This window comes from Amblyomma maculatum, chromosome 6 (genome assembly GCF_055883805.1).
Source record: "Amblyomma maculatum isolate TAMU_Amacu chromosome 6, ASM5588380v1, whole genome shotgun sequence".
In the NCBI taxonomy this organism is placed as follows: Eukaryota; Metazoa; Arthropoda; class Arachnida; order Ixodida; family Ixodidae; genus Amblyomma; species Amblyomma maculatum.
Window position 1 is genome coordinate 154,655,968 of NC_139349.1, and position 65,233 is coordinate 154,721,200.

At 44.5% G+C, this 65,233-nt stretch overlaps 2 protein-coding genes across 2 annotated transcripts; one reads left to right on the forward strand and one right to left on the reverse strand.

The window, feature by feature from the left end:
- Positions 1–1,715: 1,715 nt before the first annotated feature.
- On the reverse strand, positions 1,716–26,943 carry LOC146187103 (uncharacterized). The gene is made up of 3 exons (XM_084607572.1): positions 25,115–26,943; positions 4,471–4,619; positions 1,716–3,081 (listed from the first exon to the last, which is right to left on the reverse strand). The coding sequence occupies exons 1-3, from the start codon at positions 25,780–25,782 to the stop codon at positions 2,894–2,896; spliced, it is 1,005 nt and encodes a 334-aa protein (XP_084463698.1). The 5' UTR covers positions 25,783–26,943; the 3' UTR covers positions 1,716–2,893.
- LOC146187104 (uncharacterized) lies at positions 26,917–52,086 on the forward strand. Its single transcript, XM_084607573.1, has 3 exons — positions 26,917–27,669; positions 47,092–47,240; positions 49,758–52,086. The coding sequence occupies exons 1-3, from the start codon at positions 27,023–27,025 to the stop codon at positions 49,901–49,903; spliced, it is 942 nt and encodes a 313-aa protein (XP_084463699.1). The 5' UTR covers positions 26,917–27,022; the 3' UTR covers positions 49,904–52,086.
- The last annotated feature ends 13,147 nt before the right edge of the window (positions 52,087–65,233 follow it).

The window sequence follows — 65,233 nt, forward strand, 5'->3', positions numbered from 1 at the left end:
GTGTTCTAAGGCACCCTGATCTAGCTTCAAAAAGTAGGGCACTGTCTCTTGAGTTATCAAAGAAATCTTCCTTTGCTCTTTATTTCTCCGTTCTTGTGACTAGCATACTTACTGTTAGTTTCCTAGTTCTTTTCCTCCATTGTGAGCCAACGCTTTTCAAGCAGATGTATTTAAATACTTTAGCTGCCCATCTGTTAGTGTCCAATTTCCTCAGGCGTTCCTCATATAGTATGGATACCATTACATTCAAGTATAATATGGCCAATCGTTTCACTGGAGTTACCGCATACAGCACCATGCGTCATCTACATTGTTAAATTTCTTTTTGAAGCTGCCTGTTCTCAGGCACCCTGATCTAGCTTCAAAAAGTAGGGCACTGCCTCTTGAGTTATCAAAGAAATCTTCCTTTGCTCTTTATTTCTCCGTCCTTCTGACTAGCATACTTACTGATTAGTTTCCTAGTTCTTTTCCTCCATTGTGAGTCAACGCTTTTTAAGTAGAGGTATTTAAATACTTTAGCTGCCCATCTGTTAGTGTCCAATTTCCTCAGGCGTTCCTCATATAATATGTTACTTTGAGCTTCCCGTACTTCGAAATATGCCCAGCCCATATCTCCCTGTACCGCCTCATTTGTGGTTTTTCCGTGGGCCCCTAGTGCTAATCGTCCAACGGATCTCTGATTCATTTCAAATGTCGATTGTACCTCTGATTTTAGGCACAAAACCGCACTTCCGGAAGTAACTCCGGGCACCATAATTCCTTTCCAAATACCCCTCAAAACCTCATACCTGTTGTATCCCCACAATGCGCTATGCTTCATTATCCCGGCATTCCTTCGCCCTTTGGCCGTAAGTGATTGCTCATGCTTTCCATTGTATGCCAATCTTTCGTTTACGCATACCCCCAGATATTTATATTCTGCTACTCTGGGTATTTCATGGCCTTGTATTTGAAGACCCTGATCAGTTGAGCCGTTGAAAATCATCAGACCCGACTTAACTGCGCTGAAACTGAAGCCTAGAGCGTCCCCTTCGTCTCCGCAATACTTAACTAGAGTTTGCAATTCTTCCAGACTCTCAGCTAGCAGCACAATATCGTCTGCATACATCAAACCGGGGAGGCGCTGCTCTACCGCCTTTCCACCTAATCTATATGACAGGTTAAAACCTAGGTTACTGTCTTGTATCCTCCGTTCCAGGTTTATCATATAAAGCATGAACAGCAGCGGTGACAGAGGACAGCCTTGTCCTAATCCTTTGCATACTTTGACATCTTCCGTATGACGGACGTCCTAGTAGCGCCACCTGTTAGGTAAGAGTGAAACTACTCTCTGTAAACTGTCTATAAAGCCTCGCGGCAACAAAGTCGTCCGAACGTGCCTTTATGGCTCGGGAGTAGCGAGTTTGACGCGAGATCCCAGGGCCCTGCTGGATTGTGCTTTCCTCTCAGAAGTGCTGTCCGAGTTAACTAATTCTGCTAAATGGGCCATGTGACGGCGCACAAGCAGCCGACAAATCAACAGCCGGCCATTTCGCCTGCCGAGATTCACCTGGTAGGGGCCTGGTCGTGAGGAGGTCCGCGAACAAGCATCGACGAAACGCGGGAATAGGGGTCTTGGACACCAAGGCACTAAAAATAAACTAAAACATTCTTGAGGTACTTAAGACCCCTTAAGAGCAATAAAGCGAAATCCGGGGGGGGGGGGGGGGGGTGATTTTACTGTAATGTTTATTTGCCAGAGCCCTGCCGATCACACAGTGCTTCTCCCGTACCAGATTCGAGGTGAGCAGTTCCACTCTGCGGTGATGTCGCTCGCTCGCTGTGGCGCCAGGTCTTCATAATTGGCGGCAGATGGCGTGCAGCACGTGCAGCCTTCCTGAAGGCCGGGTTGAAGTCGTCAAGTTTGCACCTCTACGTTGCCATGGAGACGGCAGGAACGTTAGGCAAATAAACGAAGAGGTGTTTCTCAAATGCCCGGCGTGGAGGAGCTGGTTAAGGCGTTTCTCTGGTGATCAGAAGGGTAGGAGTTCAATTACTGGTGGAGGATGATTTCTTAAAACAGAAGTCCGCCGATATCCCGCGGAATCTCTCCGGCACATCTCGCGAACAAACAGACCCTTCTAAGACTGATAAGCCTATAGAGGCTTTCGACTTGCTGACCACGAGCAAGTTCCAATCCAGTGGCGGCGCTAAGAGATCATACTTGGTAGCTGTTGTATTAGATGTCACTACGGCGCCAGCACAACCGAGCGTACTGAGTGCTTATCTGCGACCTTTGCGCGCTATCATTTTAGATGTCGGCGTCTTCATCAATTTCGTGCATGCGAAATTGATCCAGACACCAGTGCAGTCAAGTTTCCTCTTAATATGCATTACGCGTCTTGCAGTTTTAAACTGACCGATTTCGAAGATCTTTGCCTGAAGGTTGCGAACCTTGAAAACTGAGCATCGAGCAGAAATCGATGTGCGCGGGCAATCAATTCGCATTTGGTCTAACCAGGCTAAATCGATGGTCATTGAATTTCAGAGCGATAGATCCTCAGGTGCAAACCAGTGGACTGCTTAGTTCCGTGTGGGCGACCATGAAGTTTAGAAAAGGTTAAACTGGGGCCTAGCCTGTCTAACGACCAGCCGCACACAGTGTGTTATGCAGTGGTAAGTTTGTGCATTATTAATTTGCCATTTGACCATAGCAAATGAACCTTGATTTGACCTTTGACCTAAATCAGTATTGGTTCTCGACATCTGATATCACGTCATATACGCGCGATGACTTCAGCTTAACACGTGGTATTAGCAAAACCAAGGAAATGAGTCATCGCGAGCCAAACTTGCTTTTACCGCGTTTACCCACTGCTAATTGTCTGCTTAGGAAAGCGTGGATGGCTGGCTGCTAACCAACAGACTGGTCCCGGACCCGCACATCTGTCTTGGTGCTCGGATCGCAGGTCATGTTCTCGGCTGTGAGCGTGCCCAAGTAGCGGCCCTTGAGGTGTTCAGGAAGCGCGCATTCAGAGTATGTCCAGCTTTCTTCGTAGCCAACTAGGAAGCGCAGATGGCAGTCGCACCGAAGAGGGTTTCCTGAAACAAAATGTACAAGACGTTGATTAACCTTGTAAGCTATAAAAAATTGGCAAAACGTCAACACACTCAAAATTGGTTGGGCGAAGTTTCACCATATTTTAATGCCTTTAGGCCAGAGCTTATTTTAATGTTTATTTCAGTGCCAGTTCCAAGCTGAAGTTTTGCACAGGCGGGCACAGCCGAGTGTAACGCTCCTACTTTATATCTGCAAGGAGAATCATGTAAAAAATTAGAAGACTATCAGCGCGATTTATTCGGCATATACGAGAGAGCGTTACGTTTTTACTGCATGCCAGGAGACTTTATTATTGCCTACGTAAATAATGATGAATAAATTATTTATTGCATTGTGAAATTCTTTCTCGAGATAACTTAGACCATGGGGATAGCCGTGGAATTTTTTCAAATGCAGATATCCAGCTCAATGGAACCATCATAACATTGTCGTCAGAAAGTGAACACCCCCCTCCCCCCTCCCCCGCCGCTTGCCAGAGGCATCCTCGTGATTTTTGGAAGCTACGCGAGGCTTCAAACCCTGGGCACTGAATTTGTTTTTCGACGTCGCGTACTAATGCTCTCTGCGTCTCTGCGTTCGAAATGCATCACCTTTTCAGATGACGTCAGAATTGGTGTTTCTACTCATCAGCGTGTACTGCGGAGAAGCCTGATAGCCGAAATAGTTTTATTCGGAGATTACTTCATCAATTCAAATGCTAGCGCAAACCAGCTTGGCATGTTTAACCTTAGCCTTCCCACATTCGACTCCTTTAATTTGTTAACCGCTCCAGTTGTCCTTTAATACTTAATTCTTGCTTCGTGGCGGCGGCATACATTTGGGATGCCTGTTCATGCACGTGCTTGAACTGAGACCTCTGATACCTGATGTGCGCAACCAACATCTCAAGGCAAACAATAGTTATAAATGCCGTTTAACAAGGTAAGAATGTTATTAGACACCAAGAAATGATTAAAAAAATTATGAGAAATGAACTTTGAGCGAAATTTCGCATATTGCATAACTGCGCCATAGCAAGCAATATACCCGCAGCTCCTCGTTCGCCAAGCTTCTAGATTTTGCCCCTTACGTAAAAAATAAGAACAAATGCACCCCATCGGTTTTCTACGCCATCCTTCATTACTCGTTGTGAACGCAGGTTAAACTTCAGAAGCAAAATTTTGTTATATATCGAAAGCTTCGATTGCCATCAACACTTGCATAACAGTGCCTTAGGTGTCAACTGTTGCCTCACAATTAAAACGCATCCCAACAAGTTGGACTCGTAAATGACCTTGTAACAAGCATATATTATAACTGAACGCTATTTGTCAGTCCAAAACATACTGATATCTGAAAACGGGATCAGATCGTTACAAAGTAGTACGCACCAAACATGTACACGTAGGTTGTGTTACGTCGCAGTGGAGCCAGGGTTTCCTCGTTTAGGGTGGTGATTCTGTTGCGGCCGACGTTGAGGAATTCGAGCAGCGGCATGTCTTCGCCCAGGTCTTTCGGTAGTTCAGTAATGGCATTTCTCCTGCAAAGGGTATATATTCCTAATCAGCATTGCAAAAGGGAGGACGCAGCAGAGGCAGAACTCACTGAACTGGGACAGGACTCGGGGAAAACATTCGAAAATTGGGGCGAGAGCCGCCGTTGGTCGTACAACATTGGAAATTCTGTAGGTCAGCTGTATGTAGATCCTATTAAAGCGAATAAATCATTGGTCATATTTGTCATTGAAACAGAAGTCCTATGTTCCTCTTCAGCCAACTTTATGCGTCATCGGTCAGCAATGTTCACCGGCTGGTTCACTCGATACAGCACAGACAGATAAAGAAGCTAATATCATCCCATTATTTATAAAACGAAAGGAAAGTTCACAAAATAACAGATAACCCCTTTTACGGATGAATCTGCTGTAATTTAAGTATGTACACCGTCACTTTCACGCATTAGCTGTCATTTCTTTTTAAAAAAAAATTAGTTGTGGTTTAACTCTGATTAACACTAGTTGAATTGCGATAGCAACGGCGGAAGCTTCTTTTGCCCGCTACATTATTCCCCTATCAAGCGCTGTCAGTGTAAGGTGTTATTATAAGGTGCATATTAATGACGTTGCATTACTCCAGACAGACGTAACCCCTATTTATAACTGGTGCTCACAATGGCAAATGATACTTAACACGACTAAGTGCAAGGTAATGCGCTTTTCCCGTCGAGAAAATTCAAATCCCGTTGCTTATAGTATTTCTACTTCCTTGCTGACACTCGTGCAATCTTACAAATATCTCGGCATCATTCTAACATCAGATTTGACTTGGAAATCAGACGTCAGCTCTATCATAGCTTCCTCTAACCGCATACTTGGTTACCTTAAACGCAACTTTTACTTAGCGCCAGCCCCTGTCAAACTTCTTCTGTATAAGTAACTTGTCCTCTCAAAACTGGAATACACTAACTTTGTATGGCATCCTTTAACTAACACGCTTATTGACTCCTTAGAAGGTGTGCAAAATAGAGCAGCGCGTTTTATTGCACGTAACTATGATCGGTTTTCGAGTGTCACAGAAATCAAAAATAGCTTTACATTAACCCCTCTTGCTCTGCGCAGAAAAGTGACACATGCGTGTGTCTATATTTTAAAATTTACATGAATTCCATTCTTAAAAACGCATTGATCACTACGCCAACATATGTATCATTCGGCATCGATCACTCAAGGAAAGTTGGCGTTCCTCGTTGCTGTACAACATTCTGCATAAATTCTTTCACACCAAAAACATCGTCGAAGTGGAACCCCCTACCATCAGATATTTTAGCTGCAAATGACGCTGATGAGTTTAAGATGAAATTATCTCTATATTACGGTCTACCATAGTCTCATTTGTTTCATTTCTGTTCGTATATTGTGTATTTAGGCCTGTTTCTTTTTTTGTGTGTATTTGTTTCATTTATAGCCTTATGCCATTGTACACACTTCGTTGCTCAATGTTTCTACGAATGATTTAATATGTTTGTGTTTACTTGCTACTTTCTTTTGACTGCGTTCTGGGAATTTATTAGTTTTGTCGTTGTTATTCTTAATTACTGTTCTGTCACTTTTTCGAAACATGTATTTTCTTGCAAGCAGTTATTTTTTTCCGGAATTATTGTTATAAATTTTTGTAGACATGTGCATGTATGTATTACCTTCTTTTTTTATCAGTTTGATTTTACGTTTTTGTACCACACCCCTCATTAATGCCCTGGGGGCCAACAGGGTATCGGAAATAAATAAATAAATTATTGGGGACACTTAAGCTTATACTTTAGGAGTATGACGCGAGAGCGTAAGCTACCAGCCCACATATAAATGAAAAGTGTTCAATGCTGCTGAACCGAACGTGGAGCGAAAGCATTAGCTGCCGGGGACTGAACGTTCGTCTTCTTCTTCTTCTTCTTCTGGCGGAGCTCGGCTGAAGCGGATGCTAGGCAATGGTATAAACCGTGGCTACGGACAGTGCTAAGCGACGAGACGAAACCTGGAGTAGTATTGCTAACGCAATAATAATCTCTCATTCCTCCACTAGCAAGACCAGAAATGATTTAAATTTGTCACGCAACTGCTCAAATCCCCAAAGACCTGGATTTATACACGGACACTAATTTTAGAGTGCAGCTCTTTGGCTCCCGTTCCTGCGTTGCGCGTCGTCGTCGCCGTCGCCGTTGTCGCTCGTAATCAGCTCCGCAGCCGGGGCAGCGTGCGCTCCAGCCGCTGCGTGATCCCCCCCCCCCCCCCCCCCTTCCTCGTCGTGTCCCCTCGTGTTCACAGGTTGCTGCGCGCGCTCCTGCCCCCACCGGTAGCCGCTGCGCGTATCCCCCGCCCCCTCCCCCCTTATTGCTCCCTCTTACCTCCATGGCGGCGACCGCGCATGTTCTCCGAATGCTGCGCGCACTCCTGGCGCCACCGTTCGCCGCTGCGTGTACCCCCCCCGTTACTGCTTGGCGGCGACGGTGTTCTCCGGTTGCTGAAGCGCCGGCTCTGCATCAGCAGATCACGGTGCACTCACTAGCGGCGTCAGCGGCATCAGTCAATCACTGCTTCGCCGTGCAACGTTCCTATAGACCCAGGCGCTGCCTCCCGCGATGTCCCGTTAAATTAATTGCTCCTTTCGCTCCTCCACCAATACCACCGCTGTGCGGCAAACAATCAGATCGCCGGATCGGTGGCTGCGGATCTCAATATGTGCGGCTGCCCGAGCTGAAACGCATAGCCGCCGTTCGCCACTGCGAACCGCCTGCCTAAGAGTTCTGTGTAATTGTATATACATGTTTGCTCGAATTCTTTGCCTCAATCTGTCGAAAAGCTGAAACAGCTAATGAGCTGCGCTCAAATTTCGCATTAGGAAGTAACGGAATCGTCAGAAATTTTTTTAAGTGTCTGCATATTTTAAAATTTTCCTTAAGTTTTGTGCCACATATTGGTCACTATCGTTTATTTTGCAAATTGTCTGAGCTTTGCTTCGGTTTCTCTAACACTTTCACGGCCTCGCAGCTTCTATCTTTTCGAGAGCCAGTACGCTGTAGTAAACAGTCATAAGGTATGTGGCAGGGCAGTGTTGCTGATCCTTGGTTGCGTATTATGTAAAAAAAAACATATCTCAAATATACACTCATAGTTCGAATTTTTGTTGATATCTGATATTCCTCGCTGCATTACAACCATATATTAGTGCGAAAGAACTCATACGATCGTGAGAGGCGAGCAATGATCTTGCTTGTGCCTGATTCATGATTTAGTGGCAAGATCGTGACGTCATATCTCACGTGTTCTGGCGCGAGTAATTCAAACTGTGCGTTCACGTGGTATCATCGGTCTTTTCTTCGGCAGTTCTTTTTTAACAGGGTTCCAGCCACTTTCAGCGGCTGACAGAAAGCGATCGTTTTTCTCTGGTAGGGTGGTTTCTGGCTGCCCCTAGCAGCCAGACTCACTAGCACGATTTTGTGTTGGCTGCGATTGGGCAGCTAGCAGACGACTGATAAGGGGTGTGAAAGTGAGAAGCGTGTGCGGCCATTTTTACGCGGACCAGGAGGACCGCACGCGGTCTCCACGCATTCTGTTATTTGATCTGGAGAGCAATGGAGATCCTTGTTTTCGCTGGTTCGCGGTATACATCTTATATAGGTCGCCAATGATGGTGTCTTCTGTAACTCTCACTGTTTATTATTCCAAGAATGCATTTAACGGCTACGTTTTCAACTGCCACTGCCTGTCCCGTTTTCGTCCACCAAGGCTATACGGGGGATCCATAAGTGCCCTAGTTAGCCTCAGAAAAGTTTCAGAAATTCTCGTCTGTTATTGCAGTACGTATTACCTCAAAATATCTTCATCTGAAGCAGTACTGATCGGGAACGTTTTTTTGTATCTACTAGCAAAATAAAGACATTGCTAATACGCAGTATTGTTAGTCAGAGAGAGTTTCCAGAATGTGCACCTCGGCAGCAAGGATTGCCGCTCCCGCACTGTGCACAGCTGTTTTCGGCTACATTAGGAATATGTGGCGCCATCCGGCACCACTTTCTTTTCTATATCTCACTCGTAAACTGCCAAGTGTGTTGCTAAGGTGCTATGATCTCACACAAAGGCATCGTCATCGGTGGAACCTTTCGCGAGCACCGCTGCTGATCGCCGAGAACGTGATCGTCTACGGAAGAGACAAGCAGGAATACTCACCGCTTAAGGGGACAGAAAACTCGATCGCCTAAGGAAGGGTCAGTTGTAATCTTTGAAGACAGAATTCAATTACAACATGCCGTTGCTCGCTGTCAGGCGTGACAGCACAGAGCACGCTAGTGATTAAAAGTAAGTTTCCTCGAAAACAGAACTTTTCTTATGGCAACAGAACATAGATCAGCAGGAATGTATTTCTGCAGTGGAATAATATAGGCGTAGCATGGAGTAGACCTCTAGTTTTTACTTTGTGTTCGTCTGGCATCGGATCTTGTGTCGTTATTTACGAGCGCAGATGCTCGCTTGATAATGAGCGCAGCCAAATAGGATTCGCAAAATATATTTTATCAGCACGCTCGTAGATTCGGCTTACTTTACGATGCTCTTCGAAGAATTTCTCAAGCACAGCTGCAGATTCCTTCGCCCAGTACGTACTCAGGCATGCGAAATGATGCATGCACATTGTCCGCGTGCGAAGCGCGATGCGACGTTCTTTTTCCATGTCCGCAGTATTTCTCACCTGGCTGCTAGTGGTATACCGAAATAGTCCACCTCCGTGGCAGGCTGCTTTGGCCAGCTCGGAGTCGGGATGTCCAACTATGGCTTGCGACCTGGACAGCGAAAGTCGCCGCCAGGCATGATATGGAGGCCATGATCGACCAGCAGCCGGAAAGCCAGCAACGGAACGGTATCCCCGTAATTTTTATATATATTTTTTTGGCGAGCTGCTTTTCTTTTGTTCTGTCCTAATTTTCATTTATTTACAATAATGAATATTTTCCTCCAATGTCATATGCAGTGTTGTTGTTGGTTTCACTCTTCGTGTTTTTGTCTATTTTTGATGTACCCTCCACCAAACCCCCCCCCCCCCTTTGTATCCTTTGTAGTTCACTCAGTCGAGGACTTTTAAGGGTGTTTTGCAGAAATATATAAATAAATAAAAGTAATAAATGACGGTGATGATGATGGGTGTGCCGTTCCTACGCACTGCAGGACTGAATCGAGCATACCCTATAAATTTCTAATAAACCTTTCCTACTTTTTCTGCGTGTATAACTGAAGTGTACTGTTATTGCGTCCTTGGTAATACGGCGTACCAGTATTATTATGCTTATTTAGTATTTGGGCTCATCACTAGCCGTAAAGGCTATGGGCCCAATCAACTGTGTGTGAGCTGGTTTTTAAATTCAATAAAAAAAGGAAGAAATACTGGTTTTTAAAGGTTATAAAAAAGGAAAAGAAGAAAGCTGCAAATTCCGTTCTCGTGGTACATAATCTGACATCCGCGTTGTCCTAATTGAGCGAAAAATCCCGGACATGCCTATAGCAGGTGCTAGTTCTCAGTTGACATGGACGAGCACGCGCTGCTGGTCAGGTTGTGTGACGTCACGAGGCCATGTGGTATGAGGCCACCTGCTGGTAGCGGCTCCAAATGGGGATAACGGATTTTAATGAACTAAACCACTGAAAAAAAAAAAAAAAACACCAGCCACGAAAGAGACCGCCTTATTTTCCGTTTCTAGTTCTAAACAAGGGAAGCATGACCATCTATGTCCCTGAATTATTAATTGCTATTTCTTCAGGTTGTTCGATAAAGCTATTTTCCGATGAGCTATGGAACTATAAAAAAAAAGGAAAATTTTGATGTCCACGAAAATTAGGCCAATTTTGAAAGCAACTGCCAGCATGCATATATAATGATATAAAGTTGCTATTATCCTCTATATTACGAAAACCGGAATTTGGTGACAGTAGTCACCTTAGATATTTTTACAGGGCGGCATCAAGGAGCGCGAGCAAGAAAAGTTTGAAAGTTCATCTCTCTCGGGTTCAATATCGGCCGCGGCCGCCATGTCTCGATGGAAGCTGTATAGTCAAGACCCCGGCCGCATAATGCGCAATGCTGTGCACATTGATTAAAGAATGCCAGGTGATCGAATTTTACAAGACCTCCGCACGGCGCTCCTCATAGCGTGAGTTACTTTGGGACGTTAAACCGGTAGACACACCACATGGCAACATACTACCTGTCAGTCCAGTATTTGTAAAGTATGAATGATTACAACATCACTTGTGTTTAAGACAGCAGTATCTGTCATATGCTAGTCATGCTTTAGAAGAATGATTATTTTTTTTTATTGTTCTAACGGGCATATTTTGTTATAAACATTTCACTGACACGTGGAATAAGCTGGTGAAATGCAGCTAAAGTAAATAGGTTCTGTTTTCTTTCCTTTCGGTGCTGCGCGCTAAGAAACCAGCGGATGACAGCGCGAAACCAAGCAAAGCCCACCCGTCGCCGCTGAAGCATGTGCGGAGCAAACGATGAGCATGTCACGCCCCGTGCGGCGACGGAGAGCGTAACTCAAGGAGAAACGTTCTCATTGTTCGTGCGGCGATTGAGAAGGCCGTAGGAAAGAGCACGCGCTCTCCTTTGAGACCGGCCGTGACTCGGGCTTCTCCTTCCAGACTTTCTTTATTGAGGGAAGGGGGCGGGGGGGTTCAGAATCCAGCCTTCCAGGTCTCTAGCATTCGGAATTAGACACGCCGCCACCAGGACGAACAGGCACGTTCGCAATGCTTGGTCAAAAATCTGTCAGATATCTTTCCCATGATGTTGTAGCTTATGGGAAACAGTACGTGTAAGTTTATAGAGTCAAAAATTAAGCGGGTTGTAACATGTATGTTCGCAAGTGAGGACCCTCAATGGGAGCAGCGAAAGACTGCCGTTAACCGTGCGGTGTGACTTACGTTAACAGAGATAGGAAGCGTGCAGACTGGATGAGAGAAGTAACTCGAGGTAATATCATTCCTAGTGGAAATCAAGAACAGTTAAGAAATGTATGATGGGCAAGGCGTGAAATTTTGACGAGATTGAATTCATGGCAAGATGTGGTGTGTGTTGATACGTTTTTGGAAATTTTGGGGTTTTATTTGAAGTCTACTGTTGTAGGTTGGAATTGTCATTACATACGAAATTCTGGTGTATTCATACGGTCGCGGGTGGCACAGGTGCTTAGTAATATAGTGTTAACCTTCGTGGATATAGCTGTTAATGACAATTTCCTTGGTTTTCTTCCAAATGTTTTTAGTTATTAGATGACTACGCGGTAATTTTTCAAGCACCTGATTTTAACAATGGATATCAGAAGATTAATAGTTTATTCTGGCAACATGGGAAAGGCTTGAAATTTACTGCTGAAATTTCCGAGGATGGCAGATTATAATTTTTTGGACCAAAGTTTACACGCTCGTACCCATAATTTGTGTTGGCAAAATAAACCTAGAACTCTGAATCATTTACTAGATTATAGATCAAAGCCGTAAAAGTTGGTTAAGAATTGCATAGTGGAGGCGTGGGTTAGGTCAGCCGTATTCGAATCATGTGCTCACAAGATTAATATTAGTTTGGCGGAGCAAGTGAGTAGAACAATAAAGAGCGGCTACACTGACCATCTGATAGCTAGAGCCTGCGATAAAGTAAAGACGAGAATAATAATGGCATAAAGAAGAGGGAAAAGGCCTATGGTTCAGAGTTCCTTGGCTAGATAGAAGATCACATTGGTCGATACCGACGAACATAAACCCTGAGTGCTCATTGGAAGGTAAAATTTTAAATTTACAGTTCAACAACTTTGGTCAGATTCTGATAATGAAAAGAAAATAACTAGAATAATAAGATTGGGATTAGCGCATTTAGCAAGTACTCGCATATTATGACTAGCAGCTTACCAGTATGACTCCAGATAAAAGTATACAGCAGTTGTATCTTACCTGTACTCACCTATGGGGTTGAAACGTGGAGGCTAACGAAAAGGGTTCTACTTAAGTTGAGGACAAAGCAGAGGGCTATGAAACGAAAAATGGTAGCTGTAACGTTAAACGATAGGAAGCGTGCAGAGTGGGTCAGAGAAATAACTCGAAGTAATGACATTCTAGTGGAAATCATGAAGAAGAAATGGGCATGGGCAAGACATGTAGTGCGAAGTGAGGATAACCGATGGTCACTTAGGGTGATAAATTGGATTCCAAGGTAAGGAAAACGCAGAAGGAGGCAGTAGAAAGTTAGATGGGCGGATGAGGTTAAGAAGTTCACAGGGGTCAATTGGATGCGCCTAGCACAGGACCGGGTTATTTGGACGAACACGGGAGAGGCCTTTGCCTTGCAGTGAGTGTAGTCCAGCTGATGATGACGATGACTTTGGTCATCTCATGCGAAGAGAGGAGTCACTGGAGAAAACTTTGATGCCAGGAAAGTTTGAGGGAACGCAATGGTTAGATGACATCTTCGAGGCATTGCAGCTGAATCTGTGTGTTATTCGAAAGGTAGTAGGCGACCACACAGCTTGACATAGTGTATAGGGTCACGAAGACATATGGCCACGACTGGAAGAATAAACTGAAGCTCATGGTGACACTTCCATCAGTCGTCCATCAGTAGGGGTGTCGAAGAAGGAAGAGGGAAGGACTGCCTATGTCGGCTGACAAGTTTTTGATGTGAACTTAGTAGGTGTTCTTTGTGCAAGTGTTGGGTGTGGACACATGACTGTTATTGCCATGCGACACGTGGGTGCTAGTTTGGAACTTTTATGTGTGCTTTTGTTGTTGTTATTTTATTTTTTATCTTTTTTTTATGTGGCATGTGTGATGTACGTGTGACGTCTTGTTTTCTGGTTTTCTATGTATGTTGTTCTCTTCCTTGTGTCAGAAGTAGTTTAGGTTAGCTCTTGCTGTGTCTATTTACCTTTTCCTGTGTCCTTGTATTTATTTTACCTTTTTGTAAGTGATGTTTAGGTATCAACTCGCTCAAATATATTCTTTGAACTATGTTCTTTTCCCGCAGAAAACTCTGGATACCTTATTCCTTGAGCCTAGGGCATGCGTCATAAATTCGGACACAACGAGTATGGAATTGTTTGCACTAGGCTTTCTGAGTCTTCACTATAGATTAAGAAGTATTAGACCACTGCTTGATTTTCATGAAAAAATTCAGACGCTGTTTGTGTCCATGCTTTTATTCAGCTGATCATCTTGTTTTGAAGGTGTAATATGACATTTGCTAGAACAAAACTATTTCAGGCATACTTTATTCCTAAAACCAGCGTTGACTGGAATGACCTTCCTCTCTCCATCGCTAATTTCTGATGTGAAAGCTTCAACAAAATTGTATTTTCTGTCATCTTTTAAATATATTATTGTACAGGTAAGCATTGTTTTTTTTAACTATTTACTGTATACTTCCGGGCCGAGAAAGTGTAAGAAAACAAACAAACAAACAAACAAACAAACAAACAAACAAACAAACAAACAAACAAACAAACAAACAAATAAATAAATAAATAAATAAATAAATAAATAAATAAATAAATAAATAAATAAATAAATAAATGCGGTGTTCATTCCCCCTGCCGGCCGCGCACCGTGGAGCTCGACAAGATGACGGGACAGGAGCTTCGAAGCAATTAAGCTCGACCCCTGCCAGCTGTACTTAACTGTGATCAAATATGGCGTAATTCAGGATAGTTACACAACACAATGTGGCCAAGAAAAGCAATGAAAAACCGAAGAAATGTTTGAGAAAGAAGATAGGAAAATGGAAGGAGCAGGATAGGAAAAGACATCTTGCGATTTCTCTCACTCGAGTAAGGCGTCGGAGGTGCCGTCTAAAGGAAATGGGGCCTAAAGCGCTGTGTTGTGATACACTCGGCACTATCTCAACCACCAGGATCCACTTTCCCCCAAAATGAAGATGCCACGCACGGCTAAACGTAAGTGTCGCATAGTGTATTGAATATCTGCTTTAGCAGATGCTTCCTGCGAGCGGCCGCAGCTGAATCAATCATGATTCTGCGATCATACTTACGGCGTAGTCAACAAAGGCTTACAATACGAGAGCGCAGCGCGTCGTTCAAAAATAAAAAATGAGTGAAAACACTCAGATACGGCGTCAAACGGTAAAGGTTCAAGCGTACTCGTGGTTTCGAAGATATCTCGACGCTCTTGTGTGTCGTTCAGAACGCAGTGATGTCCACATGCTTTTGTCGTCCTGAAGAGTGACCAGCTAATTGTTCCGCTGTTTACCGCCGTCTTCGATAACTTCGCGTCGTTTCTTTCGAATCCAAGAAGCCTATTTCTTCTGCACGCGTGGGTTTCAACGATAGGCTACTGCACATGTACAGCGGTTAGCAACATAGCATAGTTGGAGAGCTCTTCGAGGCGGTTCGCGCCGTTGCCACAGTGGTCTTATCGCCGTCCACTGTGAAAGTTGTTTCGGCCGGCTGTCTGGTTCTGGCGGCCGCCAGACCATGTGACCTTGACGTCACTTTGCGTCAGAAGTGAATTTTCTGGCAGCTTTCGGGCTGTCCAGAAAAGGTAAATCGAAGAGAACGAAAATTTGCTCGTCTGCGTCAGCAGTCTTGGTCACCTGGAACACAAAAAATAAAATGCGTGCGATGGGAACTTAAATACCTTTTCATCGACTCCCTAGCTCGTCCGAAACTCGAGTATGATTGGGTTTCATGAAACCTATTAATAAAAAAAAGGGATATATACAAACTGAAATGGTCCAGAAGACAGCCGTCCACTTCATCTTTAACGCATTACGCAGCTGTCTATTTCCATTCTTTTGTGATGACTAGTAATAACATATCAATTTTGAAAATTAGGAGAGGACTTGCAAGATTACTTTATTTATCAACACTACTCCTGTCAATATAATATTTCAGTGAATTTTTATATTTATTTGTTGCTTTCACCAGCCGCCGGCATGCTGCCTTCATTGCCCGTGAAGCGCTCCACGAGCAGAAGCTACACTTTTTTTCCAAACATGTTTCCTGCTTATCACTTCTTAATTTGGTTCCTCCTTGAATCCTTTCCTTCAGAAAATGTCAGGCTTGAGAGGGATGATTTACTCTGATTTGTTAATATTCTGTTTTCTATTTTGTCCTTCTCTTCTTTCAGAAAGCTCTTGGTAACTAATTGATAAACCATTATTTCGCTTGAAGTAATGGTTTCCGAGAATTCCGCTCGCCGCTGTGTGCCGTGTCCGTGGCCTCCGAGCCGGCGCTGCGCCTAACAGAAGAAGAGGAAGAGGAGTAAGAAGAGCAAGAAGAGCAAGAAGAAGAAGAAGAAGAAGAAGAACGCTCGGCCTCCAGCAGCTAATGCTTTCGTTCCTTATTCGGTTCAGTAGCCTTCAACCCTTCTAATTCTTGTTTCGGAAGCAAAAGCGTACTATTTAAACATCGCCAGTGATGATCGCGCTACCCAGCCGAAGACAAGTCTCCTTGTCGAAACGCTAGCACGGCTTGCGAAGTGATGGTCCCCCTCAGCCCTTGTGCAGTGCTCGTTCATATACTGTGACCCTTCGTCTCTCTCGGGTTCTACACAGAGTAACTCAGCGGCTCATAAAGACGAATGCGATACACGTTAGGATTTTTTTTTTTTTCCCTAGGAACTAAAGTTTTTCGACATTTGAAAGACGCATATGTAGGCTTCTTCTAAGTTTCTTTGCGGTAAAGCAATCGAATGACTCAAAGCGGCTGCTCTCTGCGTGGCCTCTTTGAAGGAATCTCGTGGTGTAACTGCTCCGTCAATTCTTGTGGTATAACTCTTTGTCAAGGTCACTTGCTTTGTCAAGGTCTTTGTCAAGGCTACTTGCTCGTCATTTTAGTTTTGAAATCTTATATTGGCTTACCTATAATTTCATGTAATATAAGGATACATACATTAGCGGGTTCCGAAAAAAGAAAAATGAACTGGTTGGTTTGTGCAGTTTAACGTCCCAAAGCGACTGAGGCTATGAGAGACGCTGTAGTGGAAGACTCCGGAAATTTCGACCACCTGGGGTTCTTTAACGTGCACTGACATCGCAAGCACACGGGCGCCTGGCTCTTCGCCTCCACCGAAAAGCGGCCGCCGAAGCCGGGATTCGATCCCGGAAACTTGACAACAGTAGTCGAGCGCCCTGGCTACTGCGCCACCCCGCCGGGGTGGCGTAGTAGTTAGCCCCCGGAAAGAAAAAGCTCCATTTGCGAATTAGCAAAAAATGCTCCCAAACGGTTGCAGTCAAACGTATTGCAGAGGGACACTTTCGCCATGCTTGGTTCCCGGCTCATCAGGAATGATTTTTTTTTTTTACTGTCTTTGCCTTACTTTTTTGATGGTTTTAGTTTGAACCTTATTTGCATTTTTGATTTTTTTTTACTTTTTTTGTCTTACGTTTTTCTTTTGATGGTTTTAGTTTTAACCTTATTTGCATTTTTGAACCCTGCCATTTCTTCCTTCGTTCTTTAGTTCTATCTAATAAGGCGTAGACTGAGTTTCCCCGTGCAAGGTGCGATGATGTATGCCATAACGCTTCTACACGTCGTCTTGGGAGTTACAAAACATGGAACCGATGCTGTGCGCTCGTAAAAGAAAAGGGTATCAAAGAAAGAAGCTTTGCAGATCACAAGTACGTCTCTAGATTGTTCTGCGCATTAATGATATCACGGGCCGAAGCTTTGGGTTGAGTGGTTTTTCTCGGCACCATCTGCGCTCCGTGATCGTGGTGTCATCTGGTATTCCAACAGCAGCCTCGTTATCATCAAATGAAACCAAATCAAATCAAATCAATCTTTAGACAACATCATTGATGCCGCAGGGCAGAGTCAAAAAGCCAGATAGTGGCTTGATGGGGATTGCGCTCCTGTGCTAGGCAATGGTAGCGTGTATGAAGGCTGCGATACTTTGCTATTTGGCAGTAGAAATGAAATAAAAAAAAAGGAAACATAGCAATTGAGCGTGCACTTTAGATGTGCACTTTAGAAGTGTATCATTATGCAAGGAAGAAATTAGAAGTGCAGTACTGTCTGACAAAATTCCCAATGCACGTGTACACACGCCCTCTAAAAAATGTTGAACATGCAAGCAAAACCACCACAATAAATTTTCACAAAGCAGTGGAGCGAAATACAAACGTTAATGATAATAAAGGGCAGCTCTGTATTAGAGTTTAGGTAGCATGAGGTTAGAGTGATGAAGATTTTATGTTCTGGTTTAATATGCTAGAAATTTGATATTTAAGTATCTGTTTGCCATAATTAGTGCGAGTACGAGGTATGCACCGTGACGCATTCATTCTAGTTGTGTATTATTTCTCGGTGTCAATTATGCTAGTGCATTCAAAAGTTGTTCCTTGTCCCGTAGCAAGTATGGCACCGATGCATTATTATTTCATAATATATTTTTGTTATTGGCGTAATATCGAGCGTACAGAATATAGGTTCAGTATGTATGTTGTACGGTACATCGGCAATAATACGAACCGCTTTCTTTTGTAATCTTTGCAATTTAGCAATGTTTGTGAATGTGGTGGTACCCCATACTAGGTGGCTGTAGTTTACGTAAGAACGGAATGGTGAGTTTTAAATTAGTTTTTTAACGGCGATGGGCAATAAATAAAGAACTTTGGATAACATTCGAATGGCGCTGGAAAGTTTACAACTAAGGTTATCGACACGAAGATCCCAAGAAATATTTTCCTCTAATATGACTCCAAGGTTTATAATTGGTGGAACTGTCAGTAATGGGGCATGTCAAAGCAGAAGATTCGGCTCTGCGTCCTCTACTTTATTTTTGTCTCTGAATAGAACTGATTGGAACTTTCATTAGAAGCAATAATGCTCTATTCCTGTGAAATAGCCTTTCAAGAACTTTATTCGCGTTTAGCGTTAATTCCAAGACAATAGAAGATGTAAAAAGTAGACTTACATCATGTGCGAAATAACGAATTTGGCATTACCGCTAGTTCGCACAATATCGTTAATGTAGAGGTTGAAAAAAGGCGGGCCCAGGAGGCTCCCTTGAGGGATACCCGAGATAATTGCCTTTGTTTCAGACAATCAGTTACAGATAGCAATTCTTTGGTGACCATGTTGCAAGTAGATTTTTAGAAGTATTTGAAAGTTATCTCTGTAGCCATAGTGATCACGTTTCTGCAGTAATATTTCGTGATTAAAAATATCTAAAGCCTAGGAAAAGTCTATAAATGCCAAGCTTTAAATAAATGCTTTCGAAACGATTCTACCATAAATACGGTGGCTTCAGTCGACCGGCCCTTCACGACGTCAAAGTGATAATCTGTTAACATATCAAAACAATTAACAAAAGTTCTCATCCGTTCATGAATTAACTTCTCTATGCACTTGAAAAATGCAGGCAGAATAGATGTTGCTCGGTAATTACATAAAACATGCTTGTTCCCACCCTCAAACACTAAAGTACCTTTTGTAATTTCGAGTTTCTAAGGAAACACGCCAGAAATAAACACTTTATTTATAATGTGGGCCAGTTATTGGGAAATTAAGTTAGATACGCGCTTATATTGCAGAATTTGAAAACCATCTCCATCACATCTTTTGCTGCTTTACAAATATAGGGAGTCTCCTCTACCTCTTCCGCTACTACTGGCGCAAAAAATGCTCTTTCGCAGACCTTAGGCCCTATTAATTAAAAAACGTCTTCAGAATTAGCATCTACAGTTGCAGGGCTGAAAAGGTTGCTGAATGTGTCTGCCAACTCTAGACCAGACAACAGTTTGCTATCGGTAATTAGCTCGTCAAATGTGGGCTTTTGGTTTGTGTTCAACAAAGTGCCCAAGTGTTTCCAGACATTATCAGTTCTTTTGATTACGTCTGCGTTAAACAAGTCTTTATGTAGTCTGTCTGCTTTTTTAATGCTATCTACCTTATTTGGCCTATATAATTTTGAGTTTTCTAGATACTACATATCCTTAGTTTGTATGAAACGCTTGTAAAGCTTATTCTTGACGCGTATTGCGTTAATTCTTCTTTTAAGCATGTCTCGTGTTAGCCATATGGCTTTCTCGTTTTTGAGGACTGCTTTCTAGTAACCAAAGGAAAACTTTCGGCGTATATATAGTCTTCAATACTTTAAAAAGCACGTTATCAGCTTCATTTGCATCGAAAAACTTGTAGATGTTATTCCACCAAATGCTTCCCCTTTGCCATAAAAAATGTCTAGAGTAACTTCGTTTGTTGCGGTAAGTAAGTGGGAATTGTTCTTTCCTGACGTCATCAAAGAGTTTTCAACAAAAACGTATGTGAGGAGGTGATCGCCGATTTTGGCCGCCAGAACACCGGACGTTAACGAATCACCACGAATACTTGTTCCCCACCGGGGGGGTGAAGTGGTTACGGCGCTCGACTACTGTGCCCAAGGACGCGGGATCGAATCCCAGCCTCGGTGGCCGCTTTTCGATGGAGGCGAAAATCAAGGTGCCCGTGAGCTGTGCGATCTCAGTGCACGTTTAAGAACCCCCGGTGGTCGAAATTTCTGGAGTCCTCCACTACGGCGTCTCTCATAGCCTGAGTCGCTTTGGAACTTTAAGCCCCACAAACCAAACCAAACCAAACTAATATTTGTTACGAAAGTATCAAGCAGGGTTGCTGTATCGCGCTGGATGCGCGCTGGATACTTAACATGTAAAAATGTTATTAAGACCGAACATAAAGATCATTATCACCATTAGCTTGACTACGCCTACTGCACGATACAGAAAACTAATGTAATAAATCCGGCCAGATACGGCTCCATCGTTTCTGCAAACTGCCTATATATTAATTTATTGGACCCTTTAAATTTCTTCCGCTCTCTGCTACGCTTGCAATATCCTGGAATAAATTGCATTCCCCTACCGGCCGTCAGTCATCTAATGTGTGCAGTACATGGCCCGCCCACGCACATATCTTCTTATTGATTTCGGCTGAAATATCACATACATTTCTTTGCTCTGTTGCAACCAATTAGGAGGACGTTTACATTCACTTAAGAGTAGACGCGATAGCGCCTTCGGCACGGCCTCTTCATTCCGCGTATTTCTGGCACTGATGCAGAGGCACAGAATAGCAAAGTGTTGAAACATCTTTGTTGGTAATATTAATTGGTTCACAGGAATGGGAAGGCGCAGTATCTGCCCCACTGGTTCCGTGGACACCTGTACCGCGCCGTAAGGAAATGGAGGTGGGTTGGTTCACAGGAAGGGAAAGGCGCAGTATCTGTCACACTTGCTCTGTGAACACCTGAACCGCGCCGTAAGGGAAGGGAGGAAGGTGGGAGTGAAAGTGGAAAGAGAGAAAGGGGAGCCGTAGTGGAGGGCTATGGAGTAATTTCGGCCACCTGGGGATCTTTAACGTGCGCTGACATCGCACAGCACACGGACGCCACTTCGTTTCGCCTCCATCGAAACGCAGCCGCCAAGGTCGGGTTCGAACCCGGGAATTCCGGCACAGTAGTCGGGCGTCTTACCCCTGCGCCACCCCGGCGGGGCTAAGGAAATGGAAGAAAGTGGGAGCGAAAGTGTAAAGAGAGAAAGAGGACCCGTAGTGGAGGGTTGCGCAGTAATTTCGCCCACCTGGGGATCTTTATGTGCACTGACATCGCGGAGAGGTCCAAAAGTGGTTAAGGGTGGTTTTTCCTGGCCCTACGGGGCCGGGACGCTAGGCCAACGCCGCTTGCGGCGGGGGCTAGCCAGCCATCGAATTTTATCTGTTGTAGGCCGTCATTGCACCCGCCACCGCTTAGTGGGTGGACAACGGCTGTTGCGGTACGCGTCTTTCCGTCCCGCTTTTTCTTTCTTCTCTACTTTCTCTCTTCTGTCCGCACGAGGCAGCGGAAGTTAGCACGTTAAAGATCCCCAGGTGGTCGAAATTACTCCGTAGCCCTCCACTACGGCTCCTCTTTCTCTCTTTCCCCTTTCACTCCTACCTTCTTCCCTTCCCTTACGGCGCGGTTGCGGTGTCCACAGAAAACAAGTGAGAGATTTACCGCGCCTTTCCCTTTCTATAAATCAATCAGCCAGTAGGCAACGGAGGTTGCTCAGCTACAGAGTAGCAGGCCCGTGCATTTTCTTCTTCTTCCTACAGCCACAACAACAACAACAACAGCACACGCACGCCTCTCCGTTTCGCTTCCATCGAAACGCAGCCACTGGCAGTCGGTTTCTAACTCGGGCGCTCTAAGTAAACAACACCAGCATAAAAAGTCCGCGCCTTCCGCCTGTCATACCGTTTGAAACCGTGTTTGCTTCAGTTTGTAACCAGCTCCTCACACACCTAACACTTAACTGTCTTTGCTTTGTACATCTCACGTCTGTTTGTACTCGAATATTTTTGCCACGAACTGCTCAGAAACTCTACACACTTAAGAGAAAGGAAAACAGCTAGAAAGCACGCGTCCAAATAAATTCAACAAATTCCGATCACCTAAGAAAAGATTAACCATACAAAAAATAACACAGTAAAAAATAGTTATCTCACGAATCAGCGCCAGAAATCCTAGCTGCCGGCACGAAAACTATAGGAAGCTAGGACAATGAGCTAAGATCTATTTCTTAGCCTGCACCTAAACCTAACTATAGATACAAAATATTGAAGGAAAGAACTAATCTATTTGACGCCGTCACGTAGCTCTTACAGTCGTCGATCCACCCGTTTCCACTCGGCACGTGCAATCAGTGGATTGGTTGCAGAACTTTTCTTTCCATCGGAAATGGGCATCCTCTTTACCGCCCCCGGCACGCGTGCCAGGGAAGACGGGGAGTCGTGCGCCCGCGGATTAGAGGCTGTCAGGTAGCCCTTGGCTTGCTGCGGCCTCTTCCGCCAGATACATGGTGCGGTACTGGATCGCAGGAATACCCTCCGCTTCGCAGCAGGGTATCCCAAGCTACTCTACTTGTAATATATTTTGTCCTATCCCTGGAGATTGTGAGCACTCCCAAATTATGTGGTCGAGGGTCCCTCTTGCCCCACAGTGTTTGCACAGATCATTGCCCCTAAGGTCTGGTAGCGCGTGAAATGCCCGTACCGGGTTCATGAACGTATTAGTTTGTAGCCGCCTCCACGCGCATGGGAACGAAGGAAGTAGCCTATGTTGATGCGGCAAGTGGCAGAACAGGTGCGGCGGTAGCTTCGGTAGTCGATGGCCGAGGGGCGCCGGTATCCGCGGCAGCCATTTGAGGCCGCAACATAGAGACTGCGGAGGAAGTAGCGATAGCGCTAGCTTGCGCAGGAACGGAAGCCAAATTCATAATTAGCGACAGCAAAACTGCCATTCAAAATTTTCGAAAGGGGAGGATATCGCCGGAGGCAGCCAAAATCCTCATCCAAAGAACGCTGAATAGGAAAATGCAGTTAATTTGGACACCGGCGCACGCTGCCGTCCCTGGTAACGAGGCGGCACACGAGCTAGTCCGAGCTCTCAACTTCTGGGTCGCCGCCGAGCCCCCCGAACACTGGGCACGCGACGAGCGTCTGCAAAATTACGGGGAAATCATCGACCATTATAAATTGAGACGTAGACTGGTACCCCCGCCAGATGTTAGCCTAAATGCAATCCGTGGAGGGCTCTACCACGCGTCCGCACCACACGGCTGTCAACAGTCTACGTGTCAGCGAAATTGGCGCTGATATGCGGCGGGAACTGGAGCTAATCGAGACCTGATGCGTCGTTACCCAAACAGATGGCGCCTCCAGGCTCTTAGTTTGAAAGCGGCTTCCTGTGTACATACCACAACGTAAGCTGCGCGTATACATCGATTAATCAATGCAGAAGCACGCTACAGACTGCCGCAGGTAGGCAGCTATGTCGTTGTACGCTTAGGGTATATCTTAAGCGTCCCGTAAATTTTTTTCATTGTCTTAAAGCGAGGCCTTAAAAGCGAGGCCCTAACCCCCGCCACATCAAAGCGGGGCGCTCTGATATTGCATATTGAGCTAACTCACGAGGGCTCCTCACTCGATTCTTCCTGCACCGTGTCAAACAGGTCACTCCTAATAAATTCGGGGACAGTAAAGTGTTGATTGTTTGCCCCAAGCAGTTTAAAACCTGAGGCTGTTTATAGAGTAGTACTGCGTTTCTGGAGACCAGAACGCTGTCAGAAGCTAACATCTTTTTATTTGCTGAAAAGCAATTTGTAGGCTAGTCCCCTAAATATTATGAACGGGAAAATTAAGTGAAGCCTTTATTGCAGCCACTCAAAGGGCGAGTGCAGTCATTTTAATAATGATTGTGACATCGTATCACTTTGTTATAAACAACCAACCAGTCGAGATTTGGCAGACAGTTGTCGTTTTCATACACCTTAAGAAGCTTCACTCGCCGCTTTGGAAATTATGTTTATCAAACGCGTTCATCAACACAACAGTTTGAAGAGTCCGTGCACTACCATTCAAGTACAACTGCACCCTTACAGTGTAGAACAATTGGCTTGGGTCGTTGTTTTCGCACCATCTAATTGCTTTATTTTTACTTCAAAGTGTATACTTATACAACTTTTAGGATGGCGTTTAGTCTCTGCTTCACGAGAGGAATTTTCTGAGAACTAGCTAGTTATTTCGTTAGCTTTCCAGGCGGAATAAACCCGTTGCATCTATTAGTAGCAAAACATTTGCGGTGATGCTTTTTTTTCGTGCATATTCTATTGTGCCTTTTAAGTGCAGCCCCATGAAATTCGCCAATAGAAGGTATGTCGAATATAACTGACAGCTTTGTCGCACGCCTGACGCTGAAAGACATTCATTGTGGTAAAAAGAAACTTCTTAGCTATGTACATACGTTTTGAATCTGTGATGAAGTTCAGTAAGCGAGGTGAAAGATACTTCGCTTCCATTCTGTTCAGTCATTCTCATAACAGTCTTAATCGTGGCCCGATAAAGAAAATAACGAAGTGGAAAGTGAAGCCTCGTGCAAAGGTACTTTCGTTCACTTTGAAGCTCTGATCAGGGCTGGTAAAAAGATTCCACCAGACATAGCTGAACATGGACCAATTTTGCACACTCTTCGGGAATTGAATGATTTGCGCCAAATCGCACATTCCAGTCCGCACTCGAAAGTGACCGAAAATAAGCAATGAAATGAATACTTCACTGATATTTTCGCATATAAATTTTCGTATCTCTGAAGCCTTTTCACACAATGACATTTAATGTTTATCTCGAAGATCCTTCAGCATCTGTACTAGTACTCAGACTAGAGCTACATGCTACTTTATAATGAATAAGAATAAATGCGTGTTTTAGAGCTTACCTACCGGCATCTGCGACCAGTTCTTACGCTGCATGTTATATCCCAGCCGGATTTATAGCTCGAGGCTGATAAAATGAGCATTCGTACGAAATGTGGCGTAACTGAAAAGCAAGAACATACTGAAAGGCTGTGCGGATCGCTGAAAAGAAAAATGCATTTGGGTGACAAAGGCGCCTTTGACTTACGCTGAGAAATGTGATTGCTGCTCTCAGCGCCACCTGGCAGTGTATACATACTCAAGATCCAGTTCCTTGAGCAAAGGAGCTGGTCGGGGCAGCATAGAGCGCAGGAACTTGTTGAGGTTGGTGTCCCTGACGATGACGAGCTGGAGCGCAGTCTGCTCGGAAAGCCAGCGTGGGTGCACGTAACCAATGCTGGAGTTGTAGATGTAGACCCTCTGCACGCTGGGCGGAAGCTGGTTAAAGTCGCTCGTCAACTCCAGGTGCGCCATGTTCCGAAACTCAACCTTGGACAGCTTGGAGAGTCTCTTCAGCAGACCCCAGCTGTCCGGGAGGCTGCTGTCTTCACGGAAGACAATTGTTTCGAGGGTCCGTTCGGTCCCCAAGAAAGGATTGGGGCCAGTCTCAAACTGCGTGAAGCTGTTGACGCGCGCGTTGCGGAACTCGAGTACGGTCACGTTGCCGTCGGCGAACGTGCCCGTCGGGTAGTAGTCCAGCTGGCTGTCCTTGAGCACAAGCCAGACATTGGGATAGCGCAGCGCTTGCTGCACGTAGTGGTAGTAGTCGCTCACTCTGTACACATTGCTGCAGATGAAAAACTTGTAGCGATCGCAGTCGACCGTGCAGGCTCCCAGGTAGTCCGTGTCCTGGCAGGAAGCCGCCGATGCGCTTGCCAGCCGTTCGAGGAGAAGGCAGAGCGCTACGAGTGGAAACAGCGGCGCCATCGCTCGCCGCTCGCTGACTGCCACAAACCGGTCCGACCGAAGGACGCCCCTTCTTCACTGCGTTCAAGTCGGCGCACCGAAAAACAACCGCCCCTTGTTTCGGCTCATAAGGCAATACCCTAGCGATTTTCGTCCACCTCTCGCCTGACATTCTATTTCGCAACGTTGACGGAATGGTTGCAATTCTTGCGCCGGACACTGCTAGACAAAATGCGTTTGCCCTGAACAACCACTGAGCAAACGAGGCCGAGCTCATTCGGTAGGAAAACTCTTAAGAACTCCGCGATAGCGACACCCATCGTTACCACGAAGAAAGCAGATGCGTGTACGCCTATCTTCTTGGCGTCGGCTGCTATCATGGAAACTCGAGCGCGTCGCTTTCGTCCTTCTCGTGTTTTCCCGGGACATTGCGTGCCAGCCGGATACCGCGCGTGGTGCGTCACAGCCTGTCACGCGCGGCGAGTTGTCTGAGGCGAGGAGGTACGGCGTGACTCGAGGCCAGTGTTGACACTGATTTGCATAAGACTGCCCTCTTACTTGGCAAGTGATTGCCCTAATAAGGGTTATGCTCTCTGAGAACGTTCGTTGCTTAAATAGGTGGCCCCACAACAGGAATTCAAAGTGCGACGAAAATAATAAGAAACCGCAAATGAAATGACGGGGTTTTGACTCAAATTTATTGAAATTTAAAACTGCGACCTGAAAGACTTCCGTAAACATTCCAACTCGAAGCGTGCCCACGAACATCGGTACGAGATGACCTTGTTTAGAAATATATTACTCGTTCAGTATCATTCTGCGCGCTACCGAGACCTGGCCACACGAAGTGGTCGAGTGCCTGATTAGACACGTGAAAAAAAATACAAAAGATATTCGCACTCAAATAAATATAACAAACCCAGCGACTTTAGAAGCCTCATCCCGCATAGTTTCAGCATTTGAACAGCATGCTCACAAATTTCTCGATGGTCAAGAGGCGGTATCCTGAGTGACCGAGGCAAGTCCACCGCCGGCGCGGAAAAGTACCCCAACCGTGCTTGTGCTTACGCACGCAACGTTGCACCTGCGTTGCCGTGACGCCCACCAGCGCAAGAGCCGACCGCGGAGTCCGGTGGCAGCAACGGGAGACGCGCCGTTGTTGCACCGATTTCGCGGCCAGAAGAGGGTAAGAGGGGGCAATCTTATCAGCGCGCTCGGCGTCGCCGCGAGCGACGGCAGTCTCAGACAGTCTGGCACCAGCATGTCACGAGGAGTGCTCGCATCGACGACCGCCGCTTGGCTGCTCCTCCTGGGTGCGGCGTTCGGTTCGCCGTCCTGCCACATCTCGAGCCGCAACACAACCGCGTCGGTGACCTGCTCCGACTTCGGCAGCCCTTTGGACTTCGAGCACTTCATCCAGCGGCCGCTGTCGCGGCCCACGCTCTCGTTCATGCTGCGAGACAGCCATCTAGAACGGCTGCCCGCCGGGGCTTTCGCCGACGTCAGTGCCACTTCGCTGGAGCTGAGCAATGTTACTGTGGAATCATACGAGTACGCCGAGGAAGACAACCCTTTCGCGGGACTCAGGGCCTCGGTGGAAAACGTCACCTTCAGCGGCCGAAGCAGCCTGCCCGCCTCGTGGGCCATCTTCTCGGACTTGCTGAGCCTGCATGCGCTGGTGATCTTCGAGGCGCCTGGCCGGCTGAACCTGACCCGAGACTTTAGCCTGCTGCCTGCAGGACTCCGCCACGTCACTGTCGACACGGCCCAAGTCGGATACGTCGACGACCTGTGGCTGGCCACGCTCGTCAACCTGGAGAGCGTCACTCTGCGCAACACGGACGTGTCGGAACTCAAGCGCTCCATGATGCCCAGGCCAGCCGCGGCCCTCAGGAACCTTGACCTGTCGTAAGTGGATAAGGGCGAGTGCGTCGACTCCCGGCGGCACTTGTGTGCGGGAAAAGATAAATGCCCCCACAGTTATCAGCCCTGCCACTCAAATATTTTATTTACTCGAGTGCAGACGAGTCTAGATTGCCGACAGACATGCCTTCCGAAAGGTGCTTAATCTTTCCCACTCGCCGAAAAACGATGAAATACCAAAATTTGCTTCAGAGAAGCGATGGTAGGTGATGTCCGTAGTCTCAAAAATCTGATATTGTACATGTAAACAAAATAGAAATGATATTGGTTTTTGAGCATGTCCTATTTCTCGGGGTGCTCGACGGTTTTACCCTTTTCAAGCCTATTTGGGGGAGCGGGCAAGAAAGAGGTACTTATTTCATCCATTCTGTACACTGACGTCGCAGTATTTCACATATTTTATCGTTGATATTATTTTTAGACGGCTAACTCTGACAAACATATTTCTTCAGGCGGGACGTATGGTCCTTCAAATCTTTAAATGGATTATTGCAAGAATGCTACACATCATGTGGACAGACAGCGCATCAATAGCTGATGCATCCCAAGTGAGAATCTTAACACACATGCTTTGGCTAACAATCTGTGTATAGGGCTCCCAACCTCCAGTTTCGAGGCGCGACAGCAGCGCCACAACGGCGGGAACCGAATTTGTCGGGAGCTGGGCGGCAGCGGAGTCGCGGAGTGCAGCTGGCACGGCACTGCCGAAACGGGCGTAGCTCGTAATACTATTTTATTTGCAGTGAAATTTAACTTTTCGCAACGAAATCAGTCCTTCGCCTTTTGTTGAGCAGTGTCACAAAAGAAGCGTGATCCGCCGGTAAGATTTTAGCGATTCCTGGGCAAGTGATAGAAGAAGCAGAGGCACGAATTGTGGAGAGATGCGGTCCGTATTGTCTCCTTTGTGTAGCAATAGTGGTAATCGCAGTTGTGCATTCGAAGGCTGGCTTTCTTTATCGAAAGCTTGCATGACCTAAAACTGACTCGCTCGCTGCTTTTCACACATTAGTAGGCAATCCGCCTTGACCGGCAATGGGTAATATGAAAGTGCGACATGCAATTAGCGGGTTGAAAATTTAGCTAGTTTGTTTTGACCGATTCAGAATTAGCAGCACAAGAACGCGAGACACAGATTGAGAAGCGGCACGCCTCTGGCGCTTGTGTGCGTCGCTTCTTGTTTTTTTCGCTGTTTTTCAAATCAATAAAACAATTTGCGAATATTTTCGGCCGCAGTTAGAGGTCGTAACATCACTGGATTGCCGGCTTTGCCTGGTAAGTTTACATAGATTGTCGAATTAAGCGGCGTCAGCTGATTTACGCGAGGCTACGTGCTGGCGGCCGCTTTTTAATGACAGCTTAATAACAATGTGTAAACCAGCACTCTCTTATGAATAATTTTGAAAGGTTTTGGATAGGCTACTTGTTTATTTAATGCTACTGTGATTTCCTGGTTTTAGGCATTATTTTGTTACGAATTTATTAAAATAATATTCTTGTACATATTTTGCTATGGTCACAGTTTGCTCTTGGAAGGTACTTTAATTCATCGCATTTAATCTCGACGCTGAACGGCTAAACGAAATAAGGGCGATGTTTTATTTTGGGATTTTTTAGCAAGTTCTTTTTGGGCTGTGATTTGCTTTTTGTGTAAATGTCATAAATTTTATTAAACTCACTTTCGCAAATCGTAGACAACCTCACCAGTAAAAATGCAAAACGTCCGCACAAAACGACCGTTCGTAGGCAACCTATTGAAACGTTTCCAACTGCGAGGATTCGGAAATTTACCATTGAGTGCAGTGATTCTATATTTCAAAGTTTAAAAATAAATTTCAGTAAACGTACGGCTGACAAAAATAGAGCGGAAAATTTACACCTGTGCGGTGTGCTCGTGCGTAATAGCTATTAAGAATCCCCTCTGGGTGATCATATCGGTAATGTTACAGCGCGTGCACACATGAACACGCGGTTTAGTGTCGCAGCGCGCTGAATCGCGCCTATATGCTCACAAGCCAAACGTAAAAACATATAATTAAATCAAACCACATGCGCAAGAAACGGAGAGTTAGGCGATTATTCCCGGTGGCGAGCATGCAAAAACTGAGGCAGTATCATGCGGAGAAACCCAAACAGTTCCCCACTAGCAGTGCGAGTCTATTCATGACGTCAAAATGAAATTGTGCTTGTATTTACATCGAAAGGGACGTCGTATGTGGTGATGTCACTCACGTGTGACACACACTTCGCTTCCACATAAGCATCGCTGAATTGTATCAATTGTTCCACATAGTACACGTTAAATAGTAGCCTCTCCCCTTTTCTAAGGTTTCCACACCGAAAATGTCCATCAAGTTCGCGCATTTAAAAAAAAAAAACCGCGCTTTAGTCGTTACATGGCGAAATGGGGCGCCTCAGCCTCCCTCCTTCAGCGTTATTAGGGCACTGATCGTTTGCTCTAGGAGAGCCACCTGGCCCACGTTGGGATTCCTCTAGTGCCATTGCTCAATGTACACCACATCGACAATCGATAGGAGGGGGTACCATTCCTCTTTCACGTGGCGCAGTTGTCGTAACGTCCGGTTGCCGAACCCAAGATCGGTAAGCTGTGGCCAGATCGATGCGGTCACGCCTGTAGGTGGAGATTTTGGCACTCGTTTAAGGACCACGTACTACTGAAATTCTAATACCCTGAATTGTAATTTCCTAAGCGCCCTCCGGGCGGCTCGTGTCAACAAGTCATTTTTTCTTTGTATTGGTCGCTGCTGCCTACACTGAGAGATCTCGCTGCTTGACGCCGGTTCCTAGTGTGCGCATGCCTTTAAAGAGTCAATGACACCTGTATCGTTCGACCAGTTTGAAACTACCACGCAAACGGAGACTCTGCTTGTCAGAGCCTCTTACACCCGGCAGCTCACTTGAGGGCGTGCAGCGTTTTCTGCGTTGTGTGCTGTCATGCTCTATACCATTTTTTTTAAATGCTTCATAAAAATTGTGAAAAACGGGTCGCAGTTCCTCTCTAATACAGTTAAACCTTACATCATCATAAGAAAGGCTGTCTTCCCATTTGCGAGGTTAATGGGACTTCCCATAAGTCAGTTGTAGACGCTATTCAATAACGTGCCTTCACTTCACATCCACCCCGAAAACGACCATCGATCCTCTTTCAGCGTTACCCTATTGAAAGTTGGATGTTCCCAATGTTCAGTAACGTGGTTCATTCGTTACCGGCCGTAAAGATAGGACTGGCTGTGAACTGGCAAAGGTTTCATGGTCATGTGACTTAAATCCGATAATTAGACTGTAATCGATTAGGTGATACTGCATTCGATTGGGCGCAGTTTAAACTTTGCTTTCCCTTCGTGAGATTCATTTGGTTTACTAGACGTTTTAATACTTGTGTAGAGCTGGTGCTTTTTCTGGATTTGATAGGCGATTCATATCAGCGGTTCCAGCTGCAGGCCTTTGAGGGTGGCGATAGCCTGGTTACATTATCTTAGCTTAAAACTATCTATCGTTTTGTTTGTTCTACTAAAATATGTTCTGGGTACAGAACTGTACTGTCAGGCTATGGATTTAAGAACAATGGTAAATATACCGCCTTATTTAATGAAGCTAAGCGAAAACTTGCATTTGAGTATTCGTGGAAAAACTGCAGTGAATACTAGAAATTTTAATGTGAAATTTAAGCTGTGATTGTCCGAACTGTTTGGTTATTGATTATAAGCCTATCTGTTGCTTCTTATCTACTGCGATACGTTCAGGGAATATTTTTATATAGGTTTTAAGCGACGGCAGCAAATAATATATTGCTTTAATAATTTGCAGTATAATTCTGCACATGTCGCCCCAAATATGGAATTATTTACCACATTTTTAATCTATGGGAAATACAAAAAATTGTGTGGCACTCCTAATAGTGTCAGCCATAAATCATTCGTATGTGTGCGTGCGTGTTAACTTAATGGCACATACCGGGAGCAATAGGTATCGTGCGCTAATAGACGTCGGCCATGGCGGATGTCAGTGGGGCGTTAGATGTCACATTTATGTATCAGACATTTGCCCCTCAACCACTCTTTGCGCCGCGTTCTTAGTGCTGTCAAGCGATTTTTCGTTTAAGTAGCATACAGCTGTTAGCCAAGTTAGACACTACTTGAGACAAAGATTAGAGCTGAAGGAATAAGTGCACATTTTGAAAATTAGTTTCAGTGTCGAGCAATACTCGAAGTGTGCTTCACACAAATTAATTTCCTATTTACAAAAGTACATATTTATTTCATTCTCAATATGCTAAAAACATATATTTTTCACTACTTCAAAGTATGCTCGAAGTGTATTTTTAGGTCTTGCATTTTCGACTGATATTAAAAGTACATTTTCAATATCGAACAAGAAATGAAATGTACTTCAAACGAATTGATTTTGTATTTACAACAGTGCATTTTGAATACATTCCCAACATGCTAAATGCACATGCGTAGTTTTCACGTATGCGAAGTATGCTCGGAACGTACTTTCATTGACGGTATTTTTGGCATATTTTAAATGTGTGTTTCGAATATTGACAGAGGAATTTAAAATTCTTCAAAATATATTTTGAGTGCATTCATGAATATAAATTATATTTAAAATATAAATTAAATTTAGAATGCATTTCTAATATACACCAATATATTCTAAACGTTTGACTTTTTGCTAGGGATAACGATATTCCTGATTCACTTGCACATCTTTATATCTTTGAACTAGTCACTGATCTGAGCCAGCTACCATTACTATACCTCAAGATTTGCCGCCTGTTCAAATGATACGAGGCTTATTCGTTTTTCGATAACTGTTAGAAATTGTCCTCTAGCGTGCAATTCCGGTCTAGCTATTGATCAGTATAGCTGACATTCAAAACGTGAAAATTATTGCATGTTAGAATTAACACACTCTCTATACTTTCTTTAGGATAACTGCTCGCTTTTCCTTCTTTCATGGATCTTCGTGAGGGCTAGAAAGGTATTTTTTGAATTTACAGTTGATCAATACCACATTAATTTTTTTATGCTTTTCTTGGATTCGGAGACTGCTTTCCGCATTTGCACCGTATTTGCCAAACGTAGCAAGGCTGCAAGGTTTTCTTCTCAGCGGCGCAGCAAAGCACTTATGCGACCTCTTAAGCAAACATCATATAGTAACATTTTTAACCACACCGCGGTTGTGCTTTCGTTACCGCGCTCGACTGCTATGCCCAAGGATACGGGATGAAATCCCGGCCGCGGCGGCAGCTTTTCGTAAGGCACCCGTGCGCTGCGCGATGTCAGTGAATGTTGAAGAACCCCATGTTGTAGAAATTTCCAGAGCCCTCTACTACGGCGTCTCTCATTGCCGGAGTCGCTTTACCAAATGAACCAAACCAAGTCAATAAACCGAACCAAACCAGTAGCGCTTAGAAATTTAGACATCGCGCACATGTACAGTTTAATGATCGCATTATCATAACACACACCGAATCTACGTACACCGTTACTGGCTCTCAAACTTCATACAGAGACTGCATGCGGAGCAGGGTGTTTTCCTTGACCTGCAAAATCTTAACGCAAGCCAGGCACCATGCCTCGCATAAAGCCGTCATCAGTACCTGTTCAGAAAGAGGGAAATAAGCCCCAGCATTCCACTCTTGGCTAACTTATCAATCCCCTCACATGGTGACTCCCAAATATTCTCTTATCGATACATACATTCCCGGGACCCGCTGAGGCATGGAATAAATCAAATGAGTGTTACCTCAAGGACTTAAGGGCTTGGAATGCCTGCTCCTACATCAGCCCAGCTAGTCTACACATTAACTCAGATTTTTTCTAGCTCGGTACAAGGTTTCGACCAAAAACTGCCTTTTATAACATGGTATGGGCTTGGAAGAAAACGAAGCCATGCTCGGCAAAGGGAAACAAACCTGGGCGAATTGGGAGGCGGTCCTGTCCAACGGCCAAAAGATTTTCGCTGAGAGCTCCAGCAGCGGCTTCAGCCAATAGAGTTTCGGACTTTTCAACACATTTTGTATTTGGGAAAGCAGTAAGTAGCAGTGAGAAGCAAACCAAATAGCTTGGTATACGTGAGGAAAAGACCGTACAGCCGCGTGTAGGCCGTACAGTCGAGTGTAGATCATACTTCGGCGCTTAACCTTTCCGAAGGGTGAAATAAAACTGGCAATTTTCGTAGGTGTTAGAAAATATATTTATTAGATTAAATTTCCTACCCTTTTAGTACAACATATATCACCAGGCAGCTGAATGAGTGGGCCTTTAATGAAAAAAAATATGGGAAAAATCTTAACCTGAAAAATGGTTGCTTAGAATTTGGAAATGAATGCACTTGGAAGCAAAACAATCCAATAAATGAATTCCAGAATGTGTGAAATGTACTAATCCCCATCGTCTCTTAGTTGCAAAAAATTGGGACGCATAATTCAAGGTGCATTTCTTTGCTATATGACTCTTGCAAAACCACTGAAACAGTGGCAAGTTTAATTGGCATTAAAATACTTTAATAATCTTTCTCGTAGTATCTTACTATATCATAGAGATAATTGCAGCTTTGTACATGAGCTTTAACAGAAGAAACATGAAATTACTTTAACAAAATACACAAGGTACAAATCTGAATATAACAAATTTTTCTGAAAACGAACAAAGGCATTTTGAAAGGGCTTTGAGTAATAATGTTTATCCTCATATGCCAGGGATATCTATCAGCGCAGTTTTAAAGTCGTTCATAAAGGCAGGTTATCTCGTTCGCCTTAAAAAACACCGCCTGACAGCTTGCTTTGATATGCATAATGTTTACGGCACCTGTTAGACTTATGGTATTCTCTGCGGAGTGGCAGACGTATAGGCGTCCGCGGCAGGGTTCTGGATGGCCAGAAGTATTTCTCCTTTCTGAGCGCTCAATTCTGGTCCGCCTTGGTTGATTTCTTGCCAGGAACTTTCTTCAAGATGAAGGGCTACTTTGTAAGCTTATATTAAAGGCTACGGTATTCGTAATTCCACAGCGAATGTAATATTAACGGCCATAATACGTTGAGTGTATGTCGATGGCCTTCAAATGGCGTGCACACCTTCCATGATATCAGCATGCAAGAGACAGAAAGAGCTCAATACTAACAAATGAGTGATTTGGGCTCACAGAAAGTGATTTTGGCTGTCTCCGCAAAAAACGATCCCTTTTCGTTTTCTCATTCAACCAGCTCGCAGATTGATCCAACTCTCGACTTCAGGTTTTAAGCCTAACATTTGACAAAAAAAAAAAAAGCACATTCCCTCCGCACATAAATACCTTCAAGAGAAAAGACTCGCAAACTCTGCACATATAGTTCGCTGTACATTTTATCATTTTCATATACTGATGCATAGGTCATCGTTCTTCGGACAGATTTTAGTGCAGGAGTTATGTGGCTATCGCATCCATAAAAAGCAATGTATATCATCAGACAATGCATGTGTTTGCATTTTTCCCCAAGCATCTAGTTTTCACGTGTTTGAACCACTGAATTATTACTGCCGATCCTGTTCGCAAATAAGGTACGCCTAGATGGTGTTATGAATTTTTTTGATAAACTTTACCATCATTAGTCTCTCGCTTTTTACCCATTCAATGCTAAATTTTCAAGAAATACCCCAGGATATAGTTGTGATAGTAACGAACATCTTTCACCAATATATTGACCATTTGGAAAATTAGAAAGGTGTTTGTTCATCGTAATCCAGGCAGCAAAAACGTGACCAATAATTGTCCCTTCTACCTTAAAACGTACAAAGGCCATAAAAAGAAGTACGGGCCATGTGGTGGTTACGCGTTCAGATATTGGACTTGTCGTCACGCTTGTGCCTGAGCGGTAAATAAGGCTATAGAGTCGTCGTATGAAAGTGCACTGACAATAGTTGAGAGAGAGCTCAATTTCGTAAGCCAAGCCAATGTTTCGACAGGGGGATTTGTCTTCGCCTGGAGAGTCGTCCGTGATACAATAATGGACCACTATAACGTGATTTTGTTACGAAAAGTTTCAGCAATGGAGCACGCAGGCGCCCCAGTACATGCACTCAAAATAACGGCTTGAGGGGCTAGTTGGCTAGTACATGCACTAATTACAGAAATATGGAAACGTTTAAGTCTCGACAGAATTTCCAGCACATAATTTGCTTCATAAACCGACGCAGCATGTATTCCATAAGTCCCACATTTTTGAGGTTGATGTTGTTGTTAGCCACAAGTGGGGTTAGTCTTGCTGATTATGCCGGCAATTGCTCCGCATCAGCGAAATTTAAATTTTAGATATGGTTTCCTAGTCAGGCACATGTATACAAACACTCGTATTAGTTAATATTGACTCCTGCTTTCCTCATGTGGAGTAAAGGTCCGAGTCGTGGAGGAAAGTTAAAAGAAGGTGTGAAACCTTTCTACAAAAATGGTTTCCACATGGGTAGACAATGTTCTCAAGTGAACCGTGAGGCACTGCCGTCTTCTTGAAGGAAGCGAACAGTACACTGCTTTCTGCGTTCTACCCTAGTCGTCACAATACAATGTTATATATCCCCTCATGCGCCACACATGGAACTCAGCGGAGATAATACCAGGCCCGTAGAGTAGCGCCCGTGAAAATGCGATGTAGTACAGTGGCTTGAGATCTTTTTACTCGTTTGGCCGTGCATGGCTTTGTGGGAAATGAAATGGTTGAGCATGAACTGACTCTCTGAAGAGTGTTTTGGTGTCTTTAGGAACTCCTTCCTGGCGGATGTCCTGACAGCGCTTTACTACCGAGGTTTTATGCCATCTCGCTCCCTATGACACCTATGTGTGGGGGCACCCATTGGAAACGTATGCAGAAAAGCCTCTGCTGTGCAGAGCATGCACCAAGCCTACAAAGCTAAGAGTGAAAGCATCAGTAGGGAACCCACTTTCTAACATCTGAAAGTCCAGCTTTTATCTTTCGCCCATGAACTACAATATCATTCCGGACCGATAGAAATTTGCTATTGTCACATTTATTCGTTTTTGTTCCAGTGCTGTGAGCAATGTTTGTTCACTTCTTCTGGTTGATAAAGTTGTCATCTTAGTATTGTTGTTAAATGCAAAAAAAAAATACTACTTTTTGAGCACCTTTAATTACAAACACATCAGATTCCTCACAGCCGCCTATTTTCGGTGCAAACATTGTTTTTCAAATTAACAAAAAAATTTAAAAGAGCGAATTTCTGGGAGCAAAGTCCAAAAGCAAGTTTCAATCAACCTGTGATGTTCCGAGTGGGACACAAAACCTATTGTGTTCTCGTTCATTGTCTGAAATATCGATTGTAAGTTAAAGCCTGAGTGACTGTTTGTCTGCAGTGGATAAAAGGAAGCTCGAAATTTCTCCATCCTGTAAACCCAGAGCGAATATAGGCGGCCATGCATCCAATGCCTTCAACCCCCCCCCTCCCCCCCTTCCCACACACACACACGGTTTCCCGTAGAAAACTCCCGGTTTAGGCTACGAAATGAGGAACCTCAGCAATTCACTTTCGCATGCACAAAGCATCGGAAAACGGCAACATGTGGCGCAAAGACCTGCAAAATTCAGAAAACGTACTATGAAATTTGCATAATATTCGGGGAGGGGGATAAAACGCCAGAGTTGTTGTTTAAGCTTTGAAAATGTGTTGTATTATGAATAGTTATTCACGATACCTCTCAGTTCACGATCATAAACTCTCCTCTCCTGATGTTCTGTGTCGTGTAGATCAGGGCTTTGTAATAGAGTTTAAGTTCTTTAATTTATAAACAGATCTTTCCTCTGAAATGTCTTCCAATATCAACCTCTTTGTTTAGGTGATGGCTGTGAAAACATTTACGTGATAAAAAAAAAGAGTTGATGCCCGCTGGCATCATTGAACTAGATCTCGTCCCTATTCCGGGATGCCATTGGTCAAGGCCGCCGGTTGATGCCGTTGGACCAGAGCTGGTTACTTCTCTAGTCGAGAGCTGCTGAGCAGTGTCGCCATCCAATCTTCTCGAGTGGGTTGAGGTATGATGATAGTGAAGTAAAACTTGTTGCTGGGCTAGTGGTTCATGATCGTACGGGGAAAAGTAAGCGCTTAATTTTTTGCGCTTACTTTTACCCGTATGAGTATGATGATAGCTTGGGATTTAGTTGGCAGACTCAGACCATGCAATAGACATCTTCCACATCACCACAACGTTGAAACTGCTCATTTGTTTTGGACCAGAATGCTTTACTACAGCAGGGCAGACCAACGTATTGGTTTGAAGACGCCGTAGAACGCGTTCTTCTGTTTTACCACCGTGTTTTTTTTCCATAAATTTAAAATCTTTGATGTTGGTAACCTTCTTCTGGACAAGCTCACTGCAATTCCTAAGTGGAATGAGCTATATCTATGTTCAATGGAACATTGCATTGTCTACGATGAGTCCCATAATTTATTTTCCACATGCAATAGGTGAACAGCGTATGGAACATATAGAGTGGATATGAATAAGATACGGACTCGATATAACCATAAAGAAATTATATTGTAACTAAATGTCAATTTTAACTAAATGTTATATATGAACACATTAATATTTATATATTTTTATCTAATATTCACTCCATGTTCCCCTAATTTCGTATGGTCGGTTCAGGCAAATATTTACATTAGGTTAGTCATGGCACATTGATGCGTGTAATCAATAATCAATACTTCTGACATGCATGGCATCAGTAGAGTCTAGTTGGTTCTACATCTTTATGTATTTAACGTTCTGCACTAGGAATTAGCCCAGGCAATGCGCAGGACGAGTACTGCTTTCCTGCGCACTCACTTCGTTATGTCTGGTCCAATTCCTAGTGTAGTCCGTTAAATCCACCAAGAATGGCAATGGTCTGCATAGGCGCAGAAGTAATGTGTTACATTATTAAGCACCTTGTTCTCCAGAAAATCCATTGTCGGCGTTGTCAGCACAAAATTAGCCGGATTTTAACTAAGGTCAAACCGGCTTAGACATGCGAAAGCATGGTTCAGTTCGGTTTAGCTCTAAGTCGGTATTTGTTGTTTTGCTCTAAGGTTCGATGTGGTTACGCTGTATGATATACACACATATTACACAACGTGTTCACGTTTATGGTGCCTTCTCTCCCGTTCCAACTCATCCCGACGGGCACAGTGTGCTTCTTCGGCCGAGAAAGTAGAAAGACCTGGCTCACTCGCCATCCTGGCATGGTCTGACATGTCGTAGCAATTGCGTGATGCGCCTATGCAGGGAACCATAACGCGCTAAAAGATGCCAGTCGCATCGCGTCGGGGCCGAGTCACTGTCGGTGCCACAGGAGCGGAACAATTCTGTTGTCCAATTAATCCGGTAATGAGACATGTACCGAGGTACGAGACAGGGGACTTTTGCCAGTGTACGTCTACATCTCTATAAAAAACGTCGGGTGCGCGCCCCTTTCCCACATAACATTGTGCAGCCTCTTTTGGGCCCTGGATGCACCCCTCACTTGGCGCTTGGACCCTGCTTACATGGACCTGACAGTGGGAATCGAGTTGAGTGGACGCGACGCTACTGGCTTTACATGAACCCGACCCGACGAGTGTTTAGACGAGCGGCTATTACGGTGGCGCCTCGCGTCGAGGCGAATAAGTTGCAGATGGCACCTGATTCGTGCATTTCCCGCCCCGTGCATTTCTAGCGTTTTTGTACACTGGCGACTCGCGGAGGTCGCGCGAGTCTATTTGTCAAGGAGGGGGAGACCCGAACAATTCCCCGTCAATTGTTCGGATTTTCCTCTTCGTGATTTGAGTATGAATTCGGCTGTACTGTTCCCTCTGCCACCGTACCCAAACTCAACTGGACCGCGTTTACATGCTTCCTTCAGCGAGGTCGAGCCGAATCAACCTCCTGTGCCGAATTTAACTTCAATCGATCCATACACTACTAGACCCGAATTGAGAGTATTTACATGAACCCTGTAACCGGTTTTCAGCCCGATAACTGAACTCACCCGCTTCTGTCGGGCCCATATAAACACCACTTAGGGGTGCGCGCTGTTGCTGCTTGGTTTGGCAAGTACACACTCAGTCAAGCCACGCACATCCTAAGGCCCGGTTAGACCTCATGGAGTAATGCATGTCTGGAAGACCAGGTTGGTGACTGCTCGTACGCACCACATGACATGACCGATTTGGCAGGAGCTGCCAACTCCAGTCTGTACTTACAGATCCAAATGTGAGATCCAAACTTCCAACACCCTTTTATTATAAGCCAGACACGCTGCTCTTGTAGGCCACGCAGACACGTCCGTACGGCTTGGTTATGCACAGCCTTATAGCTATGTCGGGTTACCTGTCGCATACGACTGTATTCAGACAAATATATGTGAGATACTATAGAACAAATTAAGGCGCCAGTAATAAAGCAAGTAATAAAGTGCATGTTCGCTAACAAGGCCGGCAGGAAATTTGGCAACTGGGCACTATTACGCCGTCGCTTCATGCCCTGAAAGCCAGTGCTTAAGTGTCCCCGCAAAAAGATCAACTCGATTGGGGCTGACCATGGAAGGCCGCAGTGGGACCCAAATTGACAGTAAGCCGATTTGCTGCCCATAGGCTGCCCACATGGGCGCGAATCGAAACCGATCATGGCGAAATCGGGTAGCCCACGCGGGGCCCCTAAGGGCACGAGTTGCAATCCCACACGGGGCCCGTATGGGCGGCCGCTATGGGCCCAGCGCGATTCCCCACTTCATAGCCCCCTTTGTGCTACTTGGGTAACCACTATTCTGAACGTCATATCGCAATATATTCATGCTTAGTTCTGCTGCACAAAGTGCGTCAGTAGTCTTATTTGTGCAATGAATTCCATCTTCGACCACGTACGTTTTGCATCGTACTGATTATCATGATAAAGCTTTCATCGACTTGCCCTAAAAAGCCACTTTCTCGGCTGTGTTTTTTTTTGCCTCGAACATGTACCGGGTCCAACCTCCTTCCGGTACATATGTTTAATGAACGATAACTGATATTTTCGTAATGCATTATTTAATACTGCATATATAGATAACGCTTGCATTTCTTTCCAATGATGCATTTATCCTCTTCTTTGCTGTATGAAATTTACACCCATACCAGCAATTCAGTTATTTGTTTTCTCTTTCTTGTTTGCCTCCACCCACACTTTTCTTCAGTCGTTTACTGTACTTGGGGGTTGAGGAAAAAAAAAGAGAAATTTGGTGGACACTAAAGTTCCGCCTTTAACGATATGTATTGGATGTATGGAATATAAGGGCCTTCTTTAGAAACAAGGTGGTGGCAGTTGCCACCATGCTCGAGTTTTTGTTTTGAAGCGAAAGCTACAGTAGGCTAGTCAGCGGCGCATTTCGGTTAAGTGTCACCAGTTACTATACTGCGCATTCAACTAATTGTTCAGAGCCACAGGAGGAAAGTATGGAAGAGAGAAGAGGCAGGAGAAGAAGAGACGAGTCAAATGGAGCAAGCAGATTTGGAAGACGTCAAGAAGACGCGCCGAATCGCCGATTACACCATACGATTCGCAGCCAGTGCATCGGCGACGATAACGCTCGGGTCGGACTTTGCGAACAATCCGTTTAGTTACTTTTGCTGCGCATATCCAGGCTTAACCGAGTTTCAGTCGCCATCATTATTTTTCCTTTCTTTGCCTCCCGTCTTCAGCTTCCCCTTATGGATACTCGTTCGTGTGTGTAGATTTTACCGCTCGCTGAGTTATTATTTCCTAATTTATGCCTGTATTGTCCCATTTATAGTGACTAATGTATTATTATTTTACCACCAAATTATTTGAAATGCCACCCGACATAGATAAGAATTTTCAATTAATTAAAGCCGTAGGAAATTGAACTATGGCGTGTCTGATTCGGGATCATAGGGTGTCGACCGGTTGGATTCTCATCTTACCCTCCCACCTCAAAATGGCTACCCGAGTTAGCGCTCCTGCCAATTCCATCATGTCGTATGCCCTCATGACGTCAGATAACCCACCGACTAATCGGCGACCGCTCATGTCACAGCTACCAACTGCAAATGCGCGTGATTTTCGCTCAATACGCCGACAATGTGGAATTTTCTGGAGAACGAGGCCTGTAACGCTGTGGAGTTGATGTAATGCTCTCTTGGAAGCGTTTTAATTCGACCGCACATATTATTATACATTTATTGCTCACTTCTGCCCTCTTCCTTAGATCACGTATACATAATGTGCGCTTCGGTACGATCTTCGTTCGATGTAAATCAGTTTTTTTTTTTATCAACTTCTTGAAGTGTTCACCTATGATTCCCGCCTCTTTCCGCCCTTGTAACTAAACAAGCGTGTAATCAACGCAGAAATGCAATGCCAGAGCTGAGTAAAAACCTGTCGCTTAGCACATGCCCAATACGATGGGTCACTGTACCTTCTTTACTTCAACGTGCAGAGAGCAAATACATTTAAAAAGTTAAACTTTGCTTTTCTCGGCACGATGCTTCTGCTTAGAGTAAATGTTAAGCTCATCAAAGGATTAGCATGGCACCTGGCAGCAGTACTAAATATTTTGCAATTCAATGTAAGGAGCATGGAGTGTTTCCGTTCCTTTGAAACAGTTCTTTAAGAGAAATGTTTGAGTGATTGTTTTTACTTCAAGACAGCATTTAGATGCTACAAGAAGTTACTTTATGAAGGAACTGGTTTCAAAAGCAGCACTTTGATACAATACTAATTTTAGAGCTTTGAATTCTAAAGTGACTGCATCAGTGGAATCAAAAACACGGACTTGAAACAATATTTTTACTGACATAATATATTCAAGCAAAGCTTCTGGTCGGCGGTTTTAGATACTTGCAGAAAACCAAAGCCATAGCCTTTGTAATAAATAAGAGGGGCGCCTTCATCCGCGCTCAGCTTTGGTTTTCATTCACGCCCGAAAGAGATGTCACATTTATAACACGGGAGAATACCTTGAAAGCCATTGCCTATTGACGTGCAAGCGTATCTTTCCATGAAAGATTACGCAGTGTCGAAGCAGGCTCCTAGCCCCTGCAAGCAAAATTACAAGAACATATTTAAAACAGTCGTACACTTTTATGCTCGCAGTGTTCGGGGTGCTTCAATAATAGTTAATCAAGTGCATGCAAAAAGTAATAACACATTTTTCAATAAAACAGGCATTGTTGAATTTTGAACTTTTTTGTTCACGGCCAAATATGAAATCCTCTTCCACGTCTTTTCTTTTTTTAAAATTTAGTTTTCTGCTTTGAGGCTATCCGCATAAACGGGCTTGGCTTGCTGGCATAAAGGTGCCTTAGATGCATAAAGTTTTTGTGCCATCTCCAACACCATGAAACGTAGCTTGTGGGGGCCGGTTTAGATTACAAGCACAGTAACACATTAAGAGGCGTAATTAGGACACAGATGCGTATGCGAATCATAGTGCAGTTAAGGCAGCCTCAAGCTGTTAACGTGCTGCTTTAGAGCGTGCACGCGCGTCCATAGAGACGCACACGCAAACCATCAAGCGTCCCCCACGCACACCCTCTCTTCCTGTCTGTCACACACACACACACACACACACACACACACACACACACACACACACACACACACACACACACACACACACACACACACACACACACACACACACACACACACACACACACACACACACACACACACACACACACACACACACACACACACACACACACACACACACACACACACACACACACACACACACACACACACACACACACACACACACACACACACACACACACACACACACACACACACACACACACACACACACACACACACACACACACACACACACACACACACACACACACACACACACACACACACACACACACACACACACACACACACACACACACACACACACACACACACACACACACACACACACACACACACACACACACACACACACACACACACACACACACACACACACACACACACACACACACACACACACACACACACACACACACACACACACACACACACACACACACACACACACACACACACACACACACACACACACACACACACACACACACACACACACATGCGCGCGCACGCACGCACGCGCGCAGCACATGTACACCAAAAGTAATACGAAGCACGTGAGCTGTGGCCGAACTGGAAAGAACTAAAGAAAGAACTACATGCCAGCACGCTCTATCAGCAGATGCGCGACAAAGAGCGAGAGTACATCGGCACATCCGGCGGACCCATCTCGATAACTTGATGCTTGCGTCATCGCCGTCATGAGCGAAGCTCTGCCGTTACCATCAGCGCTGGCTAGGGGCGCTTTCAATACACCATGCAGGCTTGTTCATTGTCCGCGCCATGTAGAAAGTTGGCGGCCGGCCGCGTGCGCAGTTTGTTTTGTTTTGACAGGAATGGAACCATTCTCAGCCCGCATGTCCACCGTGCTTCGCGGTGAGTTTGCGCGTGAGCTACAGAGAACGGCTTTCTTCCACCGTGCTATTGAGTACAGAATGCTCGTCTATCGCTGAGGTAACAGTGGTCAAACGTTTTTTTAGCTTAAGGGAAAACGTGAAAAAAAAAAATAGCATGCACTTGTCTTCGTTGCCTTAATCCTACGATAGGGGCTCAACGATGCATCAAGTGAGCTATTTGAGGTTCACTTTCTTCGGGAAGAAGGCTTCCTTTCCTCGAGATAAAAATATACTCAGAAAACGAGAATATTCTCTCATTTAGTCGCCCGCGATCAGCTGTATTTTGGAAACATGCAACAAGGAAGAGTCAACTGGGTAGAATCGATTGAAAGAAAAAATTTCAAAGTCACTTTTTATGGAAACTCAAAGTTTAATGATGGGTGAGGCTCCCGCTCACGTTGAGGACATCGGCTATGCGCCGAGGATGGGACTCATTAGAGAGTTGACGTATCCGGGTCGCTCTAGGGGGTTGCCCCACTCCGTCTTGACAGCCAGCCAAAAGCCATCTGGACGGGTGCTGTGGTTACTACCATCTAGACTGCTTTTCAAAGTTCACCAAACGTACTCTATGATGCCCATACCGGCGAATTTCAGCGTCCACTTCATTGGCTGCACTGCCCGTTATTCAAGCAAGGCTTTCACAACTCTCGCAGTGTGGACGAGGCTGTGGTCTTGCTGGAGGAGGAATATTCCATCTTTAAATGGCCCGTCCAAAGCGTACGGGATGAGATAGTGGTCAAGGACGTCGAATCATTGGGCCGAGGCCTTCTGCACCTACAGCTCTCCAGACGTTCACTGCACAACGACCACTGGTGATTACTTGTGTTGTGGAGTCGGGCAAGTACATATGTGCGAAATAAATTAATGCTCGGTTGATAAGACGTTGAAGAGCACGTCTTTTTAACGCACACTAAAGCAAGCACAGGTAAAAGTAGAGAAATTAAACTTTTTTTGCTAGTTCTCTCTCTGCCGTTATTTAATACGTGTGCAAGCAAAGTAATTTTTTGTACCCTCTCAACAAACACCTGAGACAGAGATTATTACAGAAAAAAATTGCACATCAGATATTTTCCCGACTTCACGACGCAGGTAATCAGCAGCCGTTGTTGTTCCGTGAACCGCTGGAGAGGTATTAGCGCGGAAGGCGTCGGCCATTTCCTAGAAGGCCATCAGTCTTCGACGAAGCCAGCTATTGCGACATATTAACCACTATGTCATCCCATATGGCTTGGACGGTCATTTTAACGATGATATCTTTCCCCAGAAAGACTATAGCCCCGTCTGCATTGCGTAAGTCATGAAAGCATTGCTGAAAGAAGGTCTGCTGAGCAGCTGTTGAGTGGAGGCCAAAGAATGCCGATATGGGAGGTCATTTGAGGAACGTTGGAAAGCAATCTATCTAGTATCAGCCGCAGAACGCGTCAAGATGACTTTTGGGTGGGAGGTTGTCAAGAAGATGTGGGGCAACATCCGAGAGCGTACGTCGACTCCTTGTACGAATCTCTTTCGGCGCTTAGCCGATGCCGTAAACCTGCGTGGGAGCTTTATATCGGTCATGAAACGTTTGATTTTGCATACAACGGCACCTTTGCAAGTCTTTTTCTTCTTTAGTTGTTTTCATCCATCCACCCATTTCTACCTTCAATTAAATTCTTGTTATCCAGTGTGAGAAAGCCAATTTGTGTTGAAGAAATTAATCTTGAATTATTAGCCAACTTGCTATGCCGCTAAGCATCTTTTGTTTTTATCATAGTCAGCACATGCATGCTAATGTTTTCTTTCGTGCGTTTCCTTGAGCGAAGCAAACTTTCCATTGCATATTTGCCAAAGTGCTAAGCTTTCCTAAGAGGGAAACGGGGGGGGGGGGGGGGGGGGGGGGGTTCCGGTGACTGCCATGCCATTAAAACTTATCAAAATAAGCCAGTGGACAAAAAACCGGGGGACCTGGTGTTTGAAAACTATCGTGAATTCGATGCTGCGACGTCGTTTGAAGCGCAGATTTCGTGTAGAGCTAAGCAATAGCCATTTCGAGTCTTTGAGGGGAAAGAGTCACTGGAGGTTTGTTTTTCGACTAGATTCAACTTCAGGTATAAAAAAACGTTTTTCGCTACTCAGCGGAATTTTATTTCTAAGAGGAAGGCATTTAGTATACCTAATTAATGTGCCTAAGATCTGTCGAGTGGATTTGTAAATGATGACATTACGGGAATTTAAAGAAGTAAAAATTTTCACCAAATATAAAAACTTTTAAACCGTGCCTCCAATAAAACCTTGACCAAAAATGCCACCCACGTGCCATTATGCTGCAAAAATTGCACATATTTTTTAATTTTTTTTTTACACTACTTAAAAACTTTCAGAGGTGCTTCTGTGCAGCTTGTGCAATTGGTTGGTCAGTAAGGCGCACATGATCTGCCCCATAAATCGCAATGATCACGCAAATAATAAACATGAAATTACTACTAGCCTTTTATTTTTATTCTTGAGATATAATAATATATCAATAAATTGAATGCCGTCAGCATTAAACGCAACCTCTGTTTTTAAACTGCCGCAACCTTGAATGCGGTTTGAAACATCGAATATCGCGTTTGAGAGGCAGTTGAACATGCTTGCCAGCGTTATGTTAATATAAAATTGTGTCGATCGCTTTCATTGTGTGTAAAATGCAGACGCCGTTTGTGTATGTAATCCCTGGAAGAAGATTCCGCGATTTTTTTATGTCTTTGAGAGCTGAGTGGAAAACCAGCCGCAGAGTTCTTTTTCCCGGCACGGAATCCATGAAGCCAACTCTGTTTTTGTGCTTCATTGCTTGGCAGAATGTCGTAGCACTGACTGCATGGCACCTTTCTTGGGGTAACCTGTAGCACGTATACTGCAGCCACAACCAGTTGACGACGTTGCCGGCTGACTTTGGCGAGGAGCTGCCTGCCTTGCGCGAGCTGGACTTGTCACACAACCGCATTTCCAGCCTTCCCGAGGCTAGCCTGATGCCCCTCCAGACCAGTGTCACCAGCGCCAGACTCGAAGGTGAGCTCCGCACTGCCGACTCGTTCGATGCACGCGGGTCGGGATACTTCATAGACCAGTGCACGGTGCCGTGTGAAATAAAATCTATTCAACTTTCGCTAGATATCGCAGTGTAGAACTGGCACTCAGAACGCCAGCTAAACGTGGATTTAGATCGGCTTGTCGCATTTAGTTGACTGGTGCTTAATTGTAGTCACTGGACGCTGTCTTTGACGAATAACGTCACTGGAGTTGTCAACATGTAGGGCAAGCCTTTCGTATATCACTTTAAAAAGTTGTGTAGCTATTCTGACATTTGCTAAGGCATGTATAATAGGAGAATTATGCAATTATGATAACGAAATTATTCACCCGAAAATTCCTAATGACTGATGCGGAAGCTACGCAGTGTTTAATATTTCGTGCGATAGCGTATAACTCTCGCTGCGTACAAAAGGCTGTGCCTTGACCTGAACAACTTCACAGAAGTCGGCAAGAATGCGCTCTTGATTGCGTATGGAAATTATGACAAAACAGTTATGTGTGCAGCGCTCGGGGTGGTGTAATTAACATATTGATTCCAATTTAGCAGTCATTTGCTAATCAAGCTGGAAACTAGTTTGCGATAGGGATTCGAGCCGGCGACATATGTACTTGCAATTCTATACCGTTCATTGCAAATGTCGGCGCCCACCGGAAGTAGGATCCCCACGCAGAATGTTTTTTAACGAATTTGCAGTTATCAATGTTGGTGAATAGTATAACTACCGTCTTACGGTATCGTATACCACAGCTATAAAAACAGTGATTGTTTCAAAAGCAGCATCGTCACATGAAAAAAAAAAAAAAAAAGTTCAGAAATATAACGCACGTCATCGAGATGTGATCTATGCACCAACCCCGCAGAACAACTATGCTCTTCTCCTCAACAGTTATCCTCATCAGGCGTCGATATTACGAAAATGTTTCAAAAAAATGTTGAAACAGGTTTTCTGGGATGCATATGTTGTACATGCATGTGGAATGTGAGCTCAGCGTGTGCTTTTCTTTGTGCTTTCAATCCAGTGTTTCCTTTTTGTGACATTGTATTTATTGTCATGTGTCCGAACATTTGTAACACTGTTTCAGAAGAATAAGAAGTTTGTTTCAGCATGGCATACATAATGCTGCAGGTGTAGGCAAAAAGCCTTCTGGAGGCTTGACGAGACCACCCTGCAGAGAGACATTTGGCAGAAGCAGCAGCGATGATCATAGTAGTACAGCCAAGAATACAAAACATTGATAAAATTTGCGTGAATGGGAAACAGGAAAGAAAGCGTCGATAATCTTCACAATTTGCTGTCACAATAAGGAGGCATATTCTGTGTTTAGAGTGGTTGGTAAACATATATTTTATTAACAAGTTACCAGCTGTTCTCTTTTCCGCGCTATTAAAATCCCATTTTGGAAGGAATACTGACAGAGGTTATTGTGTAAGTTTATATAGGATGATAGCAAAGTTCAGGCATACGTTCGGCTTTTAATACAGAAAATGCTACAAGCATATCATTGTGAACTTCATCGGTGCTGAATAATAGTGGCTCGGTTACGGACTCGTGTGAAGAAGAAATTGACGCAACATTTTCTTCACACGCATGGGAAAAAATTTAAAGCGCGAATTGTTTTTAATATGAGCTGCTGCTGCAGCTGCTGAGCGTTGAAGAATATTGTAGAATGTGTGTTGTTTGACAGGAAGGATCCGGCTAGTTTAATCGCGCGGAGAAAGTGGCCTTTATATAGTACTATACAGAAGGTGCTTTTTTTTTCCTTGAAAACTTCGATTGCAAAGTAGTAATTTTAGCCTTTCTGCCTTCCTTTTCTTTAAGAAATTGTCCTGTCTAAAAGAGAACTGCAGCCATGGGTTGTCTTAAGAAATATTAGTTTTTCTTCACTCTGTTTGCAGCAGGGGGACGAAAAGTTTCAAAACAAAAACAAAGCCTGGTTCAGAGTAACACCAGACTCCGCAAATTCAACTTCCTTCCGAAGTAGCCACACAATCGAGCGGAATTTTGTTCACAATTGCAATTTATGCACAGAGTAGCAGTAGTAGCCATAAACTCGTTCTTTGCTCAAAAATGAGGTCATTTTTTCCCGGCATTTTTTTTTTGCATTTGTAGTCGGAAGACTGATTTTTCTAGCTATCGGGTCATTGTAAGTTCAGAGCACAAAATCCTGCGCCCCACATAGACATAGCTGTCATATGCAAAACAGTTCTGCATATTTTATTCATTTACACTTTGGTTGGTTTCGATGTTTCTCCTTGGTAAAACAAGGGTAGGCTGTGTACTTACTACAGCCATAAAAAAACAGCAAAACCAAGTTTATTTAGCCCAGTAAGCCAGAGGTTTAACATATTGCTCACTCGACAGCATCACTTTATTATGCAGGAAAGAAGTGTCGCGGTTGCGCTGTTCATGGTGTAATCATTAAAACGAGGGCTGTTGAAACAGAATTGTAAGTGTCCACTGTGCCCGAAATAATAGCCTTGTGATCCCACAGGAAATCCTCTGGAGTGCAACTGCGGGCTGCAGTTCCTGCTCCGATTCCCGGACATATGGCGTCATGCGTCCTGCGCCGAGCCCGAGGCGCTTCGGAACACTTCGCTTAGCGAGGTGTCCGAAGGGGACCTGCAGTGCGCCGCCTGAAACGTCGCATCTTCCTCGCTTTCCCCCCTTTGTTCTCGCGGTTGCCTGCGGAGAGGCAGCCGCAGCAGCACGACGGGCAGACACCAACGGCTTCTGCATTGTGACCCCTGCCTTGAAGGAGCCGCTACTGGACTCCATTCGTTTCCACGTGTTTCGTCGCATCAAGCCATCGAAAAGCGCCCAGTTGCAACTTCGTTGTGTTTAAAGGAAGCGGTCTTTCATTGTTCACCATGCGTAGGCAGAGAAATCTGCCTTCAATGGCTACGAAGCGAAAATGTGCGCTCAGCATCTTCTCTCACGCCAGCATCTCGAGAACCGACTCACTGTCAGCAGTAGACTATAGAAAGGCACACCTGACGTTGACGCATGTCCCTAAACTGAATCATTGGTGCGGTCTAAGTAATCTGTTCACTGGCAATCGTTATTGACGCCAGGTGCAAATTTAAGCAGGCGAAGCATTTGTCTTCGTGTTGAAACCAATAACTCACGGAGAAGTTATTGCTCTTCCTTTTATTTTAGGTTGATCAACAGTTTGTTTTTTTTTTCGAAGATCTTCGGAGCATTGTGCAGGAAACAGTGAATCTCGTTAATTCGAACTTCCGGTTCACTCGAACTGACAGTTTGTTCTCGCCAGCATCCCGAGTATTGAAAACGCTGCCTTTCCCTTGAATGCTACATAATGAGAACAACCTTTTAGTTCCCTCTGCCTTCAATATGAGGAGAGTTTTCCTGAAGTCGACGTTCCGATACAGTATTTATAATAATGTTACTCCATAGTGTGCTGAGGATCGATGATTTGCTGCCTAAGAATAGAAAAAAAAAAACTTAGTGGGCTCGTTGTTGCAGCGCGACCACTGTGTGTGCCAAGTAAAGCTTTTATTCACAGTTACAATAAATCACGTCTTCACACAAATTCGCTCTGTATCCATTGTGGTAAGGAACCGTGCACTCTGTTTTGCAGAAGGAACGCGATGCGTTTACTGTCTAGTTCTGCCGATGGAGTATCAACATAGCTCTGCGTAATCGATCATGACGCGATGCCTCCATTTGATCAAAAGCTACTTCGTAATACGATGTACGTCACGCATGCTTCAAGGCTTCGCAACCAATAAATATTATAAGCGGGGGGTTCCAACCACCATCGAGTCGGTTGTGTCAACGATCGAAGTACAGCCTCATTGAAACGTCGCTATGTGTTCTCACAGGTAAGAGAAGAAAAAGAAAACAATGTAGCGGTTGAACTATTCTTCAATCAAGTCTTAAGAGCGTAGGCAATCGGCCAGCTGCAGTCCCATTTGGTAAGGTCCTCGGCAATGGGATAGTCTGGCTCCATTCAGAGGTCTCAGCAGTTTATCTGGCATGCCCTTACCAAATTGCGAGAAGTGTTTTTAATTAGAACTCAGTTAAATCAGGCATCACACTCACCAGGAGCGTTTCTCATTACTTGCGGCCCGAGTTTGATATGTATTTCTGATGAAAATTAGCCACCGATTTTTTAATTAGGACGTGATGAGCTTTTCCCAGTCGAAAGTCTGTTTGGCTTGTGGTGCATTTTGATGTCATTTCTGGTGCTTGAAATATTATTTACGACATGTTTTCGATACACGTGTGACGCAGTTGCTGTGCTAAAATGACACTGTGCCAGTGTGTCAATCCAGAATGAATAGACATGACCTTCTAGCCGCCAGCATGCCTGGAACACAGGGGATTGGAATCTCACTTTACTTCTCTGCATGCCATTCAAGAAAGCGAGTTCTTTAGCCGGAAAACTGTAGTACCAAGCTTTCCACAGGCATTGCTGATATAGAAAAAAAAGTGTCAATATGGTTTCACACTGACTAACTAATGACTCTTAATCACTGATGACCATATTCCACGTAGCACACAAATGTCATTTGGAGATTCTATTTTGTGTGGACGAAGATTCTGCCAATGCCTGGTAACGTCGAAAAAAACAATCTGCTATAGATGCAGCACTATACAAATTGCAATGCTTTACAGTGTAAGGGCTGAAAAGGATGATCTTGCCTGCCCCATTAAATTATTATGAGGATTTGCTTTCAGAATGCCAATATGGATCTTATGGCTTTTCACGAAAAACAAACCACGCAGACGGGATGGAAGTGAACGAACAAGGGTGAAAAACCCTGTACACCGTTTGGCCTGGAAAAAAAAAAATTAGTCACTGCGCAAGAAAAAGTTGAGAAAGCTATCATGAAACCTGATGCAAGAAAGCACAGCAGGATTTATCCTCTGGAAATTAATTTGTGCTTTTCATTTGATGAATTTCTTTGCTCTAATCAGAGGCTTTACACATGCAGCAAAGTTATTCTGTCTACATATGAAGGTCGGTGGATGGGTACTTCAAGAAGGCAGGCGGGGTAAGGAGATGTGTTGAGGATGTACTTGGCGCACTGACAGGTATGGGGCTGGGATGGGGTTAGCTGGAGGGGTGCTTCTGGAGGACGGAGGTTTCAGTCACCGGGCTCAGAGACAACGGCAGTTTTTTTTTCAAAGTGGCACTGGTATAGCTATTGAAGAAGAGGGGCAGACATGACCACCTATAAGCGGTAATGTAGCACAGGTGGTCTAAACAGAGTGTCATGTACACTGCATGCGACACGTCAACAGCAGACAAGTTTGCAATCAACTGCCTGCACAACCTTGTGCACAGGTATGGCATTCAGAGAGAGAAAGCATCAGATGTCCTCAGTTGCACTGCCCTGTCTGCGGTTATGCACTCATCACCTCTAATAGAGCTGTTGAAAATTAAATATAGTTTAGGAAATAGCAAAAAGAGCTCCTTATAAGAATTTTTCATTTCTCAAATGCAAAAAAAGAATGCAAACAGTTTCATGCAATGTATTCGCACAGTTGCTCCACGGTACGCACTGTAAACTTTTGTTTAAATAAGCTGTTTGGAGAGTTTGCAAGTTTTTTGAACCATCCGCAACCAATTCAATCATGAACCATCCCACCGTCACTGATAAGCACTGACGTGAAAGTTAACACCTTCGATATTTATGAATGCTTGTGCAAGGCACTGGGAATGACGACACTAGATACGCGACTGCTGTAGCTTGTATCACTTCTCTTTTCATATGCAGGCTGACAGCAAATCCAGATACGATGATTCCCTCATGTAATTACATACTACGTACCTAAATACTGAGTGAAATATCCTTGGTTAAAGTAGGTTCTTTGCTAAAGCCACCCACGCAGATATATATAGTATTACACACTGTGCCCCAGAATTCCATTCTTAAGGAAATATATACTTCTGGTGCAGACCTGGCAGATTACTCAATTTTAATCAGAATGTAGCAACATGTAGGCTTTGCCTCTTGACACAACGCAGTGCTATGGGCGCGTAGCATGTCACATAACTAATTCTAGTGAAATCAGCTGGCAATCAGTCAATCGCTTGTCACTTTGTTCTTTTTTTGCATTCCTATTCGTACTAAAAAAAAAAAACCATTTGATCTCACGTTGTCAGAGAGTTTAATTCACTTCAACACTATCACAATTTTCACTTCCTGGAAAACACTAAATATATAACTATGTCAATTCAACTGTCTATAAGGAAATAAGAACAAAGCTTGGCTACACGTCGTCCCAAGCTTGCATGGTAGTATTTACAAATAACTGTGTTCACAAGAACAGGATCCAACGCCTCCTTAATTGGGAGGCTCTTGTTGTCGTCACGTATCTTCCCGAAAAGGGATTTTCCAGCCATCTCTGGTGAAGATCACCCTCATGAGGGCACTCGTAAATTTTGCCGGCACACCTCTACAGTGCGTATGCAGCCCATCCAAATTTGCTTTTTCAAAGCGCATACCGCTGCCTACGCTCACCTGCACAATTAAGAGACTCAGATACGAAAGAACAGGTGACATTCCTTTTATTCCAATCTAAATGAAGGACACGAAGAAAGTTGCGAGTAAGCTACAATGTTCAATTTTACTGCTGGGAATGAAGAAGCAGAATGAACACTATTAGAACATGGGGTATTTATTTAAAAATATATATATATATATAAATTCAGCATCTACCATTCAAAGTGACACAGTGGCTGTAAAGGAATGCCTCAATATAGAGCTCGCATGGTACATGAGTGTACTTTGTGTTTTGCCTACATCAGAATGCTGACGCTGTGGCCGGGACTGAACCTCATGTCTGTGGCTCACTATCCATGCATCTTAACTACGAAAGCGCAATGCAGGCTAGTTTTATTTACACGTAAACGTGCATGGTGGTAAGAAACTGCTTTTTGTGGATGACAGTACCAAAACAAATAGTGGAAAATAACTAGAGCTGCTTGAAAAAGAAAGTGCAATCGATAACAAAAGTTTCTGGGACGCAGGTGTAAAACAAATTGTTTCATCACAGTCACATCAGTAAACCGTCTGCTCCTTTAAGTATATGAAAGGGGTTTGGTATCATCCATAAGTCGGCAACCACTAGGTAGCAAGGCAACAGCACAATACATGGTTTTTAAAGAACACTCGTGCCATAAACTTTTGTTGCTAATAGTACATTACAGAGAAGCGGTAGATGGATTGCTCTCTAAAAATATAAAACTTATTCATTATTTCCCAAATGATTTTGTCCCCATGGTTGGACAGTAAACAGTTGCGTCATAGGAAGACATTCCCTTGCATTGTTTTTAGAGAGAAGAAATGCTGATTCAATTCAATGCTTTATATCCTTTTTTAGAGTAGGAGACAGGACACGAAGCCATGACAACGGCTTGACGCGGGTCCTGCCCCCTTACAAATTGGCATGCATGCAGATAGGTAGTGGTCCAAGAGCTTCAAAGGTCGGAGAGAAAAAAAGACAAAACAAAACGACAAAAAAAAAGTGATACCGAAAAACGTACGCGAAATGGACGTGAACAATAATCGTCAAAACAAATCTTGCGGAAACGACTCAAAAAACATACTACACACTTCACAGAGCTAGAGACGATAAAAAAAAACTTAATATTAGAATTCGGATTACAAAAGGAACCGAACGACTCTTCCTCCAACTGATTTAACAAAGAGGGAAGCGGGTACGACGATTCCTTGCAGTAATTCGTTCGTCGCATGGGCACATTCCACCTTTCACAATGACGAGTATGACTACGAGATTAGTTTTCTGCGAGCTCTACGATTTCTGCTCTAAAGTTCTCAGTGGTTTTAACAGAGCGTGTGAAGCATACCAGCCACCTGTAACAATACATTCTGAAAATGGGAGCAATGTCACACCGCAAGAAGAGATCATGGGAATGATAGTTGTAATGAACATTTTCTATATATCGCAAGGCTTTTTTCTGGGCTAAGTGAAGATGAATGTTTGTGACACCAGTTGTACCCCAGACGAGGTTATAATATTGAAATAAAGACAGCACTAAAGAATTGTATAGCATATGAGTAAGTTTATTGCTATATAACACGACGCTAGGTAGAACCGCTCTTCGCGGAATGGATGGATGGAATGGATGGAATATAGGAGCGTCCCCCTTGAAACGGGGTGGTAGCAGTAGATATCATGCTCATTTTTCTCCCTATATTTTAATTATTGATTAAGAATGGTTAACTAAACCAGCATTCTATCTATTAAATTTTGTTCCTACATTACTAACATTATGCCACTTCTCTGCTTTTAAGCCACCGATCTTCCAGTCGTTTTTTGCGAGTTTCCAACGCCGGTTTATTCACCCACCCAGTGTTATCTCTAAACCCCAGATCTTCAGGAACAGTGATTGCGCCTGCACCAACTTCCGGATGGATACCATTACATTCGAGTATAATATGGTCATTTGTTTCACTGCAGTTACCACATACAGCACATGCGTCATCTCCACTGTTAAATTTCTTTTTGTAGCTGCGTGTTCTAAGGCACCCTGATCTAGCTTCAAAAAGTAGGGCACTGCCTCTTGAGTTATCAAAGAAATCTTCCTTCCTCATCTGCATTTTCCACTTTCGGTATAATTCCACACTCCGTTTCTTTTCCATCGAATTTATCCAGTTTTTACCTTGTGTGTTTTTCACCTGTTGCTTAAGGCTCTTTATTTCTCCGTCCTTGTTACCAGCATACTTACTAGTTAGTTTCCTAGTTCTTTTCCTCCATTGTGAGTCAACGCTTTTTAGGTACAGGTATTTAAATAATTTAGCTGCCCATCTGTTACTGTCCAATTTCATCAGGCGTTCCTCATATAATATTTTACTCTGAGCTTCCCGTACTTCGAAAGATGCCCAGCCCATATCTCTCTGTACCGCCTCATTTGTAGTTTTGCCATGGGCACCAAGTGCTAATCGTCCAACGGTTCTCTGATTTGTTTCTAATGTCGACTGTACCTCTGATTTTAGGCACAAAACCGCATTTCCGAAAGTAAGTCCGGGCACCTTAATTCCTTTCCAAATACCCCTCAAAACCTCATACCTATTTTATCCCCACAATGCTTTATGCTTCATTATCCCGGCATTCCTTCGCCCTTTGTTCTTAAGTGATTGCTCATGCTTTTCAATGTATGCCAATCCTTCGTTTACCCATACCCCCAGATATTTATATTCTGCTACTCTAGGTATTTCAAGGCCTTGTATTTTAAGACCCTGATCAGTTGAGCCGTTGAAAATCATCAGACCCGACGTAACTGCGCTGAAACTGAAGCCTAGAGCGTCCCCTTCGTCTCCGCAATACTTAACTAGAGTTTGCAATTCTTCCAGACTCTCAGCTAGCAGCACAATATCGTCTGCATGCATCAAACCGGGGAGGCGCTGCTCTACCGCCTTTCCACCTAATTTATATGACAGGTTAAAACCTAGGTTACTGTCTTGTATCCTCCCTTCCAGGTTTATCATATAAAGCATGAACAGCACCGGTGATAGAGGGCAGGCTTGTCTTAATCCTTTGCATACTTTGACATCCTCCGTACTTCTTATCCCTTCCCACGTAATTTCTGCTTTGTTATCCCGGTATATTTGCTGTAGGAACTCTATTATCTCATAACCGATACCTTCTTCTTTTAATATGTTCCACAGGAGTTCTCTGCTTACGTTGTCGTACGCCCCGTTTATGTCCAGGAAGGCCAAATACAAAGGTCTATTTCCACTCAAGATATTTCGATGCATTCGGTAACCACGAACAGGCTATCATCTAAGCGCCTACCATTTCTAAAGCCGTTCTGAAGTTCTCCGAGTATCTTGTTACTTTCAATCCATGCTTGCACCTTTAATTTCACCGCCTGCATGCCTAACCTGTACATAACAGATGTTATGGTAATCGGCCTGTAGGATGTTATGTGCATCCTGTCTCCTTTCCCTTTATAAATCAAATTCATTTTACTCTGCCGCCAGCTGTCCGGAATTTGCTTATTCGTTATTACTGTTTCCAGAGCTTTTAACAACGTTTCCTTACTTTTTGGACCGAGTTCATTAATCAGCTTGATCGGAATTCCATCTATTCCTATATATGTGTTTTTAGGAATATTTTTTTCTGCCTTTTTCCAGTTTAGATGGGTCAGTTCTAAGCTGCTTTGTATTCTGCTACCTTGTGTTGCTTCCTGATTTGCGGAGATTACCCTATCGTCGCTCTTAAATGACTCGACTATAACTGATGAAATGTAGTTCTCTGCATTATCTCCCTTTAAACAATTTCCCTCGTTATCTTGTTTCCGATCCTGCTTTCTTTGATTCTTCTTCGCTAACCAGCTTATGTGGTTCCAGAATTTTCTTGCTCCGCCTCTAGAGGCATCGTGTATATCAGCCATCCAGCGATCGGTGGAGTGTCTTATTTTACTTTGGACAATTGCCTGCACCTGAAGTTTCTTTTGTCGATATGATCCCCATTTTTGGTCGATTTCCTCCTGAGATACCTGTGCTTTCTTTGCCATTCGGTGTTTCCTTGAAGCAGCCCGTCGTTGTTCAATAGCTTCGCTGATTTCCTTATTCCACCAGCTCCGTGGCTTCCTCTTTCCATTCCAGCGGTTTGCTACTTTAACCTCCTGAATTTTCCTCCTTATGAGTAGTTCTACCTGTTCATAATCCCAGTCTTCCATGGGGCTTTTCTCTGTTGCTTCCTCTATGTCTGCTGCTATCTGCGCTATTTGATCGTCGTTTAATTTTGCGTTTACGTTTTGTCTAAGTTCCATTTCTCTTTTCATCAAGGGCCCCATCTGCAGACTAATACGTTTATGATCACTTCCAAGACTACACCCCCTTCTTCGTCTATTTCCATTTTGTGACCTTGCTATAAATTTCGTGCGACATTAGACAATAGTCAATGGTCGTCTGCCTGTTGCGGAATTCCCACGTGATTTGGCCTTCACATTTTGTTTCTCTATTTAATATAACCAGATCGTGTCGCTCACAGAAATCTAGCATTAGCTTGCCGTTACAATCTGTGTATCCATCCAGATCGTCGATGTGGCCGTTCATGTCCCCCAGTAGAATAATAATGGCCCCGTTTCCAAACTGGCTTATATCGTCACTGAGACATTCAACAAGATCCCTGTTTTCTTGCCTGCATTGATGTCCTGTTCCTAAATAAACTACCCCTAGCCATGTCCTTATGCCGGCAATTGTTCCTGAAACCCAGATACGTTCTTTACAAGATGTTTTAATCCTTTGCCGATTTGTTCCCTGGTGTATCAACATACCTACCCCTCCACCCTTTTTTCCCGTTCTCGTTCTGTTGCACCCTTCCCAGACGTAGCCTTTTATAAACGGCGGATCTTCTAGATCCCTGAGATGAATCTCGCAAAGAGCGTACACACCTATTTTGTCATCCTTCAACTGCTGTTCTATCTCTAGCCATTTCGCTCTTTTTCTACCTCCTTGCATGTTTATGTAGCTGATCTTAGTGTTAAATTTCTTTTTTGCGTACTTTTCTTTCTCGACCTACTCTTTGCCATTTTTGGGGGCTCAGCCTCCATTATTACACTTTCTTCTGCTTCGCTAACTACCTCTGTGCACGGAGTTCTCGCGGACCCCCTAAGAAAGCTACAGCCCTGCCTGCCAGGCGCCAGCCGATCTCTGCTCCCACCCTTCTGTTAAAATGAATGCCATCTCGCTGAAAAGCCCTACCAAAACCTGCTTTATGTACTTCCCTGTTTACCTCAACCACTTCGAAACGCTTTTCCAAGCTTAACTTTCTTATGTCCTGATTAACTATCACCACGTCGTTTTCCATCTTTCCGTTCAATCCTAGCCCCTCTGGTACTGTGCATACAACTATCTGCGTCTGCTGTGCTATCTTCCTGATCTCAACTCCCTTAGCTAAACTTTCCACCGCTCCTGAAGCGTCACCATTTAGGACATCGTTTAGCCCCGCGGCTACTATTACCATACTGCGCTCTGCGGAATTCTTCAACAGCCTACTTTTACTCTCTTTTAGCACTGCCCTCATTGTTCTCCCTGGGGAGGCTTCAACCAACACTCGGTTATCACCCCTTACACGTTCCAAGATATCCCGCTTGCACCTGTTCATGTTAGAATCTCCGGCGATAAGCACCTGGGCCTTCTCTCTCCCTCTCCCAGCGGTTCCCTATTGCAAAAACCAGCGTGTCCCAGCGACTACCAGTGCTTTTCCAGCGTATTTTTCACGCTAGTAACGCTGGTATTACACTCGAAGACGCTGGTGCCGCTGCCAGTGGCACTCGGAGGCCACTGGGCACACTGGGCTGCACTGGATTGACGCTGGCACTGAAACTGCGCTCACTGGGTCCTAATCAAATGGTACTGGCAACGCTGGGTTTCACTCGTCCCAGTAAGGAAACACTGGTGTGCGCTGGGAAATTGTGCTGGCTGCTGTGCAGCGTTGCCGATGTCGCAGGGTCACACCGAGTAATAGTTTACTGGAGTCACTGGAGTCACTGGCTCGGGCGCTGAAAATCGACGGTCACTGGGCCAGTGCGCCAGTAACACACATGCTTCCCTGACGCTGGCTTTTCGGAACATCGCGCGTTCTACATGCAGAGAGCTAAATGGATTACTCGAATGTTTTTGACTTCCTTAACGCGCAATTCACGTACATACGTACGTATGTGTTGGACATTGGTTACCAACATTTATAAAATCACGGTTTGTTTTTTCGTCGTTTGCTCGGAACGTGCTTTCGTTTGTTGCCTGCTCTCCGACAACACATCCCGTAACCAGCTGTCACATCGAATGTGCGAAATTGTATATGCAAAAGGACAACGCCGCTCGTGCTTCGTCTTCATGAGCTGATCGTAGAATGCAGTGTACTGTACGTACGTGCTCGCCCTCCGTAAATCATGCAGCCTGCTTCAAATATTGGCCGTGCGTGTTTACCAACAGGCGGACGATCGTATTCTTCGCGTTCATCGGACTTGTCGAAACCGCTCAAGAAATAAGTCGGTTTTCTAGGCGCGCTGCACCGACAGATCAAGTCGAACGACCAATTAAGTCCGCGCAGAGCTAGAGATTGCTAAAATTGAGAATGGTCAATTACGCGTACGTTTCCGGGTAACGATCGAGTAATTTTTTGAAAGGCAGAATCGAGCGACGAAGCGAACGGTACCGCTTGCCGTCGTCGTTTTTTGGGGCTTATTTTCGCTGTAAATTTCGTGTTCGATCCTTTCCTGTAGAGTCCAGGGCGATGCCGCGGTGCTATATACCGGTGTATACTACACTCACACGATGTGGGAATCAACAGCCGTTACCTATGCGCAGGAAATGCGGAGGCTAATGAAAACTGTGGGCAAGCATACAGGTAAATAGAACAGGAAATGGTATGTAGCCCAATAATTTAGACAGGAAGTGCACAGTGCTAGAAAAATGGAAGTTACTTGCATCCTAGCTGAAATGATGAATTGGGGGTAGGGCAGGGCACATATAATGCAAAGCAGAACCAGTAGTTGCTAAGGGCCCTCAGCGACCATCAGTTACTGTTTGAATACTGTCTATCAGGAGACTGGATTCCAACGGAAGAAGGGAAGTGTGCAGGGGCGACAGAAACTCAGGTGTGCAGATGAGATTTGGAAACTTCCAGGGATCAAGCAAATGCAGTTGGCCCAAGGCCAGGTTAAATAGAGTGGTATGGTGGAGGCATTTGACATGTAGCGAGTGTAGTTAGGTCAAGGTGCCATGTGGCTCATTACGCACCACCAGCCTTTCAAAACTAACGATATTTCATTAAACCACCTCCTATACTTTGTGGGTGCTACAAGCTACCACTACTTGCCTTTGAAGCAAGCTCCTCTGGCTCGTAACGTCGGACAAATCCTTCGGCTTCCCAAAAAATGTCACTGTTTAACGACGATACTAACACTGAATAGTCACAGATTGTTTGAATTATGTTTTATTTAAAGCCCCGAGTGTGCACTTTTGCTTTAAGCATTTGTTCGGACATCTGGCCCTACCACAGTCACGGCGGCCAAGGCAGGTGCTGGTTCATTTTGGCATCAACTGCCGTAAAGCTTGGCGGACACGTGATTACTTGCCTATTTTGGGCTGAAGCTAGACACTAGTGGCAATCCAGTCAGTATGAGAGTCCTTGAACACAAGTGGGGCACGCCATATGTTAGCACCTACAAGAACAATGTTACCACCTGAATCGGCACAATCATTGACAAGTTCTGTGCAAATTAAGAACTGAACATGACAAGGCCTACCAGTAGTTTCCTATACTCTTTTTTCGCTCCTCACACCATGTAGCAGTGCCTGGAGTGAGCAAGAAATATTTATTACACTCTTAAAATGGGCTCAACAAGATGTTTGTGTGCAGACAAAATGTTATCTTTTATTTTGCATAAAACAAATTGCATCATCATATGCATTCAACTGTTCTGAAAAAACTCTTCACATTCACAAGGTCTATAAACTGTAAACAAGTAGGCTGCAATCCATGCAACACTAAAAAAACAGTAACAGTATGAAGAGCACTGAAGAAAGGTAGAGGGGGAGCCTCAGTTCGAAAGCTGAGCCACAATGTTTCCGCAAGCCCACTTGTCTTCGCATTTTAGGAAACGTAGCGCAAAGAAGACAAGGACAAAATGAGGGATACACACACGATCGACAAAATGAGGGATACACACCCGAGCACTTATCGTGTGTGTATCCCCCATTTTGTCCTCGTCTTCTTTGCGCTATGTTTCCTAAAATGCAAATGCACCAACTCGCCCAATTCAGCATTCTTGTGCAGCTCCACTTGTCTTCGTCTGGCCCAGACCAAGACAAGTCCACTTGTCAAAACGTTGGCTCGACTTGCGAATTGAGGCTCGCCCTCTACCCTTGTTCAGTGCCTTTCTCATACTGTGTAGCCATCTTTCTCTTGTTCCAGGAGAATTAAGGAGATACCAGCCTGGCCAGATGTAAAAACTTTCAGAAAGACGCGGGTACCAACAAGAAATAGCTCACAGCAACCTTAATACAGAGAAGCATTACAGCCATACAGCACAAATTGGATATTGTCAAGGCCAATTATACGCTATTAGAAATAGTACTGAACCCCGATATACAATTGGGTGCCATAAACCGCACTGAAGAAGTCACTGCAAGCCACCAGTTAACGGCCACTTGGCTCTTCCACTAAGACTCAGTAACACTACTCAAGACAATAAAGTTTTAATTCTCTCTCTCTCTTTTGTTCTACCCTAAAAAAACGCAGGTCACACAATTAAAGAACACTCGCTTAGCACAGTTACAAAAACACAAATATTTAACATGGCAGAAATAACATTCCAATATATACAAAACCCTGGTCACAAATACCGTATTTACTCGCATAATAGGCGCACCCCCAGTTTGGGTGCGAAATATCAATTTTTTTTTATTTCTGCACATAATAGGCGCACCCCGAACTTGGCACTGAGGTCAATGCCGTATTTACACGATTGAAAGCCGACGCGCCTGCCTCAAACTAAGGTGAGAAAAAGAAAAGAAAAACACGCACTTGCATTCCACAACGCGAGATGCTGCATCTAGAACCTACTGTGAATGAGCCCGGAAGTTTAGGCAAGGAACACTCATGACGATGACGGTGAAGTACGACAGCTTGGAGGAAGGAAATAGTTTTTTGCTTTATCCATGCATGACAGTATCAGTTGTGACGGCCAAGTACAACACGCGGACTGTCAAAAAAAAAACGCGTTAAAAAAGTTCTGTCAACTACCAATGCCCCCCTAACTGCCGCATGGAGAATGTACACTTTACGCTACCTTCTCTGTGGCAGCTCTGAAAGCTGCAAGACTCGGGGAAATGAATTCCAGGAGAGGAGGAGGAGGAGGAGAAGTGTGTTGTCTATTTGTTTTTCTCGGGGAAAATCGGACGCAATGCTACGAATGACGTTGGTCAGGGGCGACGCGACACAAGCAGCAGTGTCATCGCCATCGATGCGCATTTTAGATAAGGCGCTAGGCGGCGCAAGCTGCCATCTGACACAAAGGGTAGACCCATTACCATCTATCCATTCTGCTAAGGGGCCACATTTCACCATTTTGCAAGCAGCGTGCGGTTAGTTTGTCGTGTGTGCTACAATGGGGAAGTACAGGAGCTACACGGCCGGATTCAAACTGAAAGCTGTGCAGTACGCAGTGCAGCACAAAAATCGTGCTGCAAGCAGACATTTCAGTGTCGGAGAAACCAGCGTTTGCTACTGGAGAAGTCAGCAGGAAAAACTTCAAGCCACCAACAAGTCACGATGGGCCTTCCGTGGTGCGAAGTCCGGAAAGTATCCGCAAGTGGAGGAGGAATTGGTTCAGCACATACGGCGCCTCCGACAAGACTGTTGTGCCGTGCCCCTCGAAATAGTGCAGATGGAGGCGCATAGAATTGCCCGAGCGCAGGGCATCAAACTAAAGACTTTAAGGCAAGTTCGGGGTGGACAACACGCTTCATGCAACGCCATGGGCTAACCCTGAGGAGGCGGACAACGTTGTGCCAGCGCTTGCCCTCGGCATATGAGGACAAGGTGATGGATTTTCACTGTTTTGTGATCCGGCTCCGACAGCAAAAAACCTTATTTTGTCGCAGATCGGGAATGCAGATCAGACGCCCCTTTGTTTCGACATGCCAAGAAACACCACAGTGGAGGACAAAGGTGCACGAAGTGTGCTCATTAGAACATCTGGCGCGGACAAGCAAAGATGCACTGTTATGCTAGCGATGACAGCGGTTAGGCACAAACTGCCGCCGTACGTTATTTTTAAAAGGAAGACGCTTCCAAAGGGGACTCTCCATCGAGATATACACATTAGGGTCCAGGAGAAAGGCTGGATGAATGAAAATTTGATGCTGGACTGGATAAAAACGGTCTGGGGCCGGCGGCCAGGTGGCCTGTTGTATCCGGCCATGCTCGTTCTGGACAGTTTTCGCGGAGACCTCGTGGAAAGTGTTAAAACGAAGCTGAAAGAGCTGCGCACGGATATTGTCATGATTCCGGGCGGCCTCACATCTGTGCTGCAGCCTTTGGACGTGTCCTTAAATAAGCCTTTTAAGGACAACGTTCGGAAACTACACTAACCGGATGGCTGCAGGGCAGCATGAGCTAACTCCAGGTGGCAAAATTAAGAGGCCGCGTGTGGAAATGTTGTGCGATTGGATAGTGGAAGCCTGGAGAGAGATCTCTGATGTCATCAGAAAAAGCTTCAAGAAGACGGGGATCTCCAACGCACTAGATGCGAGCGAAGATGAGATGCTGTGGAATTCGGACTAAGGTACCGAGTCCCCGGTCAGTGATGAGTGTGTGCTCTCGGACTCTGAATCGGAATCTGAATCTGATGAGTAGAGCATCAGTGTATGTATGTAAATAAATTTTTCGTGTGCGTGCAATCGACATCTCTCGTCTGTTCATTGAACCGTAAGTAGCTTTCTTTTTCATTTTTATGCTAGGCTTATCGGCATTTATGTGAGAGTAGCCATGTTCTTGACATATGTTAAATTTAAAGCGCGAGAATGCGAGTCGAAAAATGTGCGGAAATTTCACCCCGCATAATAGGCGCACCCCTAACTTTGAGCCGAATTTTCTGAAAAAAAAGTGAGCCTATTATGCGAGTATATACAGTATGCCTTATTCAGAACATCATAACACCTTTCAGCAAGCATACTTCTCCTTCGTGAACGTTAGCCACACACCTAGTTTTTCATAAACACTGCAGCCATTTCATTCGCGAATGTTAGCCACACACCTAGTTTTTCATAAACATTCCAGCTATCCATACAGATGATGTGGCTATAGTTCATTAGTTTATGTTAACGATAGGGCTCTTCACACTGCAAAGCCAATGTCTTTCAGCCTACACATACCACTGTTTCAAATGAGCAGCTGAAAAGTGCAAAACATAGGTAACTACATCAGTCAGAAGGAGTGCAGACATGGTGAGAGCAA

What these genes read in the sequence shown, in the direction of transcription:
- LOC146187103 (XM_084607572.1), bottom strand. Translation starts at nt 25,782, where the DNA reads ATGGCGCCGCTGTTTCCACTCGTAGCGCTCTGCCTTCTCCTCGAACGG. An exon ending in CTCAAGGAACTGGATCTTGA is followed by an intron (nt 4,620 to 25,114) that starts GTATGTATACAC and finishes TACCCTTTGCAG; the next exon opens with GAGAAATGCCATTACTGAAC. An exon ending in AACCTACGTGTACATGTTTG is followed by an intron (nt 3,082 to 4,470) that starts GTGCGTACTACT and finishes ATTTTGTTTCAG; the next exon opens with GAAACCCTCTTCGGTGCGAC.
- LOC146187104 (XM_084607573.1), top strand. Translation starts at nt 27,023, where the DNA reads ATGTCACGAGGAGTGCTCGCATCGACGACCGCCGCTTGGCTGCTCCTC. An exon ending in CTCAGGAACCTTGACCTGTC is followed by an intron (nt 27,670 to 47,091) that starts GTAAGTGGATAA and finishes CGTATACTGCAG; the next exon opens with CCACAACCAGTTGACGACGT. An exon ending in CACCAGCGCCAGACTCGAAG is followed by an intron (nt 47,241 to 49,757) that starts GTGAGCTCCGCA and finishes GTGATCCCACAG; the next exon opens with GAAATCCTCTGGAGTGCAAC.